Source organism: Micromys minutus, assembly GCF_963924665.1.
Source record: "Micromys minutus genome assembly, chromosome: 16".
NCBI lineage: Eukaryota > Metazoa > Chordata > Mammalia > Rodentia > Muridae > Micromys > Micromys minutus.
In genome coordinates, this window is record NC_137985.1 from 42,362,467 (window position 1) to 42,434,555 (window position 72,089).

Genomic DNA, 72,089 nt, shown 5'->3' on the forward strand with positions numbered 1-72,089 from the left:
CGCCCTTGGGCTCCTTTCTCACAGTTATTCATAAATACGTTATAGGACATTGTGATGTGCAGGGGTAGGGGGAGCATTGTTCTTGTAGAACAATAAACCATGAATTCTACCTGTGTTTAGGTACCCATTCTTTCCTTCTCATTACTCAAGTGACTCATATTTCTTCTGCTTCTGCCTTTGAGTCATCCAATTTCATGGAGTACTGGTTTATTTAGTGGAGGACACACACACACACACACACACACACACACACACGTGTATACTTAATATGTAAAGCTCCAGTTGACAGCACTGTTACTGTTCCTGTTGCACACAGTAGGACCTACCCCAGTGGCTTCCTCTCTGGTGCCTGTGGCCGCCTTCTCTGATGGTGAGAAGCCTCCCTCTCCTTGTCCTTGGTATGTCTACTGCTCTTTCCAGCCCTGCACACAGTCAGTTTCCCATGCTGCTGACACCCATCTCCAGAACGGCACATACTGTCTGAGCCCAGAGAACAAGAAGCTCTGAAGCAAACACAGAGCTCATTTTTACTTTCAAAAGTATTTCCAAGTTGGATTTTTCCAAGTTTAGATGTCGGGAGAAGTTCCCCTGAGGCCACATGCAGAGGAAAGGCTGTAGACACAGACTGACTAACATTCTGCTTCCTGCTTTTTATTGGATGTCTTTCAGGGGTGGGGTGGGGTGCAGGTTTGGGAACTGTTGATGTGCAGGCCCAGCCTGGGGCTTCCATACAGAGGCTTTGAGAGGATTCCACAGTTTGTGTTTTTGTGATTGCCTGTGCTCTTTAGAGCAGGAAAGCAGGACCTAGAGGCAGGCTTTCCAAGCTTCTGGGCACACCTTAGTCCTGACTAGTGAAAGCACCAGCTTTTGAGCATCAGTAAGAGCCACTGGCTGACGACAGTCATTGAGCGTCTGCTGTGCAGCAGCCCCTTGGGCAAGGCGCCTTCTCCCGAGGCTGAGCTGGATGGGGCTCTTGATAAGGAGTACAGCAAGAATTTGGGGACTCAGAAGGAACTTATGATGCTGTGCTCGCCCCCGAGACCCGAGCCTTTTCCTAAGCTTTCTGAATGTTGCCCTTGTAAGACATCGGAGGCTGCTGGTTCTCCCTTTTCACTCTGGCCAGTTTTTTCATATGTCTTAGTAATAGATTTCATTTTCTACCCACCCACACTCCTTGCTCCTCCCCATTCTGTCAGGGGAGAATTCGTAGATGTCATTGGTCACAAATCCACTCTCCATACTTGCCAAAGTCACAAAACCGCTTTCCGAAGGGTTCACAGCCATGTTCTCATAGACAGAAGACATGTCATCTGGCATGGCTTCCCCAGAGCACACCCTGAAGGAGATGTTCTTTAGGTCCGGCCGAGGCTCGGCTAAATCAGCTTCACTTTGTTTCCTGATGACGTTGTAAACGTCTAGGTTGGGGCTGTTTTCTTGGTGAGGAGTGGGCCAGATGGTGTGCTGCTCCTTTGTGCCAGCATCTGGCTGCTCTCGTTTCCTAGAAGAGGAGAACCAGGCTGAGTATTTGAGACCAAGGTCCTAAGAATGTCCCTGTTCCTATTGAAGTGGAGGAAGCGACCTCAGAAGTCACCTTGCTCTGCCTCTCACCTACCCACACCAACAGGCTTTGGGAGCCATGCAGGAGACACCAGGAAACTGTTCTACTCATGGGCTTCCTACATCTGCTATTTATGAGTTCAGGTTCCAGGACTCTTTGGAGAATGTGGGGCCAAGAAAACAGTAGGAAAACAATAACACTAAACCAAACCAAACCCTAACCAATTGAACAATAAAACAAAACTCATCACTAAGCAAAATTAGCCATATTCTACAGCAAGTATAGACAAAAATAAAGAGTAGGATTAATAATGCCTTTGACTCTGTCACCAACAGAAATCATGTTCCCACACCACATCAGTTATTAAAGCTGCCTTGAAATATTTCATGCTCACCTCTACTTCAACATTATGATTATACCCACCACTGAAAATCACTAATAAAGAAACATTTTGGAAAATATTTTTTTTTGCTAAACTCTGCAATAGTACAATTGCTTCCTTCTTCTATCAATGCATTTTGCTTGTAACACTTAAAAGTATTGTTTAAGGGACTGGGTATATAGCTAAGTGCTACTTGTCTGGCATGTGGGAAGCCCTGAGTTCCCAGGAAGAAAAACAGGAAAGAAGGACATACAGACGAGAGAGAGAGAGAGAGAGAGAGAGAGAGAGAGAGAGAGAGAGAGAGAGAGAGACTAACCCTCTCCCCCAGTTCTAGCAAAGAGACAAATGCATTTAAAAGTGGAAATCAAGAACCAATTGTAGATAAGTCAATGGAAAATGTATCTGTAATTGTTTAACTGAATTCTATTTTAAATTCAAGAGAATTACCAACAAAAATGATTAGAGTAATTGCTAATACTTTTGAGTGTTTATTATATGATACATACATATATATATATATATATATATATATATTGCTTAAACTCATAATAATTAATTGAGGGGATTATTAAATAAAATAGGTTTTGTATTGGAATTTTTCAGCTGTATCTCAAACTGCTCATCAAAGTGAGTCCAACTTAAGTTTTTTTTTTTCCCTAAGAGTGAGAATACCAGATTACTTGAATGTCTACCTTGATGATGGGGAACCACAGTGTAACAGAGAGCAGTTGCATATACTTAAAATACAGGAGCACATGATCCAGATTACATACAGGGGCTGCCAATGCTACCTAGTTTAGCTTCTTTGCAACAATATACTTTTGAAACAATTTAAAAGAAAAGTCAGCTTAAAAGAATTTGGCTGATTCATTCTGAATAAAGTGGCTTTGTGTCAGATGCTTCCCAGAATCCTTTGGAACACACAGTTTTTATGTGGCCCATTAGTCATTCCTTACTCAACAAACATTTTTGGAATGAGGACCTACATTTAGAAGAACACTTTACTGGGTGACCCGTGGGTGTACAGGAAGTGAATAACACTGTTTTACCTTCCACCTCGCTTAAAAATCTTCCACACACAGAGAGAAGAAAGGACATAGGACTGCTAGTGTGATCACAACTCTGCACAGATGCTCAGAGAAATGCTGTTTGTTTGGCATGTGGACCTCATGTCCTGGCAGAATTTACTCTCGGTTCTATAGTGGTCTTTTTCTTGGAGTTGTCACGGCTTTTAATAATGTCAACTAGGCAACATCCGAGTGCAGAGGGAGCAAAGGTTTGCATGATGTAGGTTCTACTTGCCTTCTACAGATCCAAACCCAACATACAGCAGAAGTGACCACAAGTAGGAGGAAAAGGGGAATGCTGGGAATGAGGATGTAGGCCAGATTCAAAGCAGCCTCTGAAAAAGAGAAAATCATATATTAGCTTGGTGATTACCTCCCCCTTCCGGGGTGTGTGTGTGTGTGTGTGTGTGTGTGTGTGTGTGTTCAAACTAGGCTTTACAAAGCACAGTCAATAGAGTGTTCTAAGTAGCACATCCCAGGTGATTGATGCAGATACCCAGTCAGCAGAGTCCCTAGTTTTAACAAGGGAGCACTTTCTACCCAACCTATTAATCTGGGTGATAATGTAAGCAAGTTTACATTTTGGTGTCTTTTATTCATGTTCGATCATTTTTTTTTTCCAGAGTAAAAAGGTCCTCCTTTCTCACAATCTTCTTAGTGAAACAGGGCTTGTTGGGGATAGTGAAGATAACTTTGTTTCCAAAGACAGTCACAGAAATTCCCAGGCTTGGAAAGGGAAGAAGGAGTGAAAAAGATCAAGCCAAAAGTCCCAGTGTCATTTGCAGGGAAGAGAAAAATCACTTAAAGGAGACTGTCAGACCTCCCCAACACAGGTGACAAAGGCCAAGTGGCTTCGGCTAGATCTCTAAGTGCTGGGAAAAACTCGTAGGTTCTTCTTTTTCTTTTCAACTCTGTAATCTCTGAAACAACTGGATGTTGTTCCCTTCAGGGGCCATGAGAGAAATCAAGGATTAGAGACTAACCCTTCTTTTTCACTGATCCAAGATTCCTGATCTTCTAGAGAAACTTGACAACCATCAAAAAAAAAAAACACAAACAAAAACAACAGACACACTCAGAAAATGGAGAATTCACTTAAAACACCACTGTAAGTGATAGAGATGCCACCACTTTGGACAGCACCTTATTCTCTCTTAAAGATACTTTCATATATCTATTGGATAATGAAGAATTTGGCTATCCTCCATCTCTTGTCCTTGAAGGTTCTATATACTTGACATTTTCTAAGATATGAGATTGAATTGTTATTCACGAGCATCTCAAACAGAACAGAATTTATGGTAAGGAGATTTCTTAGACTGGGTGCTTTAAGAAGACCCATCAGGTGATGACAGAGTGGGGCTTTGAGCTGGGTGGAACCAGAATTCTCCGTTGGAAGTATACCACCTGACAGTGATAACACTGAATAAAACTTTCGAACACCAAAGCCTAACAGAGCTCCCCGGATGGGTGACACTGTATGCTAGGAGAAGTTTGTTATTTACCTTTGATAAGCTGAGAGCAAAATACTCCAGAAAGAACAACTTAAAAGAGGGAAGACTGACTTTCAGCTCAGTGTTTCAGAATGGGCTCCATGACACTGGGCAGAACATCATGGAGATAAGCAATTGTAGAGGAGGTGGCTGTGCACATCATGGTGAACAGGAAGCTGGGAGAAAAGGAACATACTAGGCACCATGTATAAGCCTCAAAGGCATGCTCCCTGTGACCCACTTCCTCCAGCTAGGCCCTACCCCCCAAAATTTCCAGAATTTTCCATATAGTACTGCTATGTAAAGACCAAACATTCAATACAGGAGCATTCAGAAGGTATTTTGTAGTCAAACCATAACAAAGAGGTTGATAGTCCTGATTCCACTGGAAGATGAGACATATGGTCCCATCTGAAACCCTTGCAGACCTTGCCCTGGCTTTGGTTTTATTTGGTTGTTCTCGGCTCGTATTCTAGTTAGTAATGGGCATTGCGTTCCTAAATTCTGTGAGCTCCAGTGAATTCCTGAACACGACAGGACTGGCAGGCACTACTGGATGTGTAGCCAGTTGAACATTAGTGCGGGTGGTCTCAGGACTGTCAGACTTGTGGTTTGTGTCTATCTGGTGTGAGAGTTGTGGGATGTGCATTTAAGCCAAGTGTGTGTGTGTGTGTGTGTGTGTGTGTGTGTGTGTGTGTGTGTCTATAGACTCTCAGTGTTGGAACTGAATCGCAGTAAAATATTACAATTCATTTAAGGATGTGATGATGCTTTCAGACAGGTATAAAAATACTAAATGATTAAACTGAAGCACAGAAATTTTTTTTTAAGTTACCCAGTGATGAAACCACAGATTTCCCTCCTGAAACTCAGGGTAAGAGTGAAACCAGAAGCTCATTAGCACTCCAGCTTATCACCCCAACTATCTTTTACCTTTGATGATGCAGGCTTTAGATGTTATCTTTTCCATTTCTTCAGTCTGATCCACTGATAAATACTGATCCCAGATGGCATGTATCATGGCTTGGGTTCTTTTACTCTTGTTTTTTTACATCCATTCTCCCAGCCTCTATCCCCCCCCACCCCCCCGCCCATGGTCAGGAAAGTTCCTAAGTCTTTGCCTTTACACAGACGGGCTGGACTCACACCTCCTGTCTTGTCTTTTTTCCCACAATTGTCCTAGAACGGCACCCACTGCACAACTCACTGAGGAAAGCTGGCATTTAATACAGTGTTCGCAGTGGCACAGATGCTTTGTCTAATCCCATTTTTAGGAGTTGCACGAATAGGAAAGTAGGAAGTGTAACCATAGGTGATTGCTAGTCAAAGGACTCCACTGTCTACTTTCCCAAGTACCTCTGCGCTCTTTAAAGGTTTCTTTGGGGTCTTCTTTCAGGGTTTCTTCTGGAAGGATGGGTGTTGCCCGCTCAGTTGCTTCACCTGAGAGAGAGACACATGGGCTTGAGAACGTGAAGAAAGGTGCTGTAGTCCAGGCATGCACTGAGGTCTTGCCACATGTATAGTGGGATGCATGAGAACAGCAGCAATTTGGCCAATGTCATTTATAAAAACAGCAGAGTACCACATGTTAGGCTTGTTGCAATAGAGCTCTTCATTGTGCGTGTGTCTGTGTATTCTGTGTATGTGTGTGAAAGAGTGTGCATTTGTGTGTTTTATGTATGTATATAGGCTAGAGGTTGATATCAGGTATCTTCCACTACTGTTCCCCACCTTGTGTTTTGAGACAGAGTCTCTCTGAACATGAGTCTTGGGGTTCAGGTAGACGGACTGGGAAGTAAACCCCGCCTCTGCCTCCCCAGCAATGGGATGAAAGGGGAATATCACTGTGCCAAGCTTTTTGACATGGATTCTGGAGATCTAACTCAGGTTTTCATAATTGCACAGTGAGCATTTTACCTACTGAGCATTCTCCCCAGCCCTGTCTTCATATTCTTGCTGCGGCCTTTGTGGCCAATGATCAGCCACCAAAGCAGCCAACAAGCAGTTGGAGTTGAGCAACAAAAACGACTAAAATACCTGGGGAAAGGTACAATGACTCACTACTAGGATCATAAATGATCGGTTAGGCTAATTTCTTACCTCATTTGATTATATTGACAATCATAATAATGTTGATGACAAGCATCAATGATGATGAGGATGATGATGCATCCTAAATGGAATCTGCAGACTATAACTTTTCAGTTTTGACAGATGTGGCTAGCAGTGGGCAGAGAGTGAGGGTGATGAGCTAGCTGCCACAACTGGATGTGACAGTTATCTGTCCAACTTCCCTGGGAATACACCAGTGGTCTTCCTGCTGATTAATCTGTTCTAAAGGCATGATCCTAAATCTATAAAAAGGGCTGCGAAATATCCCAACTTAACCCAAATTTCATATGGCAGACTTACCTCCAGGTCTAATAGAGGGTGTTGCACTTGGTTTATCTGCAGCAAACAAACAAACAAACAAACAAAAAACCCAATACTTAAATTTTCCTCCATCTTAATGAAATCAGCGATAGCATCTGATTCCAATAAACTATTTATTGTCACCAAGATAACAATGGTTAACAGACACTGGAGGTAGATTGCTTAAGTCAAAGAATTTGTTGCATATAAAGATTAGCCTTTCTTCAACTTTAATTCAGTGGGTTTTTTTTTTCTTGTTTTAACTATTTAAGAACTTTAATCTTAGGGTTTCCAAACATACAGGAAAGTAGAAAGCTTGTATACTGAGCTCCCGTTTGCCTCCACCTTATCAGCATGGAGCTACTTGAGCTCCAGTATTGATCCCTGCTCCCCAACGGCAGCTCCTGGCTGGGATTGTCCTAAGTGGTCCAAGATAGATCATTGGTTCATACTGAGGACATTTTAGATGGCAAAACGCTAGGTTTGTAAGACGTAGAAGTGGTAAAGGATTGGCCAGTTCCAAGGTAGAGACTTGTGATTAACCTTGAGATACTTAAAGTATTTCCAAGAGCTAAGTCAGATTTTTATTTTATTTTTTTGCTGTTGGCTGACTTTCTATTATCATGGGGCCTCTTATGTTAATCAGATGCCTGGAATTCATAGGAGCACAGAGGTTTTAGTGATATAGTTGTCAGGTCCAGATATCAGGGATTTTATTCAGAAAGGCAAGTAATGATTAATCTTCTTTCTTTACATATGTGTATGTAGACATGCTTAAAATCCAGTTATTTACTGTTAAAACTCACCCACATAGGATACTATGTGATACTAGAGACCATTCTAAGCATTTTGTAAAAACAGTCGCAATCTTGATAACAGACTTATAGGTGACCCTTCATCTCCTTCTTTTCCTTCTTACTTTGTACATGAAGGAACTAAAATACAGGGGCTTAAATAACCTACATTTGATAGCTAATAATTAGCTGAAAGATATTTTAATTAACTAAATAAAGAGGACATAATTGTGCTACTTAGTAAAGATAAAACAACAAAATGTGAAAGATTCTAAGTCAGTTGAAGAGCTTATATTCTGACATCTTGTGATCACTGTACTGGTCATCCTTCTATAGTTCTGACCACTGACACTGCGGTCATGAGCATAGAACATATATGTCCATAGAACATATATGTCTCCATGAGCACAGCATCTGTGTACAGCGGCCATGGGCACAGCATCTGTGTACAGCGGCCATGAGCACAGCATCTGTGTACAGCGGCCATGAGCACAGCACGGTAGTGCACAGTGGTCATTATCCCCTGCATAGTATCTGCCATACCGCAGTTGGTTTTTGCCTCATTCCCACTGAATGTTTCTGTCTCTTTAGCACACACTCTGGCATGCATGCCACCGATCCCACATGATCGCATTCTGAAATCTAGTTTCAGACATGATCACTCACCCTCACGGTCCCTTACCAGTGTTTAGTAGGGTGTTGTGTCATCCTTTGGGAATGACAGAACTGATTTCTCTTTTAATTCATTGAGTGGCTAGAAATCTATGCTTCCAGACGTTATGACACACATGCAGGAAAGGAACAAACAAGTAAGCAGGCATATAAACATTCTGTATGTGAGGCGGTCTGATCCTTAGAGGCTTCCAACAGGACTTAATCTTTTTTGTCTTGAAATCATTATAGATTCGTAAAACATTTTATAAGACTGTATAAAGAATCTGAACATATCTTTTATAATCATTTTGCCACCTTGCCTACTTATTATTTGTATCTGTAAACACACCTATACATATGTTTACATACATACATATAACTTTTCTTCAGAGAGTAAGTTGCTGACAGACATGGGACCTCTTTACTCTTAATGACTTTGGTCTTAAAAATGGAGTGCATTCTCTTATATAAACACCGTACAATGGTCACAGCCAGGTAGTCAACTTTGAAAAGATGCTGTTATTTAATCTGCAGACCTTACTCACTGCCTGCTGACTCAGCTACGCCACATACAGACCACCATCATCACTGCCATCATCATCCTCTTGGGCTAGGCTACATCCTCTAGGACCAGGGGGACTTGTTAGGAGAGAAGGTGATGCTTAACGTGAAACCTGAAGGGCGAGACTGAGTTGACCAGGGAAGGGGGAAATGTTTCAGGCACAGGGAGTAGCACTGAGTTCAAAAGTACTGGAAAGGAGTGAGGGAGAGGAGCAGAGAGTGCTGAGAGGTGAGGCTGTAAAACGAGGCAGGGTCTTAGCAGGAGAACCTTTTCCCTGCACAGGAAGCTGAGTGAATTTATCTTGTGGGCATATGACTTGGGAAGGGCAAGCGTTAGTGCTTCTCTTTGTGGCCCTGCCCTGTATAAGATCTAAGATGTATGTCCGGGGAGGCTGATCTCCATGGACCATTCACCGAGCATCCCTGCTCTTTGGTGCCTTGCTGGTCCTAGCGAATGGGAAGCAAAGGCTGGGTTCAGAAGGTAGAGCTCACGTCATGTATTCCTCATGCTCCTCTTCCTGTCGGATGGTTTGCCAGCAGCTGCATTCTGTAGTTTTGAGGTCCCTCCCTCTGTGTCCTGCCAAAATGATTCTCTTGCTTTGTCCCTTTAAACTTAGAGGTGGGGGCACTTCTGGTTGCAGATAAACCCTGGATACCATCTCATCTCTTGCTCCTGGGCTACACCTCTGTAAATAGTCTTTTATTAGACTCTTCATTAAATTCTTAGGGTGTGTGATCTTTTTAATGCAAAGAACTCAGTCAAATTAATTCAGGTAATAATACAAGCTAGAGGTAATTTGTGTCTTTTTAGAAAGAAACCAAGTTTAAAAAAAAATAAAAGGATATTAAAGCAAATTTCAAAAATCTCTCATTTAGAAAAATCGTTAAAGAAGCTAAACCATTTAAACCATGAAGTCAATAGAATTTAATAAACAAAAATGATGGACAATGAAAAGCTAGTGTGTGACCAGTGCTTTCCTTTGCTCTCTGAGGTGACCCCCCTAAACCAGTCCAGGGCTCTGCAGCCTGTCTACTTTAGGCAATCACATGTGGTGGGGAGAGACAGGGTATGGGGAAGAGTTCATCAGAGGCTAGAATGGGTGAGGAAGAATGTCTTCCAGCACAAAATTATCACAAGTATAATGTAGTTCAAACAATTAAGAATGGCAATAGTATTTGGTCCCCAATTATAATGGCCACAGCTAACAATTCATTCTACTCCTGTAGGGAAAGACTGGAATTGGGGCTAAGCAGTTGGCTTCAGGGACAGATCAAGGATGAGTTTACATTTGATTCTAAGTCAATTTGAATAGAGGAGTCTGGGAACTCAGCGGAGTAAGACTATGTATAGGCTTGTTGTCAATTCCAACTCTTTGCAGATCTGGGAGCAAATGCAAGTTAAATTTGCAAGGCAAATATAAAGATGGCAGTTGGCTGGGGACTTTTAAATGTATTGAAGTGTCTGCTGTATAAGACCGCCGGTGACGCTGGGGTACTTTGTCACTTGCCTTGTCATTAGTATGTTTCTTTAAACTCCAAGAAATAATCTCATGTGGCTGCTAGAGTAACTGTCAGCTTATTTCAGGCTCGCACAGCCGACTACACATGAAATGGGTGAAGGCTTGTGTCTGTTCACAATAGAAGCCTTGACTGGGTGTTCACACAAGTCTTGCTTCTTATCCTAAGTAAATGAGATCCTTTCCTTTCTCAGCCCTTTTGCATCTGATATCCTCTCCTTTGCTAGAACTATTTCTCAGCGAGGAAGTGTCGGTATGTTTCCATTTACAAGAATTCTCCAAGTTTAACATTCCTGGCATTTGCTTCCTCGGTGAGTATAGAACAAGTTCTTGGTACCAGCAGCTGTTTTTGAGATGGGGAAAGCGGTTGGAAAGTTAGCCATAGAGTTGGGGGGAAAAGAGTCATTACCGTCCGAATATTTGCAAATGAAATTGTTCTTCATGTTGCACCGGTCATCATTCCACTGGAACATGTACGGGCCCCCGATGCCGGGAGATGCTGACGGCTGATGGTACATGACCACGCAGACCTCGCTGCCGCAGGAAGGTTCATCTACATACCAGTTCCTGAAGGAAGAGGAACGGACAACAGAGAGCACTGGAAAAACATACCAGAAGGCTTGCGTGTCCTTCTGCTTTTTCTCCTCAGGTTTCACTGAACCGTAAATGTCAGATTCTGCTTCTGACCATGATGCAGAGAGATGGAGGAGCTGAAGCGCTGCCAAGCCATCGAGACACACGCTGTTGAGCCGGTGTGGCTGTCACACTCAATCATCTGACATTGGCCACTGCCTCTAGGCAGGGAAGAATATTTTATGTTCTCGGGCCTGCGGAGTAGCTATGAGGAACAGCAGCTAGCACGGAACTAGTCCGGAAGATCTTAATGCTTGCCTTCTCTTTTGGCTTTATCTCTGGTTTTTCAGAGACTGGACATACCGAGGAGAGAGATGGCGTATGTCACTCAGAGCTTGCCCTGCCTCCTTCTAGCTGCCTTCCAATCTACCAGCCCCAGATGACTGAAGAGGAGAATCTGAGGGAGATTCTCCAAAATATAGAGGCTGCCAAAGTAGGAGAGGGGCTGGGGGGAGGAGGTAGCTTGGTTTTTGTTTGTTTTTTGAGCATGTACAGGATCAAGGAAACAAGCCCCTTGTGTCTACTGTGAAGTATCTTTCTTTTGTCCCTTTAACTCTTTGAAAAGGTTTATTGTAGTTTTAGCTTTATGACCCAGTAGTTCCTGGAACTGAGTTTAAGTTTTCAAGCACTTTCCCTGCCTTACTGAGGGTTGGGTTTTGTAGGCTGCCTGAGTACCTGATCTGCTTCTGCCCAGCACTAGGACCTTGCTCTACTTCTTAGACTATCTAGACAGTCTGCTCTGCCCGTGACTTCCCAAGCTTCTCCTCAGGCAGTACCCTCATATGACTCTGCTCTGGTCCTGTGCTGCTGTCTGCCAAAATGGAGAGCCTTTGTTGAACCTACTGTGTTGAACGAGTTCCTTGAACAACAGCTGAATGTATGTACAAAAAACCAAAACCAAAACAAACAAAAAACCCAAAAAAACCTGTGGATATTATGCCGGAACATCTAGGGGCTCTTGGTATCTCATCAGTTACCTGCAACCCAACTGGTCTTCCCTACAGCCTTATGGATTTATGTTCCTTCATCTGAGGCGGGGGGAGGGGGGCAGAGGGAGGGGGAGAGGAAGGGACGGGAAAGGAGAGGGAGAGGGAGGGAGGAAAGGAGAGGGAGAGAGGAGAGAGAGAGCGAGAGAGAGAGAGAGATTGATTTATTGATTCCTGGAAGAATATTTGAATTTGAGCCCAATTTCACTTTCAACAACTCACAGACAAAGGCAGGAGCCAGCTATCTAGGAAGAAAATCCTACAATCCTGTGGCAGATGCCTATGATAAGAAAACCCTCTGTTCTTTCTCCAGAAGAATTTTTGCTAAGTTAACCAAATAACGGGACACCTGTGAAAGGGGTATGTGTGAATATTGCTAGAATTGTTAAACATGGGGTAAGAATGGGCACTGGGGTAAGATGTTTAATCAGTCAGCTCACAGTGAGTCCTAATCAGTAGACATTGGCCCAGTTCTAAAATATATGGCTTGGCTCTAATTTTTTTATTTGTTGTTGTGAAGCTGGGTTTATGTAGTTCATCCAGTTAGTTCTTTAGCCAGCTGAGGCCAAACATGAACTTTAAGTCCTGGTCCTCTGTCTTCTACCTCTGGAGGAGGAAGGATCCTATTATAGGTCTGTGTGCCTCCTTTATCCTACATTTAGGAGTTGCTGGGGATGGAACCCAGGGCCTCTGAATAGACTTGTTTAGTAGCTGGTATAGTTCCGCATTGGCTCCTGAGGTTAGTATAGTGGAGAATGCCAAGCGTGAATCTCTGAGATGTGTTCCCCTCACCAACAGCATCATGTCCAGAGACAGACAGCAGGAAGCAGTGATGTCAAAGGCCTGATGGTGCAGAGGGGTGCCTCCCATCAAACCTCCGCTGGGTTCATCGTCTGACTCCTGAAAACCCCAGGCAGATCCCAAAGGATTCCGTAAGAGGAACACACATTCAACCCTGCAGAGCTTTAAATGTGGCCAAGTCCTATATGTGATACCCTTGCTTCAGGAGTATGCAGATTTGGTTACCACACTCAAGAGGCTCCGAAACAGCTCATAATCCTTGAGAATAGATAATAGTAAATACTTATAGTTTGCCTTATTTTGATCCCCCCACACCCAGTTATAATACCTAGGTTTTTCATGAACTTTGAAGAAAATCACACCGGCTCATTATACTGCTGAACAGTGTATCAGCTGCACCAGATGAGCAAGAAAGAATTCAAAACAAAAAGGATGGCTTATTGGCGACCTTAGGAAGATATGTACATTCGAGAAGGTTGGAGAAAAACCATGTGAATAGTCAGGACCTATTATTTCACTGGGCTACATGGATATCTAGTGATCTAGAGAATGCCAGAACACCCCCCTCAGATTAAATAACTATTTTGTCATAAAATAATTTAAAGGAAACATAGCACTTGGCCAGTCTCTCTGGGTTCCAGAGGTGTCACATTTCTTACCTGAGAGCATCACTGTCGTCTACATGCCACAGCTGAAGCATCAGCCTGAATGTAATTGAACTCTGGAGAGAGACATCGTTTTTCAAATACTTTAAAGCAACAGGTTCCACAACTCTGTATCTCTAAGATATTCCTGCGTCTGGAACCAAGGGATAAAGGCAGCAGCTCCTCTGCTGGGAACCATCCTCACCCATGGAGTCTGTACTTTCTATTTCTGCAATGCTATGATCTGGGAGTCTGTAGGTACTTAGTTTCCAGAGGGGACTACATTTGCTAGAAGACATACCAAGAGTCTAACTGAGCCATAATCCATGTTGCCACTTGGGGGCGAGGGTCTCTATGTTCAGAGAGCAGCAGAAAAGGAGATGCCAGTATCTCAGGTGTCAGTATCTTGGGCAGGAGGATATTTACATGGGAGGGGTGGCTTGCTGCTCTATGTTACTGGTAGGAAGAGACTTCCACATTATGTACTTGGGAATATCTTCATTTTTCACATCCCACTTTTGAAAGTCAATGGGAAAGTACGTTAACTCTGGGCTCAGAAGTGCAAGTTGACTAGAGCCTCGCATTCTTCAGAGATGATGGTCTGGTTACGCTAGGCAGCCATTGAGACCCGCAAAAGGGGCAGGGTATGTTATGTGACAATGAAGGTGTAATACCAGCCAGTGTCACTTGTGGCTCTAAGACCATCTTCATTGATGAGAGATACTCTTCCTACTCTGAACCTTGTCTTTCAAAATTTCTTCTGGGAAGAGAAGGCTAGAAGAATCCTGGGGGGGGGGGGTTATCTTACAATTTATATGAAGATGAGATCTGATAAGTGTGATCAATATACAGTGAGAGCTGGCATGATGTCTTAATGTAACAGATAAACTACTTTAAACCATCATTTAAAATATTTTATTTATTATATATATATATATATATATATATATATATATATATATATATATATAGAGAGAGAGAGAGAGAGAGAGAGAGAGAGAGAGAGATATGTTTTGCCTGCTTGTACATCTGCGTGTCGTGTGCATGCAGTACCTGCAAAGGTGAGAAAAAGGCATAAAATCCCCTGGAGCTGAAATGTTATAGACAGTTGTGAGCTGCCATGTATGTGCTGGGGACTAACCTGGGTCTGCTGCCAGAGCAGCCATTGCTCTGAACTGCTGAGGTATCTCTCTAGTCCGATAGATTATCCTTTAATCTGTGTATGCTTCCCACATAATAGTATAAGCAGTTCGGTTGAGAGCCTCTGCTTAGGTCTTTTGCCTTTGAGGCCTTTGTATTTTATCATTTAGGTATTTAAAGTGACTTACAACTCTAGCACATAGAGATGAACTTTGTGGTAGATTGCTCCATCTTTTCCTGTATTGCCTTGTAATGATGACATTTTAAGAATGACCTTTCCTGTCCCTCTATCTTTTAGGAAGAGTTGAGAATAATGTCATTGAGTACAGTGGGGGATCAGTGCTTATCAGGATCTTGGTGCTGTGAGTTTAAGAGTTTCCTACAGACTGTGGCTTTCTTAAAGTCTCCACCCATGGTCAGAGTAAGATACTGGCTCTGATTTTTGGTCATTTATCACTATTCCCTGTGATCTGGAGTCCTGGTCCCATCTTTATGAACCTTAAGTTTCTCAATACAGTCTTACCTCTAAGGGTCAAAGAACCACGGACCCTCAAGCATGGCATGCTATTGAAAAACATTCTGCTGGGCTTCATCTGCCTGAACAGGTCACTCTGGGCCCAACTCAAGGCTGAGTTTGCCACCTCTGTCATATTGCTCTGGCTGGTGGTCATTCTGTTGGTACTGCCACCACGGCTCTGCCTGGACCTTCTCATGAAGCCGACACCATGGGTCCTGCTTGTCTCTTTTCTGAGTCAAGGGGTCCTCATGCTTACCTGAACTGTGATGTGCTTCCATCTGTCCAAGCATAAAGGTCCTGGCAGGCTGTGTTGTTGCTCTGTTTCTCCTCCAGCCTCTTGAGGCCAATCCAGAAATCACCATCAGACGCCAGGAGGTTTTCGATGAACTTTTCTATCAACCTCTGCTCGTCTTCGGTCTCGATGCTGACTAGCTGTCCACCATCCTTCATGCAGGCTTCTCTGGATTCCTCGAAGTTCAGTCTTTGAAAGGCATCATGGAAATAAATGACTTTATAACAAGGCTTCCGTGTCCCTCCCCGGCAGACCAGCTGCCCTAGAGCGGAGAAGGGGAGAAAGAGAAGACAACCTGTTTCAGCGTTCCATGGAAGTAGCCAGATGCACTTAGAAACATCTGGATGAAGCCGTCTCTGGGCAGGAATTCTGATTGTCCATCTGTGGACTGTTTTCACTCGAGATTTTTAGAGAAAATTAGTAGTATTTGCAACACAAAGTTACAGTGATTTTAAACGCTGATGCTGGTATTGTGTAGGGGGGTCCATGTTTTTGTTCCAGTGCAAATTGGTGAAGGTGTTTCTACATTTTAAAATGAGTAGGTAAATATTTATGACTTCACTTGACCTTCATGCTCTTAGGGAGTCTTGTGGAATTACGGGTCTTAGAATAAGAGTTGCTATTAAGTGCTTCCTTCGTATAAAGGGACATTCTGAAGTCAATCCTGGCTTTCTCTACCCTGAAGTCCCCCATCTATGCAGTAGAACGAGCTTGCTCAGCTCTGGTGTAAACAGAAGCTAAAAGCATTTATAGGGGTTTTCTGCTGCTGATAATCGGATCTCTTACCTAAAGATAATACCTAGAGTTCACTAAACTTTTCCCATGTCCCATTAGCTATGGTAAAGCTTTCATAATTTCCTTTGGCCCTCGTAGCAGTCCTTCGTGTTAGGGCTGTTTATGCCTCGCTTCGTAAGTGAGGAGACTGAAGCTCGCAGAAAGCAATTTGCTATAAGCCATCGGAAGCATTGGCAGAGGCAGAATCCAGATCTGGGTGTAGAGTCACACCTGAATCACTGAACTGCCTCGAAGGTTCCCCACGCCCTGACAGGCTCAGGTTGCACTGGGAGCCTGTCTCTCATCGGATTGCAGCTTGAAGGACCGGACCGAAGGCTGTTTCAGAAAGATGGATGAGGTTCCACTGAGCAGCAAGCAGCAAGCTGTTCACTAGCACAGGCTGCCCCCTAGCTTAGGTCTGCATGACCTAAGTCTTGCTGCAGCTGGAGCACAGCCCAGTCGCCGCTCTGTTCAGTCAGCATTTACTTGGTAACCCCCCCCCCCTTGCCCGGAGTGATAGGTATTGGGAATACAGGAATGCCAGTTCCTGACCCACAGGGGCCCACAGCATGATTCTGGATCAAAGGGTACAAAATGAAAACCAGGAACTAGTCCCTGTAATTAAAGAGGCAAACTTCAGGCTACAGGTATAAATTGCTGCTAGGGGGGAAGACATTAATGATTTTTTTTTTTATTACCATGCCTTCTGGACTGTTTTAATTTCCCCAACATGTATTCCAGCTCTGTAGAAAGACAATGCTTATTCTGCCCAACACGCAAGTCAAAAGGCCACAGACAGTATCTGTGAAGGACCAATACAAGATTCTCCCCAAAACTTCAGGCTTTGATAAATTCTCAATGGGCAAGGAGCTGGGAGTGTCCTGTACTGCCTCCCTTGTAGAAGAAGCTGTTACGAGGCATGCTCCGAAGCTGGGCTTCTCAGCAGAGAAGTGTTCCAGAAAGGAGAATGTAGACATTGGGCCGGAGTCTCTCCAAACCTGTCACAACAAGCTGGAGTTGCTTTTACTAGTGGTTCCGCCTTTCCAGACCAGACTGCCAAGAGAAAGCTTAACACCTTGATAGAGTTTCCTGTATGGTGCAGGCTGTGGGCATGTCTAGTATAGGCTAGGGAGTACCAGAGCTGGAAGGAGGCCCAGGACCCATCTGCTTCCCCTGCCTTCAGGAAGTGTCTTTCCCCCCCCCTCATTCCCAGGAAGGGAAAGGGCAAGCAGGAGGTCTCCTGTCACCAAGTGCAGAGCCATGCAGCCTTAACCGTGCAGCAGCTCCTCTACTGAGCGGTCCTCCCAACTACCGCCGCCCCACCACCATCCCGTGCGCGCATCCTGAAACCAAAGTTAGATTTCTTGAATCAGACTCCCATTCTCCTTCATCCCTCTTGGCCAAAGGGAAGCCCATAAAAAGATACTGACTCCCCCCACGCTCCCCCCCCCCGGCCCCACATGCAGATCTAGTGGAAGGAGAAAAAACATTGTACCTCCTCTGGGGTCCAAGTCCGAGGCTGCAGTGACACACACACGGGGAAGGAAGCATAGAGTCATTCTTGGAGCCTGGCTGGGCTGGTTCCGCGCCAACTAGACGCTTTCCCAAACTCCATGCGCTCCCACCACCCTCCCCTCAGAGGGGAGTAACAGGTACCGGGTTCCCACAACCCTGCGGGTCCAGCACCTGCTGCCTCCATTAGAAGGGTACAGACTGCGTGGTGCTCAAGGGGCACTCACTGGAGCAAGTTTGCCAACTGCCCCACCCAAGCTACATCCTTCTCACCTCTTGGTGACCCCGGGGAGAGAACATACTTCTAGCGTTTCTGGATACCCAGGGTGGCCCCAGGAACTGGATCTGGTTGCATTTTTTGCTCTCTGGAAGCAGAGACTCAGGAAGGCTGATTGGGTCCTGGGGTGGATTTGGGGATTCCCCCACTACACAAAGGGCCAGAGAAGGGGTGCAGTGGCCCTGAAGACGACAGTCTTCAACTGCTGAGCTTTACTGGACCTCAGGTGCTCCGGTCCCAGCCCCCTCCCCAGGATGCAAACTCACCGCTCAGCAGGCGACCCTTCGTATTCCTGGGTTTGGCCAGCAGCACTGCCAGCAACATGGCCTGCAGCGCTGCTCCGGGCTGCATGGCTGGACTCCAGCGCCTCCCGGCACCCTGGGACTAAGGCAGAGAAGTGGGCAAGTCGGCGACTGCGTTTGGGTGACTGCAACCAGGACAGCTGCATCTCCCAAGAATCCACAGACCCCGCACTGGGCGGAGTCCGGAAGGGCTCAGAGACGCTGGTTGCTCTTCCACCTCCTGGGACGTCACTGCAGGGAAAGCAGCCCCCTGGGCTGGCCCGCCCCCAACGTCTCATGCTCCGGGCTCCAGAAACTGCAAACTCAGGGAGAGTAGCCAACGGAAGGGGCCGCTCTTTGCAGAGAGCCGCCCAGGGAAATTCTGAGTTTGCCTAAGAGAGAAAAAACATCCCAGTAGTTTCTAAACTCCCGTAAGGCGAAAAGCGGTCGCTGTATTTTCAAACACTATCACTTGCTCTCATCGCTACCCAGCTCAAGTGGGCCCGGTTAGCAAACCCCCTACTTACAGCCACAGTAAACTCCGGACCACGGCAGCACCAGGGAAAGAACTTGAGCAAGGAGAACAGATTCTCAGGCAGGCAGTGTGCCCACTGACTACAGGCATTTCGGATTTGGCCCGAGGGAGACCTCCAGCAGAAGCTAGCGTATTCCAGATCTCAACCAGAAAGCCCTTTTGCTTTGTGTAGGACACATGTTGGGAGATAGGAGTGGTTTAGTGGAGTTCAGCCTTTGGTGGACAGAAAGATGACTTCTGTAGCAAAGAATGCTCCTATTCTCCCTACGAAAGCATTCATAACCAACCTAAACGTATGCTCCCCTTTACACCCCCACAATAGCTGTACTGACATCTGTGTTCTCAAATACACTCACACAGTCTCCTATCAAAAATCTATTAAGTAGAAAGTGAAGCGTTCTTTGCCCTTTCTGGTACACTATGGTATTACGAAGCACAACAGAAATCACGTCTCTGTTATAGCCTTCAGGATTTTGGCTCCAGTTTGCTTCTGATTACCGGTTTATCTAGCTTTTCAGCAGAGCAGTCAGAAAAGCAGAGAAGGGGCCCGAGAAATGGGTCGGTGGTTAAGAGCAGTCCTTACTCTTGTGTAGGACTGGGTTCAGTCCCAGCACCGCACCGGGTAGTGGCTCACAATCAACCATCACCACAGTTCCAGGGGATCTCCTGCCTTCTTACCCAGAGGCGCCAGGTACATGTATGGTGAATACACATACATACATGCGGGGAAAACACCCCCAAAACACATCAAATACAAATAAGTAAATGTTTTCAAACGAAGAGGTGATGCTTCCATGGTTTTGTCCCACGGCAGTTCTAAACAGGCCTGGGGTTTAAGGAAAGGCTCTGTCTCCACTCCAGCTGAGAGTGTAGCAGAAGCTGTGCAGTTGCAGAACCACAGCACCAGTGGGTGGGACTGGCAACCCTCTCCTGTGTCAGGATATCTCACACCCAGCAAAGCCCTATGGTGGTGGTAGGGTGCTGAAGTGGTTGGTACCTGATGTCCTGTTAGAAACGCTGCATTTCCTTGGTGTCTGGGTGGCTGTTGGCAAGTCACTTTATTCATTATATTTCTCTTTTTAATTATTTTTTTATGTATGTGAGTACACTGTAGCTGTCTTCAGACACACCAGAAGAGGACATCGGATCTCATTACAGATGGTTGTGAGCCACCATGTGGTTGCTGGGAATTGAACTCAGGATCTCTGGAAGAGCAGTCAGTGCTCTTAACCACTGAGCCATCTCTCCAGCCCCCATTCTCTTGATGGCATTAATAATGGCCTTGAGAGTTTAGTGATGGTTTGTCAAGACAATTATGTATGTGAATGTGCAGTCATATTTGACTTAATGTCAGCTTACATAATTTATCTCTAAGATTATAAGATCTGTTTCACTTATGAAACTACCACGTTGTTTCAAATACTTTGTGCCTTGAGTTCTCCTTTTGATACTCTGACTTCAGTTCATATTGGAGCTTTGTTAGCATATGCAATTAACTGAGTGTAGTGGCTTTACAATAATGACCCAATACTTCCCACCTCCCAGGATACGTACCTGAGATGGTTTGTATATGCTCAACCCAGGGAGTGGCACTATTACTAGGTGTAGTCTTGTTGGAGTAGGTGTGTCACTGTGGGCGTGGGCTTAAGATCCTCACCCTAGCTGCCTGGAAGGCAATCTTCCACCAGAAGCCTTCAGGTGAAGATTTAGAACTCTCAGCTCTGCCTGCATCATGTCTGCCTAGACGTTATCTTGCTCCCATCTTGATGATGATGGACTGAACTTCTGAACCTGTAAGCCAGCCCAATTATATGCTGTTCTTTTTAAGACTTGTCTTGGTCATGGTGTCTGTTTACAGAAGTAAAACCCTAACTTATGCTAATATAGTTCTTCTTACTAAAAAGGTAGAATGTCTCCCTATGCCATGAGAGTTGATTAATCAATGGAATAAACCAGGACCTTGAGCCAACAGCAGAAAAACCGTTTCCTGTTCTACCTATTCTCTTTCACCCTCTGGCTCTCTGAAAGGAACATGCCTCAGATATCTTACTGGTCCGTGAATGTCCTCAAGAGGATGGTATGTGATGCAGGGCTGCAGATATCCTACTGGTCCGTGAATGTCCTCAAGAGGATGGTATGTGATGCAGGGCTGCCTCAGTCCATTGACAGTGCTTTAAGTGGCCTGGAATCAGATCAGTCAGAGCCTGAGATGACCTTTGTATGAACTCTGCAGATTGCTTTAGAACTCTTTGTTAAGGAGCACTGTTGTAGTAATAACTTGCCTGTTATTCCTGGTGACACATGCATGTGTCACTGTGGGATGGCCAGTTGATAAGAAAACTTATAATGTGTAATTTCTTGGTAAAATTTCTTTGGCCCCAGATCCATTCCTCAGCTTGATGAGCTCAAAGTTAATTAAGAAACCAGTTAAAACGCTTTTTTTTTTTTTTTTTTTTTTTGCGTTTTGGAATATTCACACATATATAATGAGATTATTTTGGTGATAGGACCCAATTTCAAACCCAGAATTGTTTCCTACACATAACACTGTCTGAAAGTCATGTTCTGCAATATATTATTTGTGTTTTGTATGTGTGGTGCATGTATGCATGCACATGTACGTGTGCATGTGTGTGGACTTACACATGACATATGGAGGCCAGACGCTGACATTGCCTGTCTTCCACCACTTTTTATTTTGTACTTATTTTATTCTCCATATCTTTTTGAGACAGTGTCTCTGCTGGGTTTGGAGCTCACCAATTGCCTAGATCACTGGGTTAGTGAGAGAGCCATGTCGCCTCCCCCATTCAGTCTCTGCCTCCAAGTCGGGATTGCAGGCGCTGACACTGTATGTCCAGCTGTTTCTGTAGCTGATAGAGATCCAAACATAGGTTCTCATGCTTATGTGAGAAGCACGCATGGCCACCGAGCCATCTCCTTAGCACAGTACTCTTAAGTGTGTCTGCACTTTTTCAGGTCCATTGAAGACACATTTTCTGCTTGTGATGGTATACCAGTGCTCAAAAAACTTGAGGACTTTGGATACTCAACTCCTTTCTGATTTTAGGTTTTTGGATGATAGCTGCTTAACTTGTAACATGTTTACACAGAGGATTATAATCCTAGGGTAAGCCAGTGCTTGGTCTGAGGAGCATATTGCCTTCCTTTTGGCAATGAAAGACCCCCTAATGAATGTGAGATCAGAGAAAAAGGTATTAGTTACACGATTTAAAACTTCGGGCTTTGACAGCCTATTGTCAGTCTTCATGATAGCCACTGTGTGAGGACACACAGGATGCCATCTATTCTTGACATGCAGAAGGAACAAACCCTTAACTGCTCTCCAGTATACGCCAGGGCGGGTTGTCAGCAGGGCTGTGCCGCTGTTTATAAGAGTTAAGCCCAGGAGCAGCTCAGCTCAGGCTGTGGACCTGATCTACAAATGGGATAAGCCAAATTTTGGAAGAGGGTTATTTTCAAGAGAAGGCTCTAAGTTTTTAAGAATGCTTGTTTTATTATTTTTGTAAATAGTATCCAAATCAGGGGTCATACAGAGCCCCTTATTCTTGTTTATTGAATATTCATAATGAAAACAAAATATATACATTGTGGAAACACCATTCAAGTGAAATAAACACCAGGAGTTTGGGATGATTAAGATGAGAAAGATGATTATGATATGATGTATGTATGTATGTGTATATATATACATATATGTATATATATATATGTATATATATTATGCAATAAATAAAATAGACACAAGTGCTCCATAACTGACAAACCACCTGTCTGTATTCTGAAATTTTATTTTAGTTGATTTTAACATGAATGTTCACTAATTGTCAAATTCCTGGAAATATGCACATCTTTTACCTACTGATCCTGATGTAAGCCTAACTTGCTTTAAGGGTGAACACATGTCAGTCACTTGCTACCATATGTCAATCAAATCATTGCAAGGCTTTGACTTCTTCTTGGTCCCTTAGGTCTGACTCTGATAAAACTTTCCTGTAGGCAAAAAAAAAAAAAAAAAAAAAAAAAAAAAGAAAAAAAAAGAAAAAAGAAAAAAGAAAAAAAAAATCAGTTTCTACATCCACAATAAAATTCGGTCATCATAGTTACAACATGGCAGGGGCAAGACTTTCAAATTTCCCCAGTAGGTAGCATTTTGGATTATAAATATATATTAAGGCTTGTGACCACATATGGGACATATGGGAGAGAAATGGTCATTACTCTGGGAATGTGATGTCACAGGCAGCAACCATTGCCTCTTACTGAGGGACCATACTCCTGAGAGCTTATCATCTGTGACTGACTAAATTGCTTTTCCCCTTTTCCCCTTTACTCAGTCCTCTCCGAAAGTGAGACTATCACCAGGGTGTGTACTAAGTTATCTCCGGTAGTGTCATGATGAGCTTACTCTCTGCTAGGAAGGTCTGCTGAGTGATTGTAAGCCTGTGTCACCGAGTATAGGAATTTAGGGCAGAATGGACAAGATGAAGAGAAAGGCATTTACAAAATTTAAGAAATGCTTATATAAGTTAATGGACAGTAGAGGGGCACTAATGTTCAAATTAGCTAATACTTAATTACATGGTATTCCAGATTAAAAAAAAAAAACAAATATATTCAGTGGAATCCCAATGTCCACTTAAATCAGGCAATCCAATTTCTCATGGAGCTTACAATATATTTACAAGCACAAAAGGTGTGATTGCCAAGAGGGTGGTGCACACAGGAAGTTCAGAGGGAGATTCCCCTGTGGAACGGAGAGAAGCCCAGGCTTCAGGATTAGTGAGAATATATTATAAAAACTTAAGTGAGGATTTGAATTTTAAAACAATCTTCTTAACCTTGACTCTGAATCATGGAAATGAAATAATCTACCCAGCAGAAAGCTAGGTCTTTGATAACAGGGCTTTTAACATTCACTTTTAGAGGGAGGAGATCATAGACCCTTAGGAGCCCTTTATAAAAACCTTTCTGAGACTCTGTGAAACACTCCCTCAGGCCCAAATGTTAAATTCTATAAGAGGAATAAAACTTGTTTGGAAAGCCAGGCGTGGTTTGTACACCTTTAATCCCAGCACACAGGAGGCAGAGGCAGAGGCAGGCAGATTTCTGAGTTCTAGGTCAGCCAGGCAACAGAGTGAGTTCCAGGATAGCCAAGGACACACAGAAACCCTGTGTTGAAAAACACAACAAAAAGCTGATTTGGGATAGGACTTAATTTCATTGGTATAGTTGCTTCTAAATCACTCAGCTCTAGTAAATAATCCCCCTAAACACATTTATTACATAAAAGCAACACGTTTAAGCTGTAAAATCTGTTTAAGCTGTAAAATCATCTCACTTAAGCAAAGAAAGTTGTGTAGAAATATAGCCAGGTAGTTGACTTTTAAAAGTCTATGTAGACATAATCACTCTTCTTTGAGGATGTTTGCTAACATTAAAAAGTCAGCCTCAATACCAATGAAGTCAAAATCCCATTGCTTCTGCAGCTCTTGTTCTCTGAATATAGCAAGAGAAAACTTTTCAGAGCCCCGTTACGTTTCCACGGATTCTTCTAGAATATGTTCCTGGTCCCATTCTAACATTCCGTCACTGACAGGCTAATGTCATAACTGCTGGGGTCAAGGCTGCTCATCTATACGACTTAGGGATGCACTAGAGATGGCAAAGGTGATCCTGGGAAGGTGGAGTGGGGAGGGTGTGAAGGCAGGTGAGAATGTTTGGGGGGAGGGAGGGACGGTGAGAACACACAGAGGTCCCCCCAGTACCCACACAGGAGTTCACATCTCATAGACTCGCTGGAGTACAGTAAGAACTATCTTTATTTGAGGCAAGAAAACACTAACACAGTGGTGTGAACTTCTAGAAGATATGTTGATAGGAGACAGACCGAAAGTTCTTTTTAAAGACACCAAGTAAAAAAGATGAGGATGTTTTTGGAAGCAAACTTACTTTGATTTGGGCACTTTGGCCTTAGGTTTATAAGGTAATGAAATCAGTTCTTTCTAGAAAAAAATTAAAGAAGAAAATGTTTACTTCTGAAATTTTTTAAATTTGAAAACAGCCTAAGGTAAAGATCATCAGAGTCTAGAGAAACTAGCTTCTTACATCTGAAAACTATGTTTTCTGTCAGATATCAAATTAGAATTTGAGGCTCATTCAGGAATGCATATTTGAACATCCATATGTTTCTAGTGAGTTATTTTTATAAAGGTTTTAACCACTTGGTTCTTATTATTTATGGTCTATGAAGATCAACCCATTGTAAAATCATTAGCAATGGAGCAGCCCACGTTAATACCCTACCACTTTACGCTATGTGAATAATAGATTCCCTGACAGTTACACAGTTACGGCTTTTTTCTTCTGCCGCAGGAGTTACAAACTTCTGGAGATGTCGCTGGCCTATGGCCTGTCCAATTATTTAGTTTCCATGTTTTCCCCGTCACAAATGCATAGAAGACTCAAGGCATGCGAGTATCGATTAAATGTCCAATCTGCCAAGCCCCTGAACATTCGCCACAGACTATCCGTGCCATCAGACAGCTATCCAGAGCTCCCACATCATTCTCACCGCTATCCTCTCTTCTCTCTGTTTTCTTAAAAGTTGGAGAATCTCTTCTCTCTTTTTGGCCTATTTGAAGAAAAAGGAAAAAGTGACCCTTTTGACTTAACGATGAACCCTGTCTCTGTGGGAGGTGCAATTTCCCCTTTTCTTTTGGTATTAGCAAGATGTTAAAATACATTTTCTACGATAGAACCTATGAAGAATAATTTGATTTTGATTTTAAATGTACAGATTTTACTTGCTCATAGCAACCAACTTTCACTTAGATCTTACCATATGAACTATCTTAAGAGCTTTAAAACATTTTATTATGATTTTAACAGTTCAGAAAGTGGACACCTTCCCCTCCTTTTGACAGGGAAATTGAAGCAGAGTAAACAATTTAACTAAGTGTCTGATTGGCAGAACTTGGATTTGATCCTAGATCTTGAGGACAAAATCTGAGCTACTGGCCACAAAAGGTAATTGACACTAAATGGCAGTTAGATCTAGGGTCAGGAAAGCAGAGATCGCCTGAGTGTACAATTAAAGGCTACCTGTACTTGAAAACAAAGCTTTTACTGTTCCACTATTGTTTACATCCTAGATACGTTTTCATAAGCATATCTATGTATATATGCACACACACACACACACACACACACACACACACACACACACACACACACACACATGACCAGACAAATGCAGGGTAAAGGACATTGCTTAGAATGAGGCTAGAAAAAATACAAAGTAAGAATAAAACCCTCATTTTTCAGAGATGGGGAAAAACCTGTCAGTCCTTCCATTTGAATACATTGTATATTGTACTTGGGCTGCTGTTTCAAAGTGGCACACATTGCTTGCTTTAAACAACACTTTGTCTTGCAGTTCTGGAAGCTAGCTGTCTAGATGCAAGGAGTCTGCAAGGTCCTGCCTCCTCAGAATTTGATTTCTGGGCCTCTACTTAGGGTCTGGTGGCATGCTGGCTATCTGTCCTGTTCCTTGGCTAACAGAGCTATGGTTTCTGCCTTTGCTGTCACGTGGCATTCTCCCTTGGGTGTCTGTCTTCACTTAAAAAAATATCTTGTTTACCATGTTCAATATTAATGTTTTTATTAGCATATATTATATATAATGTGGTTCCTTTGATATTTTCATATGGGTATATAATAAATTTTGCTTTCACTCACCCAGCAGAACCTGGTCATATCCCCTTTTTTATACCTACTAATCTTCCTTTTCTCAGCCAGTCAGGGCAACCCTTTGATGACGCCAGTTATATTGGATCAGGGGCCATCCTATTTCAGTGTGATTCCATCTTAACTAATTTTATCCATATTAACCTGGTTTCCAAATCAAATACCATTCTGAAATACTGAGGACTCAGGAGTTTTGTTTTTGTTTTTTTTTTTTTTAAATATGTGCATTTTAACTCATGATAAGCACTTTTGTGTTGCACTGCTGTGTTAGTGACTGAACAAGGCACAGTTTGGGCTTGGAAAGAGACTGCGGGCTTATGGAGAAAACCTCAAGTGAATAGTTTCTAGCACACCATGTTGGGTTTCATAGAACAGAACTGAACTTGGGTATGTGTGGGGACAGGGATTCTGAGGGGGCGAGTTTCATGATGGGAATATAGAAAAGGAAAAGGCCTTTGAGACAGAGGGAGCAGGGCATACAAAACCACCCAAGCTGCACATTGCTATTTCCAGGATTATTCTCCAGCCTTTATGGCTCAGTGGGAGAAGCTAGTGACATCAGCAGCCCCGAGACACAGAGGAGAGGGCCCATGACTGGCGGCTGTTATCAGCATCTGGGCGAGGTCCACTGGGTGCTTTTGATTTGCACTAGATTGTATGAATTTTACCTTTTACTTATTTTAAAACTCCTTTTGAGACAAAGTCTCACCCCGTAGCCCTGGTCAGCCTGGAGCTCTATGTGAAGGAGGTTGGCCTTGAACTCATGGTTACCTGTGCTTCCCCAGTGTCACAGTTACAGGCGGGCAACATCATCCCCAGCCCAATTTTCCCTTATGAGCCCACAAAGTTTTCATGTTTTGGAAGATTTGTACTTTATATCTAACATTTAGGCATCATCTATATTACAGCGAGTGTAAGGAAACGTGCACCTTTGAAAGCTAAGCCCGCTTTCAGGTTCCCTATTAGCTTTTATCGATTGGACAGGGGAGCATCTGTCAGCGCAGTGCTGACTGGAGCACGTTGCAGCTTGCTCTGGGCTCTTCCTACCCTGTGTGCTTCCTCACCCCACTCTATTTGCTGCTGTGAATCTCTTTTAGGACCTTATCATCTTTCTTTCCTCGGTGCTCAGGAACGGCTAGTATGTGATGCTTCATGAAGTTCTATTGACTCGTATGGAATCGTTGTATTGTGCAACACAGGAGTAGCAGCCACACATAGACCCCCGAGTCTCAGAAACAGTGGGTAAATTTAGTTGTGAAATCCTCCTATAGGCAAAACCTATGATTCTTTTCTGTGTAACTCTTGAGAGACATGACAGGAAAGTTGAATTGTCACGTGCTTCTAGTACAAAAAAATGAATAGGAATAAGATCTGAAATCAACGAGGACTTTGGGTCCTTTTTATCAGAATAGATTTTAGTAACTAATTAGTTTTATAATGTACAACCCCAGACACAAAGATTTCAAATGAGATTTGATTTCTGCTTCCTGGACATGTTTCCTGAGGATGAATAACAAAGCTACTATAAACAACTGTGTCCTCTGAACAAAATGCTGTGTCCTCTTCTAAGAAGTCTCTTCCAGGAAATCTAAAAGCTGTCCAGTGGGGAGAAGAGAGCAAGCCTGGCAACTTACCCATGAGTAGCTCATTTTCAACCATGTTTTGGATGGTTTATTTATTTATTTTTTGGAAGCTTATAGTTATAAGAACGTTATGATCATGTAATTAACCCCTAAAACAATACTCAAAGGGGATCATAATTAACATTTAAAACATTAATTTTTGGTAATTACATATATACTTATATTTATGCTATTCCTGAAAAAAAATAGGATGTAAAACTTGATTACATGAAGTTAAAATATAATGATTATATATAAATTCACTGTGCGTTGGGTGCTTAATATATCTCTGTGTGTCTCTGGAGTTAAAGCATTTAGTCCTCTCTTCTTCTCAAAGCTAGGCAATGTAAGCGACCACATGGGTTAATGAAGTCAGATATGTTTGGGCTTGATCCCAATTTTGCATTGGGATTAATGACAGGTAGTACCTTAGCTATGGCCCCGCCTCCTCCTCTCCTCCCTCCAGCTGTAATCACTAACATGGGCCAGATGTTTGTTGCCTTGGATAAATCAAAGGAACACTTTCCTGACTCTTATTTCTCTTCTCTGAGAAACCTTGTGAAGGCTGGAGATGAATAAAAATGTTTAATATAATGTGAATGGCAAATGCTGGACACTTAATGAGGTGTAGCTACTAAACGTCATGATTATGAGAGAAAAAGTTTCTTTTAATTCTCTCACAATGTAAAGAATGGGAGGGGAAAGAGAGAGGAGCAGGGACGGCCCTGAACACATTTTCCTGAATTAACTTCAGGCCTCTGGCTGGTGTCAGGCTGGTTAGCCCTTACACAGAAAACTAGGCATCCGTGCTCAGGATCAGTAAGCCAAGCAGTGACTGGCAAAGCTTGGGATTTGAACTTGTTTCTTGTTCTAGTTGATGCCACACTCCACGCTTCTGCTGCTTCAAGCAGGTGCCAGAGCTTTTGAGAGAGGGACGGAGCAGGTAGGGGGAGGGGCGCCATTCCGAGTTCAGTTCAATAAAGAAGAACCAGCATCAGCGATTGTGAAGAGGATAATATCCTTATCATCACGGAGACGTTTATGCTGTGGTGTGTGTGTGTGGGGGGGGGAAGGGGCCTAGACATCAGGGCCATCTAATCCAGTCAGCAAAATTAATTTACTTACACACAGTACTTCGCAAAAGCATGATTAAATGGTAAGGATATCATGTAAAAGTTACAGCAGCAATAACAAACTGTAAGCTTTTTAAGATCATGATTAATATAAATGAACAATTTGTGATAGGGGTTTTGATTATACTCACCAAAACTGGGAATGACACTTCAAATCTAGAATGTTATGTAAGCAGAATCAATGTTGTATGGTTTTACAGAGATTAAGAGTAGTTTATGATCTTCATTTACTTAAGGTGCCATGTTTAACTGTGTCTGTGCCCAGGACTTAACTAGGGAATTTCAGTTTTTGTCTTTACAAAATCCTTGGTAGACCAAATTTCCCTTGTATGTTACAAATGCAATCATAAGGAAGGGAAGTGTGATTGGCTTAAGGCAACATTATGACTAAAAGAAAGAGCCTCCCTAGCTGAACCTGAATTCATAAGGCGGTATACTCCTGTCAGCTTCAGCCATGGAGTTGTCATTTTCTGTGCCTGCCAACTGTGCCGTGTAGATGCTGTGTGTGTTTGATGCAGTGTGAATTTATATTAACTGTCATAATGAGATGCGGAACTGTTGGTTCTCAAGTGATCTACTGTGCACTTTAAAAGACCAGCCGAATGATCAGTGAAGGGTCTTTCTCTAGAAGCAAGCTGAGTTTTGAAGACAGGGCTAACTGCAGTAATCTATGGGAATGGATGGATCATGATAGAGGGTTATTAATCAGAGGAGGCAGGAATGCTGACTTGCAGGGAAAAGGTGCAGAGCTAAGACCGTTCCATACTTCTTGGAAATTGTTCGGTCTTGGCTCACTTTCCCTGCTCTGGCATATATAAGTTTCATTTTAAAAATAGCAATTTATTAAAATGAAGAAACTTACCAGTCATTCCATCAGAGAGACTCAACACAAAAAAACATTAAATGTAGACTTGAAAAAGAGTGTAGATTTCAATTAAGTCTGGTTTTTTTTGTTAGTGAGGAAAACTATTTTTATTGGCTCTGGTACATATTTATTTTTAGTTGTTTTATATATATGTAAATAGAAAATCAATTATAATGTCTGAAGAATATAATTCTTATTTTAAAACTTTCATTCACAGCCAGTTGTGGTGGTTCACGCCTGCAATTATCACTAAGGAGGCTGAGGCAGAGGATTTCTGTAAGTTCCAGGTTATTTTGGGTCACAGAGTAAGACTGTGTACTGTACACCCTTCCCTGACCACACACACACACACACACACACACACACACACACACACACACACACACGCACACACACAGGAATGAAGGGCAAACATGGTTGTGCTTTTTAAAAAGGCTGCTTTAATATCACTTCTCTATCTCTGCCTTAATATCACATTTCTCTCTCTCTCTATGATTAGACTGAAAGCTTCATGCAAGGGCTAAATTTGTATCTTTACAACATGTTTTGTGTTGCTAATTTCTACTTGTAGTGCCTGACATAAGTAATATGTTTTGAATAAATCTTGAACAATTTCCCAAAGCAAAGTCTCCTAACCTTGCATTCCATTGCTTGTTTTATGTTTTACAGCTTTGCTTGGCCCTTCCTGAGCCTGGAACTGTGTGTTGTTTTTGGTCTCTAATTTGCTTACATCTCCTACGCCAACAGCCAGCTGCTTCTGGATAACATCCTATAAAGTTTGGTTTAGCCCCATGATCCTTCATTTCTTGGGTGGGTCCCCATGTGTCTGGAGTGACACCCAGACAATGCCCAATTCAAGACGTACAACATCTATCATATCAACTAAGCAATTTGCCATTAGAAACCTCAGCGACCCACAATATAGGAAACATTCTTCCTGCAGCCAAGAGCTATCTTTTATCTTCGGTGGGTTCTTAGACATACAAGTGGTTTGAATGGCCATGGCACTAGTAACACCAGGGTACCCCTTGGTAACTAGATGCGCGGAATGTGGTTAGACCTATTCTAGGAGCACACACACTTCATCATTACTATTTGCATTAGTTTTGTTCTAGTGCTCTTAGGTCCCTAATAGAGCCTTTGGTTACAGAACTTCATCTTTAGAACTATGCATGTTTTATGTGTGTTTCTGTTTTAAAATATACTGCTGATTTATCGATAGTTAATACCATGGCAACTCAGGCCTGAGCAAGGCTCCTATGATGTGTGCATTTTCTACATAATTCACATCACGGTTGTTTTACACTTAGTGACGTTAGGAAACACTTCAGTCCATGGAGGCTATTTAAAGTATAGAAGTTATGCATACAGGGACACACACATTCTACACATATGCATATATACATACATGTGTATTTATGTTTATAGCATGAGTGTATACACACAATAATGCTTGTGACAATGAGTTGGGACATGAAGGCAGAGAATCATAATGTGTTTAACAGATTTACATTTTAAATTGCTTTGTGCGTGTCTTCAAATGATCCATTCATTTAAGATGTCCTTGTTGCATCATTTTACATCCAATCATTTTTAAAGATTTATTTATTGATTATATATGAGTTCACTGTAGCTGTCTTCAGACACACCAGAAGAGGGCATTGCATCCCATTACAGATGGCTGTGAGCCACCATGTGGTTGCTGGGATTTGAACTCAGGACCTCTGGAAGAGCAGCCAGTGCTCTTAACCACTGAGCCATCTCTCCAGCCCGATTTGCTTGTTTATTTGTTTGTTTATATTTTATAAGTAGATGGCTAATGTGAGTCCTTATCTAATAGTTTAAAATGCTTTCACTTTGTCCTAGTGAAGTGCATGGGAGACAAAAATCTTTGCAAAAACGGAAAGTGACACATTTGAGCAGAAGCTCTCTTTAATTCTAGGGATGGATTTTTATGGGGCAAATGCACTCAGATATTTGACCCCACAGTTGTTCCTTTTCCCGAATGTGTTTTCATGGACATTAGATGATGGAGGAAGACTGAGGCAACGTTTGTCACCCCCATTTTTTTCCTAATTCTGGATAATTTTAAAAACAATGTGATATTAAAGATAATATAAAATGAGAAGAATGTACTAGTCTTTCATCAGTTGCTTCTAAAACATAGGATGCACATGCGAGGCAATCTGTCCTTATGTTCCAGTTGTATGCTGGGAGGAAACAAGAACAGAAAATGTAACTACTAAATAAGTTTTGTTACTGAGAAGGAATACAGCACATCCTATGTCTTCTTTTAATGGTAATTCTTTTAAAGAATTTCATAAATATTATTTTATATTAGGTCAGGTAACACTACTACTGGAACCCTTTAGATTTATCTGGGAAGCCCCTTCTTATCCCTCTGACACATGTAAAAATTTTCTTCTATCACAATATTCCAGCAGCAGCTCTAAGGACATGGTGCTATCTCTTTGAAGTTGACCTAATGATTCTAAGTGTCCCTTCTACTGCTATGGAAGTGTAGGGTGTTAGACAACAATGGCGAACATTTTCTGTCTCACATCATGAGGCCCAGGAAGCACGAGGCTTCGGAGGTTCTAAGAATAAGGCCATCATGACATAACTGGCTTCTGGGTCAAGCAAGGACCATGCAACACACTTCTGGGGAGAGCTAGGTATGGTCAGTATTGACTGCACAGGGTGTGTGACAGAAAGGCTGAAGCCCAATCCCAGGTAAGAGCTTGTCTGGGATGGTACCACAGATGGACACACTTTCCTCTTAAAGACCTTTGCTTTATATCTCTCCTGTTAGAACTACTTTCAGACGCACATTCCCAGTGCACCTTCTATAGGTGTATATGTGCCTTGAAATATTGTTCTGCCCTCTTCTTCACTCTCCTAGCAAATGAATTACTTATAATTCTTTTCATAAAGAGAGAATCAGCTAAAGAGCTTTCTTAAGGTAGCAAAACTAGAAAGCAAATTAGTTTTATGATTTCAAAGAATTAGCTGACTATTCATTTATTATAATGTTTTCAGACTACTTAAAACTCTCAAAGGAAAAATAATGGTCCAGAACAGGGATATAAGGCTTACTTTATGGACACAGTAAGCCATTTAATCTTGACACACTCAATTGTTTTTGATTTCTTGCCATTGATATCCATCATTGAAATAGTAGTTGTGATTAATATAGCATTTTGCCCACTAACAAAAAGCATTTATAATGTATACCTGGAAAATATTCTAAAATGGAGAGCAACATTAAAGTTTAAAAACTTAGTCACTGAAAAATCAATATCTGTTGGGAAAGAGGCCTGTAAAGCCACTTTCAGAGAGATGGAAGATAAACTTCCAGGTTTCCATTAATATTAAGAACATGGCCGAATACACCTTCAAGAGATCTTATAAGGAATGTTTTTCATCCCCTTAGGCTGAAACATATCTGGAATATACTTATTGATGCTTATGTTCCCAATGGAAAATTCAATTAAATAGCTAATGTAACTGTTTTGTTAGCAAAAATCCCCACCCATCTCTTCTCCCATTCATTTTCTACCATTAAAGTACAAATTATAGGTGGTGGTAGACAGTGCAGACAGGGTAGGGTAGACTCAGAAAAGCAGTTGTATCCCAAAATAGCATCTGCTTTAATATTTAATGGTGCCACATTCTCTCTCCTGGTATGGAGACCCATGAGATAAAAGCAAAACTGACAAGACAGGAGATGTGCCTGTGCATTTGGAAGTGTTCTTGAAAAAGATTTTCAACACAGGAAAGTTCCCAGATGTCTCTATCGGAAGGACCAAATTTGATCCATTGGACAGCGGATGGTATGGCAGCGAGCATAGAGGTGGTCCTGTGTCACATACAGGGGTGGTCCTGTGTCACATACAGGGGTGGTCCTGTGTCACATACAGGAGTGGTCCTGTGTCACATACAGGGGTGGTCCTGTGTCACATACAGGGGGAGCGGTGGTCCTGTGTCCTATACATGGGGCCCATGGTTCAACTTCCAGGACACAAAACAAGAATACCAATGCCAGCAACAACAGCAAACAACACTATATATGTAGTCATTTAGCCAGTAATTAATTATCCGTATTATATGTTCATAAGCTAATGGACAAATACCTGAATTTCAATACCCAGAAAGACACTGGGTTAAGTAAATGAGGCACAGCTTCTTCTACCTCTTACAAGTAACAGTTCTGGAGGGTAGACTATGGCCAGACTATGGCTTTATGTAGATTAGATCAATTCTATGAGGTGGATATTTTTTAAAGCAATTTCTTTTTTACTATTTGACAAAATTGATTATGACAGAGTTCAAATACATTGTTCCAAGTCACATGAGCAGTAAGTGGCAGAGCTGGGCTTCTGATCCAACCTGTGATCTCTTTAAGTTATGGCACCAACAACCCAGCAGTACAGAGAAGCATGGGTGGTTGCCGGAAGTACAGGCCAGAGCCCCTGAGCCTCACTCTGGGAGACCACTTCTGACTTTGCACTAAGCACCGAGAATGTAGCTGTTCACCCAGGAAAGCTTTTCAGAAGTTATGAGAGCCAGGCCTCGGAGGCAGAGGAAGGCATTTTAGTGACAGGAAAGGGTACAGTAGACTGAAGACAATCTTCAAAATTTAGTGGTTTGGGAAGGTTTCTTTAGTTCTTAACCTTAATTTTGATCTTCAACGGGACTTTTTGTTGTTGTTCCTGTTTTTGATACAGAAAATCACGATGTAGGCGGGAACTTGCTGTACAGACTACGTTGGCCTTGGATTTACAGAGATCCGCCTGCTTCTGCTTCCCTAGTGTAGGCGTTAAGGACACGTTCCACCACACCTGGTGGTTGTGCTTTTTGAAATAAAGATCTTCTGTATAGTTCAGGCCGATTGACCATAACTCATGAACTTCCTTCCTCCACCCCTGCTGAACTCATGTATCTGACTCCTGGAAACAAGACTGGTGCCACAAAGGACTGCAGAAAACACACACACACACACACACACACACACACACACACACACACACACACACACACGGGGGTGGTGGTGCTTGGATCAGATGGGGTGTGCACTCTAAAAGTGATGCAGCAGCCAAGAAACTCAGAGGGAGTGTTATTACATGAGCCTAAACAAGGAGTCAGCTAATCTTTGTGGGGCGGTCTACTTAGGGGAGAAGTCTCAGACCGTAAACATCCAGGAGGAGGAATCACTGAGCCACACTGTCTCACCACCCTGCCAACAAGGATCAGCGGAAGGCTTTGCTATTCCCATGGGTCTGAGACATTAAAGTCCTTGGCATGTCTGCTCTCATATCAGATAAGTTACTGGGAACTTCATCTGCTCCCCGAAACCTCCTAAATGGTGGGACTAAAGGACATGCTTCTATGCCAGTTCAGTGTGTTCCTGTACTGTCATAGACATACGCCTGCCATAAGAATGCATCACCATCGTTATCTTTGTAGTCTACACTTTGTATCTACACTATCTTTGTAGTCCAGCATCTAATGTACTGCATGTACTGAGCTGGCTTTCAGTAAATATATGGAGTTGAGGAGTTAAGAAAATTGAAGAAGGACACAAGGTACGGAAACCTGCTCTGTGATTAGTTATATCTGGTCTATAATATTGCAGTTCTCTGTAAGTCACATCATTCTTACTGTTTGAAACAAAGCTGATGAAATTGGCTATTAAGTTTGTCTTTAACCATTATTTCTAACTCCTTCCCCAAATGAAGTACAATGAATATTGAATTCCAAAAGTACCAAAGCAGTTGAACGACCTGGAAATCACTGTAGTTCAGGCTGACCTCAAATAACGAGTCTTTTTCTTCCTTAGCTTCCCAACGGTTGGGATTATAAGGATGATTCACTGTTCCTGGCTCAAAGGTGTGTGTGTGTGTGTGTGTGTGTGTGTGAGAGAGAGAGAGAGAGAGAGAGAGAGAGGAGAGAGAGAGAGAGAGAGATTGAGACAGAGCAACAGAGAGAGAAAGGGAGAGAAGGGACATAAGAGAGGGGGAGGCATGAATTGAATTAAATCTACAGTTTCATGCATGCTAGGCAAGTAAGTACTTGATCACTGAGCTACATTCCCAGATCTAATGAAAAATTAGGCTTAAAAATTCCCTATCAAAGGAACAGAAAGTTATCCCACTGAGTAAAGGCACTTGCTGCAAAGCCTAATGACCTGTGTTTGATTCCAGGCACCAACATGGTAAAATAAGAGAACCCACTTCCACAAGTTGTCTGTCCTCTAACCTACACATGCACACAAACACACACAATTTTAAAAATAAAATGATAATCCCAATAAAGAGTGAGGTAAAGGCCACGAGAGCCTAACAACCCCTTTGATCCTGGAAAAGCCAGATGTAGTGGTACCCATCTGTAATCACAGCAAGATGGAGGCAGAGACAGAATCTTCTAGAAACTGGCCAGCCAGCTGGCCTCAATAGCCATCAGCATAAATAAGAAAGACTTTCAACAAGGTTAAAGCTGAGAACTAACTCCTAAAAATTGTCCCGTGGCCTTGACATGCATACAGTGGGAGATGTGCCCACATGCATTCTCTCACATACAAACATTTTTTAAAAAAATATAAGATTATTGTATAAATATATAGTATATAGTATTCTTTGGGGGAGGGGCATTAGAGACAGGGTCTGGTACATAATACTTTTCTGGAAAGAGAAGTAAATGCTAATTATTCTAACTACTTAATTTGTTTGAAATAATCACCAGTAGTCTTCAAAGTAAATTGTTGTGGCCCAAAGAGTCAAGCGAATTAATCTGTAATTTATGTAGAATTCCCAGTATGTCCTTTAGAGTTTGCCAATATGTTCAGTGATTAAACACATTAAGCCAAAATAGTCGTTCTATCTCTGCCTTGATGGTTGAGGAACAGTTACTGGAATGGAAGTTATCCATGAACCAAGCAAAGTGTTGCTATTAATCATGGCATTAACTGTTGAGTTAGACACTCTAGTTGTATCATGTGGTTGCCAAAGAGAGATTTCCGGACACCCATGTATTTACTATCAGCTTTTAGTCAAAACAGGGCCAGATGACAGACTCTTGCTTTGGTTTCCTTGTTTTTTACCTATTAAGACAACAACTTTACCATTTTAAAAGTAATTTTGTTTGTAGACTATTACATATGGTTTGAAGCTTTTTTGGAAAAGTGAGTCTATTGATTCCTGTTTTTTGATGTTCCTGTGAGCCCTGGCAGAGACTGAGAATAGACAAAGGTTAATGGAATGTAGAATTCTCTCTCTCTCTCTCTCTCTCTCTCTCTCTCTCTCTCTCCTTTTAGTACACCCTAGGGCCTTCCATGCACTAGATAAGAGCCTAATCACTGAGCTATCTCTAGCCCTCTTTTAAACTTTATTAGAATTATAAAAGTCTCTTCAAGTCTTCCTAGCAGGCCTTGAACTAATTCTACATCTCTACTTAGCCTTCAATGTTGGATATTTGTAAATTAAGTATCCTTGCTATGTATTTATTATTTAATTATATCTTTGTGTATGCATGACTTTGTACCTGTGTACCTGTGTGTATGTGTGTGTGTATGTGTGTGTGTGTGTGTGTGTGTGTGTGTGTGAGAGAGAGAGAGAGAGAGAGAGAGAGAGAGAGAGAGAGAGAGAGAGAGATATGCACCATGTACTAATGTGTACACTCTTCATATAAAGGCCAGAAGAGAACATTGGCTGTCTTGGCTTGTTACTCTGCCTTTTCCCCTTAAAACAGCATTTTTCATTAAACCTGGAGCTAGGCTGGTAGCCAGCAAGCCCCAGCTATCTTCCTGTCTCCATCCCTCACAGTACTGGAGTTTCAATGGCATGCATCTATACCTGTTATTTTCACAAAGAGTCCTGGAGATTATTTTAACACAGGTCCTGTTCTTGCATAGCAAGCACCCCTAATCACTGATCACTCTCTCAGCACCTAGCCTTAACTTTTGATTCTCTTGCCTCTACTTCTCTACTGGCTGGGAATAAAAGTCTCTGCTACTAGGCCTGGCTTTTTTAAAGTGTGTGTGTGTGTGTGTGTGTGTGTGTGTGTGCATCCACTTGTGTCCACGGAGGCTAGAAAAAAGCATCAGAACCTTTGAAACTGGAGTCACAGGCAGTAATAAGCCTTCTTTTATGGGCACTGGGAACCAAACTCGAATCCTCTGAGAGAACACTCTTAACAATTGAACCACCTCTCCAGCCCCAAGAATTTCTAAGTTCTTAATTAAAATTCTAATAAAAAAAAAGCTTTCCAAGGCTGAGCTGGCTGAAGCAACATGTTATTTGCATGTATTTAAAAGTAAAATGTCCTCAGCAACAACATCTATCAAGGCACTGGCTCACCTTTTGGAGATACATTGCCTTTTCTTCAGATTCCTGAATCTTTTGGGCTTTAGCAAAGATAACTGCATCCTCTAGAGAAAATAAAGTCAAATTTAGTCTGAAGTAACTGTCATAATTCTTGTAGCTTTGACATAAAATTGGAGGTGGGTAAATAGGACAGGACAGCGTACATACTGCCCTGAAACTTTATGACTGGTAAATAACTGGAGACTGCATTAATTACTCAGGACGTCAGGACCCTCCCATCCCTTTAGGTGATGGAGTAAACCATGAGTGGAGGTAAGAAACGACTCTAAAGAGAGAGCACCTGTGGGGCCAGGGATGCTGGAGAGGGTGCCTTTGGGAATCAGAAAGTTATTTTCTGGGTGAGTATGTGGGTCCCAAGGTAAGGTGTGGGGTAGGCAGCTTAGTTATAACAGTGTAAATGTTTACACTTCTAGGGATTCTGGGATAATCTGGGGAGTCTGCCTATAAAAGGGCAGTAAAACCTGGTACTTACTGTTGTGATCAAAGGGAAAGGGCTGGACAGAACTTTTCTCTAAGAAATACAAAACGGAGAGTTAGTTATTGGAAATGCTGACATGAACAGTAGTTTCATTTTCTATACCCATCAATACTGAACAAGAACACTTTATACATCCTTGGCTAGAGGCTTGTCAGTTAGGAAATGGGTTCCTAAATTAGACTCTGCCAACAACTTTTCCTTGGGCTTTCAAGTTTGAACTCGATTTTATGTAAATGCTTTCCTAATCTAAGCACCTTTTTCTTAGATTAACTCGTCCTCTTTGCCAAATAAAAAGCCATCATTTAAGGGACTCTTAGAATGCTTTTTTTTTTTTTTTTTTTTTTAAGATTTTCATCTTATTTATATGAGTTCACTGTAGCTGTCTTCAGACACAGATCTCATGTGGTTGCTGGGAATTGAACTCAGGACCTCTGATAGAGCAGTCAGTGCTGTTAACCTCTGAGCCACCTCTCATGCTCTACAGTGTAATTATATGTAACAAAATCAGAGCCTTTACAGTGGAGAATTGCACCAGTTTTAGAATTGTTTATGTATCTGCATATTCCTATTATCATTGTTTGTACTTCTCAGTTGATTGACAGTTAGGCAGTTCCTCCTTGCAGGAGGCAGCATTGCTACTTACCACTCACAAGGACTTTAGAGTTCCGCGCCACCGGTAGCCTCTGACTGCTGCCTCGGGTCAGCACCAGCTGAGATTCGGTGGTGGGGTACATGGACGCCCCGAGCCAAAACTGCTTAGCCAAGTTGGCATCCTGCTCAGAACAGCCGGTGAACACTAGTAATCCAGGGGAGCAGATTTCCTGGGATCCCTTCCCGCGGTCTCTAGGACAGCCTCTGGGCCCCGTTTCCATGGTGACTCAGGACGCTTCCCTTAGCTCTGGCGCCCCGCCCCCACCGGAGAACCGTCTGGTCGGTAACTGCCACCACCGGAATGCCTGTGTCTCTTCTTCCGTAGGATCTGGGGTTCCTCGAGGGCTTGTGGCTCATCCGCAGCTGGCTTCTGTCAGGTCACAACTATCGGGGTCAGTTAAGCCTTAAGAGTAAAAGCCTCAACTTCGTGATGTGTACAGTCCTGGAGTGTCTCTTAGATCCTCAATCAGTGTCCCCTCCTCCCCCAAATAGCGCAATAAGGTGAACTTTAAAGAGCACCTCCCTCTTTTGGACAAGATTGCCCAAGACTCCGCACGGGGAAGTTCTCAGGTCCGCATTGATACATCGGCATAAGGTCCTAGTCTAGAACTGGGCCAAGAGGTACCCATGGATACAGCTTTTGTGATTTAAAAACCTCTCAAATCTTTTATTACAAATCTTAGCTGGTTTTAAATTGTGTTCACTAATTATTCCCACCAAAAGTTGCCAACAGAGCAACTGTTATCACCTTAAAACAATATACCTCGTTAAGCTGGCTGAGTTCCCCCCACCCCGTGAAAAGTGAAAACATTTAACGTAGCCTTACAGATTCACAATCGTGAGACGTTTCCCCGGAGATTTTGGCTGTATAGCAATTGACCATTACTTTAGGGGTTGACGGGAGCTGAAAGGGAGATCCTAAAGCCAGTTTTTGGAAAGGAAACGGAGACGATAGCTGAAGATTTTCGTGGCGCTTTATTTTTTTAGTGTTATTAATATATCCCAATATATCTAAAATCACCGCAAATGTACCCCCCCCATGCACATATTGATACATTGTATACTTAGCGTATTTTTCCCTCCTAACCACTAACAGGTAATTGCTGTAAGACTATTTCCCCGTGGCTCTGTCCTCACCAAAACGACGATGCACAGGAGTCTCAGTCGGAGGAATTTCAGTCTTTTTACCTGGCTGTGTGGTTAGTGATTGGTACTATTAGCAATCAGCTAACTACACTGCCTGGTAACTAGACTCATAGAGAACAGCACGCGGTCTTTAGTTGGTGCTCTCAGACATTGGTTGTGACCAGCAAATCGTCAGCCAGGCTGTGGTTGACTCTGGTCGCTGCCTTGGTGATAGCTTTCTCGGGAAGTGGAAATCAGGCAGTGAACCACAGCTCGCAGCAGGAACTGTTCTGGGGGGGCTCTTCCCGGCATCCTTCTTTAAAAAAAAATGTTAAGGCCGGTGTGGTGTGTAACGCTTCTCTCTACACATCACCGAACCCGTTTGCCCTGGCTGGTACACACGGGTGTCCGAACGGTCCCTGAAGGAGGCCGCCGGTCTCCGAGGGTTACTTGCACTTAGACCTCGTGCTCCGGGCCCCTCGCTGACGCATCCTGGCTCCGGCCTCCGCTTTCTGCGGAGTCAGCAGGGCTGCAGCCGCCGGCTTCTCCTCCCGCGGGCGGCGGGTGATGCTGTGCCTTGTTTTGATGGCAGTGGAGTTAGTGATTGTCAGCACCGCACTACAATCAGCTAATTACACTGCCTACAAACCGAGCACCGGACGCCCGCCGCTGCAGCTCCCGAGGGTCGGCTCTCTCGCCCCCTTTCGCCACGGTCGACAGGCGAGAGGTGCCTCAGGCTCCCGCCCCCCCCCCATCCTGCAGGGCCGCGAGCGACCCCAGGTGACCCCCTCCCAGGCGCCAGGGCCCCTTGTCCCCTTGTCCCCAGAGACCCTCCTGCTCCGCCCCGACCCCAGGGCATCGGGCCTGAGTCCTGCTCTCCCTCACGCCGGGTCTGACCCGCCTCCGACAACTTCTCCATGGCTTCCAGACCCAACTCTAGAGCCGGTTCAGTGCAGACCGCACGCCCCGAGGTTCCTACTGGCCAAGTGACCGTGGCTCTGCGACCAACCGCCCTTGGAACCCCGAGGCCGAGGGGGCGGGGCGAGTGGGGGAGGGGCAGCAGAAGCTACCAGAAGGGGCAATGGGCGGGCTCCTGCAGAGCCTCCTGGGAAGGGGCCTCGGGAGATGAAGAGATAGATGAAGAGTTTATCTTCATAGTGTAGTTAACTACTCACTGAAGAAAGAAGCGCAAAGACCTACATCCATCTCTCCTTCCCTATTGCCCAAGAAGCCCCGAGCCTCCTCACTGTTCATGCCCATTCTCAGAATCAGCTGCCCAGGCATCTCATCTGGAGCCTTCCTGCAGGAGCAGGCCTGGGCACTCTTACTGCAGGGTTGCCCTTGCCAATACCCAAGTTCTGACTTAGGACTACTTCTTGCAGGGCCATGCAGTGAGGGGAGGGCCGCTCTTCTGGTCAAACATTGAACCAATAACTCCCTTGTTGGTAGGTCAAAGTTGTGGCCCTTACAAGATCAAAGTCACAGTATTGGTGATCTCACCATGAGCCTTGAGGACATCTATTCCAGCTTCGGGCTCCCATTTTATTTAAATATTTGTTATATATTCAGCACCTAAAGGGCATTTGTCTTACCACCCATCAGACAGTCTAGGTGCTAACAAAATGTGAACACATTATTTATTGTTCCAGAAAGTATGAAGTCGCTAAACTGATAGCTTTTCCTGATAGAAAGAAACGTAGGGGTGTGGGAGTGGGAGGTGTGTCAAGAGCTAACAGACTCGGTCATGGAGGAGGTGAGAGTTCAGATCCTTGAAGCAAGGGTAGATTAGGAATGGGGTATGTGGAAGCCCGAGAAGTTCCGCCTTGTAACAGATACATTTTCCCTGCTCTTACTATTTCACGTCTGATGACGGGGTGGGGGTTTGTGTATTTTCAGAATAGGAGGCACTGAGGTGGGCAGTGACAGCATTTCTGTGCCATCATCACTAGTATTTCTTTAATTTAGTCTTTCCTCTCTTTTGATTAATGAGCCCAGAGAGGATACACAATAGTCTCTGATTGTAAACTTTGTGGACATCAGTAGGAAGCGGCCATCTCAGACTGGGACCTTCATGTGTACTGTATAACACCCATTTGTACGGATCCAAAAGGCTTGCAGTCTACAAAGGGGAATTCCTTAGCTATACGCTAATACCTGTAAGGCCAGCAAATGATCTTGTAGATGTCCCTAATTACGATAATATATGCCGGTCATCAGGAACATTCAACACAAATTCCAAACGCAAACCATTAAAACCTGAGAACTTCCCAAGAATAAACTTGCACATATTTTAACATTATCTTTGAAAGTCAAAGACCGAATTTCTTTTTTTCTTCAAAATCATAGTTTGTTTTATGAAGACTTAAGTGAAAGAAATCAGAGTGAAGTAGAAAATGCCAGATAATTGTAAAATTAACTTAGGAAAGACATTTGTAAATAACTATATCTTGTATTCAGTCTTCCTGTATTTGGGGAAGGTACAATGTTGTCTGCTACAGAAAGTCATTTAAACGTTCAAATATAAATAAAAGTGGTAGAAACAGCCTCCAATCCATTAACACTATGAAGAGTTAGAAGTGTTAGGAGGACATCATTACAAAATCATTTATTTTGCATTTTGCTCAATTTTACTGTATGCATAATGCTTCTTCTACCTAGCTGAGGTTCCCCCCCTTCTGATTATTAGTTGCATCTTAAGTATCTTACCTTAGTTTAATTGCTGCCATCCAAAGCTATCATTGCATAAGCTGTCTTGAGATTTAGACTGTAATTTTTTTTTCTTCAACGATAAAAAGTAAAATGGTGATAAAAAAATATATATGTGTTCTAGTTCTGGTAGAAAACAACAGTAGAAAAGAATGCCTGTTCTTAGGGTTGCTGTTGATTCCACCCACAGTTACTAGAGAAACTCCAAGGATCTTATTGCATTGGCTGGTCATGCCTAGGCATGTCTAGAGACCAGGGAGTCTCATGTTTTAATCTAAGTTAAGAATGCCTGTGGTGTGGTTAAAATACCCAAACAGCAGATTACATTGGGAGAGATAGATCCAGGAAGGCAGCTTGAGAAGGGATTGTTTACTGCTTTAATTTCTGGGCTGTTGTTGGGCTGATTGTATTGACTGGAAGGAAACCAAGAGTATCAAAACCAAGAACTTCCTACTCGAATCTGACAAACGCATTTTGGCTTAATTTATGACTCCTGTATAAAAGATGACTTCCTCCTGTCATCACACACAAACACGTCATCTCTACGTGTTCTCTTTGTTTTTAGACAGGGACTCAATTAGCTCAGGCTGGCCTTGAGCTCTTGATTTTCTCAAAGCCACCTCCCTGTTGCAGGCTATTTCTGTGGCACTTGCAGGTTCTTGTTAGGGAGGAAGGAGTGAAGGACACTAATTAGAAAGCAATGGTCTTTAGTAGCTTCTTTTAAAACATTTTAGAAATGCGTACTTTCTTAGGAAATAAAACCATTTTTTTTAAATGCAGACTACCAAATGTCAGATGACCATATTAATATTCATGAAACAATGCTTAGGAGCTAGTTTATAAGTTGAAGCAAGGCTGAGTTGAACTCAATTTAGCCTTTGAATAATTACAAATCATTGACTCTGTTTAATCATAGGGGGTTTTCATCTGAGCTAGAATGAGCTGCCAGCAGCTCTATACCTCTGGTTTCATCTCGATAAACCTTCATTAGGAAGAGCTCTTAATTAGCTTCTTGTTTATATTTATTGATTAACCAATAGTGTTGCTTTCAGTATCAAATGCTCTAACAATCTAACAAAATAAGAACAATCTAACAAAAACAGCTTCCTAATTAAGCTCTTACTCCAACAGAAACAATTCCTGAATATTTCCTACCTCTATGGAACAACAGTCTCCAGAGATGTGGTTTCATTGGAGGGATGGGCAGTTTGCTTGCATAGATAATTAAGATAGTTAAATTATGTTAATCATAGTAACACATCATAATATTAAAATATAAACTACTATGTTAATGCACAAAATGCTTAGATACTATATTTATATCACATAAAATATATTGAATGCCTAAGTACTTAGATTGCTAAGTGCTCAAAACATCTTGAATTCTCCTGGTAACTCTGTTATTGTCAACATTTGGTGAAAACAGAAGAAAAAGCACCAAAATAAGGGAGAAAAAGACGCATTAACTGGATTAGAGCAGGAGGTAGGAGTGGAAGGCGAAACGGTAGCATAGGGAGTTTGAATATCATTCTTCTGGCTGGAGAGCCCCTGATGGATACAGAGTGTACACTGTTTTATGGGGATTAAAGTATCATGGATTACAGAGGAGGCGGAGCTTCAATGTAGGAGATGATTTTGAACAAATCTAGATATGGAGGGAGAGAGGACACACAGACTAAGTAAGAGATTCTGTGAAAGAAAGTGTATAGGATTCAGTGGCTGATGAACAATTTAACAAGATCAGCTGCCAGCTCCCAGGGACAAGTTTGAGGGGCTGAGCTCGGAACACAGGATCAGAGGATGTTTACAATGAGTTTGGGTCTAAGCAAGGCTGGGTTTGGACTGGCAAAGAACGTCATAATGAGGGTAAGTACTTAAGCTGGAATTCTGGAAAGAAGTCAGGATTAGAAAGGGGGATTAGAAGTTTTCTGCAACTGTGAAAATTGAAGTCAAAGAGTTGAATGAAGTCCCCGGAGGGTGTGGTAGCTTGTTCTTGCCTGCTATGGTTTATTCAGGAAGGAAGAAGTAGGTGTGACCAACAGTGGGATGCCCTCCCTTCCCTTTTCAAAGCTGGAATTGAACCCAGACACATGCTAAGTGATGAGATGATCTTCTCCAAGGTGTACGTAGGCAGATGAACGTCCCCGGTCCATAGACGGGCTCCTGCCATTTAAGCAGATCTCAGGTAGATTTCCTGGTTTGGGAAAGTAATTTGGGGGTTTCCAAACAGCTAGCTGGTTGTCTGAGTGTTTGTTTTCCTTAAGAGGTCTAGCATGTCTTCTTAATGGTGGGAAGCCCAAATAGGAAACTACCTGTCAACTAATTTATTTACAAGCATGAAAACAGTGTCTGCCTTTCTCAGAGCTGTCACTTTGTGTGCATTCACTGCCGTTGTTCCTACTGAACTTCACTGCCTTCTTCCCTCTTAGCTCAACCATAGCATGTTGAAAGCTCAAGCCTCCCTCCAGGGAAAACATCCCAAGGTCCCTTTAGCTCATCTCCTTTCTCTTTCACCTTCTCTATTTCCCTTGAACCCAGTATTTATAAAATTCAGTTTATAGTTAGCATATTCCATTAATAAAAATATCAATCACCAATACTTTTCATTACTTGGTTAAGACAACATCCAGTGCTCTCTCACATACAGACACATTTATTACATCCGTATACATCGTGTGTATGAAGAGTTTCGCACACCCCGGATTACTTTTACTGTACTGTTTTGGCTTTTAACTTACAATTTAGAAATTGTGTTTCAAAAATTACTGGAATTTGTTTCACTGCAGTTTGAATTCAGTGAAACTGGGGCTCTACTGAGAGTATAAAGTACTCTCATTGTTTTATTAAATAATGCTCCTTATTTTGTTACCAGAGATAAGCTTTTATTGAGAGTAAATTTTTGCTAAAATATCTATATCCCCCCCTCTTAATACCAGGCACATCTATATACCCCCTCTTAATACCACATTTTTGCTAAAACATCTATATCCCCCACCTCTTAATGCATTTGCAAGTGAATACATGAGCCTAGAAATATAACTTACAATTTAAGGAGTGGATGTTTAAGAAATTAAATAGGAGCCAGATATGGCGGCACATGCCTTTCATCCCAGTACTCAGGAAGCAGAGAAAGGCAGGTCTCAGTGAGTTCCAGGCCAGCCTGATCTACATAGTAAGTTGTAGCCCAACCAGGGTTATACAATGAGACTCTGTCTCAAAAAATTAAGCAGGGCTGATTATAATCCTGTTCATTATTTCATAAATCCATGAAATTTAAGTTCAGTTTAGGTAGTTTTGAAATTACTTTTCTGAAATAAAATACCTGAGCACACATATTTACTGAGGTTCCACACATTATATGCGCAATCAACCTAGGTGCCCATCAATGGATGATGGAAACGGATGCAAACTGGGCAATATCAATATCATATTATGTGAAATAAGCGAGACACAGAAAGACATGTGGCAGCTAAAAGAAGAAAGACCTAAGAGAACAAGGCAGTTTATGAGGTGTGGTAAGAGTAAAGCCCTTCACTGAAACACACCAATTTGTACAATATGCTTTTGCAATTATAGTAAAGTTCACAGCCCTGTCTTAACCTTCTATAATTATAAATAAATTCATTTTGTAGATAAAGTTTAATTAAAATCAAGAAGAAAGATGTAGGACCAAGTTATACTTCACTTCTTAATAAAAGATTATTATTTTGGTGCGTGCTTGTGTGTGTGTATGTGTGTGCTCTGTGAATAAATGCCACATGTGTGTGGGTGATTCAAAAGGATAGAAGATTACATCCAGATCTTTTGGAGCTGTGGTCACAGGTGATTGTGAGCTGCCCAACAGCATAGGTGCTGGGGACTGAACTTGGGTCCTCTGCAGGAGCAGCAAAGGCTCCTAACCACGAAGGCTCCTAACCTCAAAGCCGGAGCCAGCTTTCCTGCCTCAATGCATACCTTTTCAGCTGGTGCCTTGTCAGTCAGGCTGAACTCAGTGCTCTAACACGAAGAAACTGAGTTTTGGAAGCATCTCTGCACACGGCTGTTCTCATGTTCCATTTGACCCACAGGACTAACACAAATGAAAATGTATCTCTCATGTCACCCATTCTTTCTGATCATTGTCATTCAAATAGCCTGCAGCCACCTTTCCTGCGTGTTCTGTGGCACCCTACCTAGGCTTAGCCCACCTCCCCCTCCTGGTCAAAACACCAGGATTATGTTCTGTGGATAACTCGTCTGACATTTTTTAAAAAAGAATTCCTTAAAAGACAGTATCTTAGGCAAGGGAATAGATGTCTTATAATGGCAACTTTAGAAGTTACACATGAACAGTGGGCAGACTTGTATGTGTGTGTGTGTGTGTGTGTGTGTGTGTGTCCTTTAAATCTCAGCATTTTCTAGATAAGTGATGTTAAAACTGGGCATGGTGGTTCATACCTGTTGTCTCAGCACTTGGGAGGCTAAAGATAAGAATGCTGCAGTTTAAGGCCAGCCTGATCTCCATAGTAAGTACCGAACCAGTCAGGGCTGTAGAAGGAGATGACCTCAAACCCAAACAAACAAAAATCACAAAGCCTGGCAACCAAACAATGAATTAAGTTTACTTAGGCTGGTCCACATTAGATCTAAGTTCTTTCATCTTTTCTTTATAAAATTACATCAGATAGCATTTATTTATATGTGTGGGCATTTATCTATATGTATATAAATTTATATTTATATACATGTTATGTGGAAGTAAGAGGGAATTATGGTAGATGATTATCTACTACTACCATGTTTGTCCTGGGCTTTGAACTCAGGTTGTCAGGCTTGGTGACAGGTGACCTTATTTACTGAGCCATGTTATCCCCTCACATTCTTTCAACAGACATTTAGTGCTGGCCGTTTCATTGTCACTGGAAACTCGATTTCAGTCTTAACTAGTCGGTATTTTGTTTTGCCCTATACTGAACTCCCTATTTCAGTATTTTCTTGGTTACTAAGAACTTGGTGCCATTTTGTGAGTATCCCATTTAAAAAACCGTCATACTTAAACAATATCTTGTGCATATGTTTGTCTTCCTTTTCTAGATCACAAACCTCTTGAAAGGAAAGGTTGCGTTTTTGTGTTTTGTTTGACCCTCTCGACACACAGTTGTGTGTAATGTTAGTGGGCCGTCAGTAGGAAACTGGTCAGTGTTAGGGAAGCAGAAGAGGCAGCTGTCCATGTGAGAGCAGAAACAGAGGTCGGGTGTTTGAAGGCATAAGTAGCTGAAGGAAATATTGGGTAATGTTTACTCTCTATTTGATTGTTCTTCCCTGAAATATAAGTACATTATTATTATAGAATTCTATTCACACCTTCCAAGGCCTGCTTGGACCTGTTCAGAAAATAATGTTAGGGGAAGGTTCAAAACCTCACCAGCGCATGTGCCCCACCAACTCAGTATAGCCGAACAGCATGCTATCTGGGAAGGGGAAAGCAGGAAAGAATTATTAAGCATGAGGCAAAACCGCTAATTTAATAATGCAAACAGAAGGCATTTCCAGAGGAAAAGAGTGTGTGTTTGCTAATGTCTGTGTTACAACTGAGAAGCAGGTTCTATTTCAGCAACACGCACGAGTCTGAATTTTTAGTTTTTGTCAACCCTAACACAATTAAAAACACTGTTTGCAAATGTTAGCCTGGTAAATGGCAAGAGAAAAATGAGAATAATTCATGTGAATTATCATAATAATCGCAAGGCATTGTTGGGTAACTAACTATGTAGCATAACATTTAAAATCTCCTTGACAGCAAGGTGAAGTTTGTGTTGATGCCTTTTCTCCGTGCTGTGCATTACGACAGTCGGGGAACGTTGAAACTCTTGGTGCTGAGTTCTGGCTTCTCTACAGTCTTACTCAGGTGACGGACAGCCTGGGAAAGCCGTTGCTGTCATTGATGCATGGTATTCTGCTATTGGTCTCCATAGAACTTGAATGTCTGGAACTTAAGTTATGCTATCAGCTTTGGAAAAAAGTGTCGCACTTCACCATTGAGTTGGTGTTCGCAGATATTAACAGCCATATTGGTGTGGAAACACCAGACTTAGTTTTGCCCATTTGTAAAGAGGGAATACACTGTACCAAATGTGAATGGTCTTATCTACGTGGGAATTGTTCTGTAGAAACCGATAGAGTAATCTCTAAATTAAATAAAGACACTAATGGGTAGGTTTTACTTATTTCCGATTCAACCACAGTGCCAGGGGATAGGAGGCAGTCTCTGGTGTTTTTATGGTGAGGCCAAAGCAGAGCAGTTTGGAAGCCTCTGTCACGAGTAAAGAATGAGAAATATATCACAGATGACTGAAGTAAGCTATGGAGAAGGGTCAAAGGTCATATAAGCCCAGGTTTCACTTTTGCTTTGTTTTCTTTTGTTCTGGACATGGTAGACATATAAATACCAAAACCTAATTAACCTTGATTTGGTCCTTAGGTGGTCATTCTTAGATTACAAGGTACTCAACCATCAGTCTCAGTGTCCCTGTGTATCTCAGTGTCCCTGTGAATCTCAGTGTCCCTGTGAATCTCAGTGTCCCTGTGTATCTCAGTGTCCCTGTGAATCTCAGTGGTCCCTGTGAATCTCAGTGTCCCTGTGAATCTCAGTGTCCCTGTGAACCTCAGTGTCCCTGTGTATCTCAGTGTCCCTGTGAATCTCAGTGTCCCTGTGAATCTCAGTGTCCCTGTGAATCTCAGTGGTCCCTGTGAATCTCAGTGGTCCTTCTACCACTTACATTTTTATACCTCTCATGCATCAAGTGTATTTCAACATGTAGGGCAATCCCTAGCATCTGCATTATATCTTAATCCACCACTGCTGAGTTTGAAGTTCATGCCACTCCATCATGCCAGGAACTATCCAGACCCGTCTTCTACCATCACTGGCCATGAGGTATTTATTCCAGTCAGGTTGTGAGTATATAGACCCAAATTGCATTTATACTCTGCTTCTTCAGAACATGCCTAGTACCAAATGTCTGAGACCGAGTCCTCTAAGAACCGACTCTGAAATGGGAGTTGTAGGTGGGAATCTTCAGGGAAGTGAGAAATACAGGGAGTGGAAAATGCAGGGCTGCAGAGACAGAGACTCCATCAGTGACCAAATGGCAGCAGGGGCTCTGTCCAGTCTTCTGGAGAAACCATAGAGATACGACTCTGGCCCTTCAGAGTTGTAAACAGAACCAATGGGGTTGTCTTTCATTTGAGAGTGGGCAGCTCAGATTTGTGCACCAGTGATCTTAACCCCAAGCAGGGCAAAACTCTCAAGTCTTATCAAAAAGATGGTTCTGCATTGTGAGAGCTGGGATTACTTAGAACAAGAGGGCCATGGCCGGTTAAAATTCCTTTCTCTTTTATGACACTACTGGTCTCATAGTAGGTTAAGAAATCGTTGATGGATTTGAAAAGTAATTGCTGAGATCTTCATTTCACTTCCGTCTCTTTCCACCGTCTGACTGACTCGATTGCTTGGGAGAGAGAGAGAGAGAGAGAGAGAGAGAGAGAGAGAGAGAGAGAGAGAGAGAGAGAGAGAGAGAGAGAGAGAGAGAGAGCAGTTGGAAGAGGTAATGCCCGAAGCTTTGTCAAAGCCTTTGCTCAGTCTTACTCTGTTCACCTTGTATCTTCGAAGGCACAGGTGGTACTCAGATTAAATGCACAAATGACAGAAAGCCAAAAGAGAAAAGCCATCGAAAACAAAATCTTGATTCCCTACAGCAGTAATTCAGGTTTATCTCGTGCACAGGAAACACGGCTCACTGGTTGAGTACTTGCGGGGTATGCACATGGCTCTGGTTCCACTCTCCACACTTTGGATCCGTCAGCTTAGCCAACACAGCGAAGTTCGATAGCATTGCCGCAATGTGCAGTTTTCTCTTCTACCTCACTGATGTGGCACTTAAAAGGACAGAGCAAAATAAGTACAAAACCATTGGTGTTTGTGAAGGCAGGCTGCCATGTTGAGCATTTTATGCCGGGTGGTCGTCCGTGTAATACTGTACACACAGATCCCTATAAAGACAGTCAAGGTGCTAGCAGAAGCAATAATATCGAACATGCAGAGTATTTACCCAGTCCCAGGTGTTGCTCTAAGCATCTCACACTTAATCTTCACGATAAACCCCCCAGAGAGGGTACTGTCATTTTCTCCTCTGTGTGGAGGGGCAGCATGGGGGAGCCACTTGCTAGAGCCAAGCCCTGGAGGACAGGGTTCAAACCCACAACATTGATTTTATAGCCGCTCCTATCTTCTATTTAACTCGTCTTCTGCACTGCCCTCCTGTGGGCTTCTGGCCAGGTATAATCCATTACCGACTCTAGTCTTGACAACGACCCCATGAAACTGCATTTAAACCTCACACTCACTGATAGGACCCTGAAAATTATGATGATGTGAAACCAGTTGTCAAGGTTATGAGGATAATGAGGGCTTTATGGTGGTTCCCTCCCCTCCTCTTTCTCTCCCTCCCTCCCCTCCTCTTTCTCTCCCTCCCTCCCTCCTTTCTTCCTCATATTATTTTTGAGATGAAGTCTGTGCTAGAGCTCATTATGTAGGCCAGGTGCCTCCTGAGCTCCAATCCCAGCCTTTTCGAGAGCTGCGGCTTCAGGTGTGTGGTGTCAAACTCACCACACTCAGTTAACAGATGGTGGGTTGATAAAATTGCAAACTCACGACTTACCAGTGGGTCTGCTGGAAGAAAAAGACTGACAAAACTAGCAGCGTCTCTGACAAAAGAGGACTTGCAAATGCAGTGTGGGGGAGTGGTGTGAAGTTGGAGCCAACAAGGGGAAGGCCCACTGAGGCTGCATCCAAGGATAGTGTCCAGGGCAAGGCAGGCAGCTGTCCCATTCTGGTCCTTACCAGTTGCCACACCTGGAGCATTGTGAACAAATACTTTTAACAGAGGATGCCAGTCTGTTACACAGTGTGATGCACACCCACGTGCAAGCTTGCCAAACTGTACTTTCTGAGCAACACATCCACAGGAAGACACGGCACACCAAGTACTCACAGTTAGACTACCCCCCTGTGGTCAAGGATTTCTTGCAATCTGTGTAGTTCCAGTGTTGAAGACTAGGTTTCGTAGGCACAACATTGAGGTGAAGGATTTGTCTCCTTATACGGTCTGGCTGTTATTTGGAGCTTCTTGGATATGAAATAGGTTTTCTGGTTAGAGAGTCAGTTCTTTTTCACTGTTGAAAACTGGCCACTAATTGTCTGTTTTACACACACACACACACACACACACACTCCTGTGAAGTTGGATGTGAAGAATAATTTAACAAAAACCAGTACATAGCATAAGAATGGGTAACAAAATATTGGCTTAGGTTTAAAAAAAAAAATCCAAGAATTCTTTACTATGTTGGCAAACATAAAATCATTGGAAAGTATAATACACAGAAAGGGAGAAGACTAGTGTTTTTTCTTTTTTCTTTTTTCTTTTTTTTTTTTTTTGCTATTTGTCATAAATTGTCACATAATAAATTTATTCTGAAAAATCTTTAAACACTTTAGAGAGCAGTCTAAAGTTGCTCTAGGGGGATCGGATGAGTTCTTGGAAAAGCTGTGTGATGATTATCCCAGCGGATAGCACCTGGGTAGGATGAACAACCAATCAGCCTCACCAGCCAGGCATATATGGCGTAGCCCCAAACCTCACCAAACAGCTGTGGGTCAGAGTTGGCAGCAAGTCGTCAGGCTGGCTTTCTAACCTTGGACCACTTTGTGTGTGTGTGGAAGCCAGGGAAATCTTGCTAGCAAGTGTAACGTGCTTTTATTAATCTTAACTTTTACTGTGCGGGTTTATGTAAGCCACATTTTCCAAAGGCAGTCCTCGGCAGACGGAGTATTTGACTCTTTGTAAGTATGTTCTTAAAAGGTGGCTGCTAGCCACTCTGCACATTGGTAGCTTACTATACTACTTTGTCTCATCTTGATTGGCGAAAGTGCTCGAAACTTTAAAAACATTGTTTCTCTTTTAGGTAAGTATGAAAACAGGAAGGCTGAAGATGTATTTTGTTGTGTTGATAGTCTTAGTTCTCTGGGGACTTCCCCCTCCCCCCAAAAAGCAAAAAAAAAAAAAAAAACCGATTTAAGTTTAAGGCATATAAAATCTCCAGCAGGAAGTTAACTCTTGCTGCTAAGCTAATCCTTGGCTCCTCCACCATCCTGTCTTGCTTTCTTCCCGTGGCTTCAGGTCTCTCCACAGGCTGCTTCGGCATCATGAGAGATGAAATCGCAACAGCAGTTTTTTTTGTCACAAGACTGGTGAAGAAACACGAGAAACTGAGTCCCCAGCAGATTGAAGCCTTCGCGCTAAAGCTGATGACTGTCTTGTTTGAAAAGTACAGAGGTCACTGGCACCCTGACTGCCCTTCCAAGGGGCAGGCTTTTAGGTGAGGGCTCATGTGGCCGGGGGAGGGAGGAATTAATCACCAATAGCATCTGCAAGGAACACAATAACGTGTGTTGTCTGTCTCCAAGTAAGGAGCCTTTGATGGGCGTCTATGAATTTGTTTGCACATGGCTTTAAGGAGGTGTGGTAGATGATGTATAGGTGAACACCACGCCACAGACCTGTGTAACTAGGTGCATTAGTCTGCCAAAAACCAACCAAACAAAAAAGACTATGAATGTCTGGTGGCCTATCTAATGTCGAGACACCCATTCTGAGTCACAGCAGAAGCTAATGGAGTTTTTCATTTGTAATCGTGCAGGGTAGAGGAGGATGCGAAGTGGGTAGGGCAAGAGCTGCGTCCGTCTGTCATGTGTAACTTCCTGCTGAAATATTAAACATCGTGCCTTGTTTGCCTCTCTTGCTTTATACCCTCCTCAGGTGTATCAGGATAAACAACAGTGAGAATAAAGACCCTGTTTTAGAAAGGGCTTGTTCTGAGAGTAATGTGAATTTTTTTCATCTGGGTCTTCCAAAGGAGATGACCATATGGGTCGATCCCTATGAGGTGTGCTGTAGGTGAGTAACTTCCTGGTTGTATGCTTGGTGTCCCCAGAAACCTCAGGTGGCTTAGCCAGCTCTGTGTACCTTTTAGGAAAGATGATGCCCAAAGCATTGGCTTAGCAACAAGAACTCTGTTTGATCATGGTTTCAGATGCAAACTTTTACTCGCCAACACACATTTCCATTAGGGATGGTTGACTGGACAAGCATAAAGGCACTGCAGTATATTTGCAGCGTGACTCGGGTCATTGCAACCTACCACGGGCGGACCACAGATTTACCGTTTTTTTTTTAAGTACCGTAGGAACCCTGCGGAAGTCAGAGGGATCATCTAACATGGGGGGCGATTCAGTCCATTAATTGAGCCAAAAGAAACACAAAGGGTTTTTTGTTTGTTTGTTTGTTTTCTGACCAATTTAAGGCTGTGGTTACAGGATATGCTTCCCAACTGTTCCATCAAAGGAGCTTCAGGTTATAATATCATTCAGCATGTTTTTTTTTTTTTTGTTTGTTTTATTTTTGTTTTTTTTTAATAACTAGGACCTTTAAAATAGAGATCAAATTTGTGAGGCGTTGACTCTCAAATGAACGTTTTCTTTTCCTACTTAGGTATGGTGAGAAAAAGCATCCCTTTACAATTGCTTCTTTTAAAGGTAAATGGGAGAACTGGGAATTGGCTCAGCACATCAGCTGTGCAGTTAACCGAGCCACGGGAGACTGCTCTTCTGGCACATCTTCTGATGAAGAAAGCTCTGGCAGGGAGGCCCAAGTCATTCCCAAAGTGAACAACCCGAAGAGCGTCTACCAGGTTGTGTGCAGCATTGTGTACAGCATATCTTCCCTCTATTCTAGAACATTCTAAAAAGGAGCAGAAACCAGGGAAATGATAAAAGATAAGTCCTCTTTCTGACTTCAGTGTTTTGGCAGACTCTTTTCTTGTCTCCCTACCTCTTCAATATTTTCGTCGCTTGGCTGAGTTCTTGAAAGTGACATGAGCTTTTGTTGCCCTGTTTCTTTTCAGAGCACTTGAAGGCAGCTGTGTTTTCTTCTACATTAACTTCAGGTTAAATTGTACTATTTAGTGTTTGTTTGTTTTTTTGTTTTTTGTTTTTTTTTTTAAGTCTGCAACTCCCTAAGTTGCCCAGGCTGGGTCTGCAATTTTTGAACCTTTTGCCTCTCACCTGCTTGAGTTCTGTGATCAAAGATGTGTGCCCCCTCACTGGCTTTAGTAGGTTTTATTACTCAGAATGAACCTATTGTGATGCTTAACTTACATGCTGAGCCCTGTTTTCAGTCCTATCTGGTTACCTTTTTCTGAGAGATAGTCTCACTAACTTCCCCCCAAAGGTCATAAACGTTTTATTCTCCTACCTCAGCTTTCTAAACAGCTTACATAAAAGTCTTTACAATAACACAGCTTAAATATTTTTAGTTTCACTTAAGAATTCATTTTAGGTGTTGGAGAAATGGCTTAGCCGTCCAGGGAACTGGCTGCTCTTTCAGAGGACCCAGATTCCTCCCAGCACCCACTTTTGTGACTTATAACCAAAGTCATGGGTGGTCTGATACCCTTCTCTGGGTTCTGCTGGCCTCAATGGGCATCAGGCATGCACATGGTTTAGATACACACTCAGGCAAAGCCTCCAAATACATGTAAGAAAAAAATGCATCTTGTTAAAGATAGATAAAAATTAATGATGATCCTCAGGTATATAAAATGCTGGAAATCTTCTGTAGGTGACTACTGACTTTGGTTTCACTTTTGAGAGCTTACAGTCTTGAGCTGCCTATTAGTCCAGGGATCTTCATAAGTTGTTTTCCCTGTCTTTTTTTGTTCCTTTCCAGGTCGAAAACCTCAAACCGCCCTTTCAGCCGTGGCTCTGCCTCCCCCGGAGAAAGCATCTTGCAGAGGGTCGTGGGTGCCTCCTGGGGGGAGCTTACCACCCAGTAACCAAGAACTCTAAGTGGTGCAGGCCCACTGGGCGTCGGGTGGACAGGTATCACTGGGTCAACACACAAGTGTTCGGCGGTCAGACAGCACCAGGCGAGCTTGGAGAAGAGGCCTTGTCTTCCCTAAAGCAAAAATGAGGCCAAAGCCAAGAAATACCCCCAGGAGAAAACATGGACTGCTTTCAGGGATGTGAGCATACAAGGCCTCCTTGCACACAGATCACCACTTGACTTTTAGCTCCTTTTAATTCTTATTTAACTTGATGGGAGATTTTATGAACACTAGTGACTATGTGTGTCTAGTACAGTGACAGAACAGAATTGCCTCTGATAAAATAAAGTGAATTATAGGAAGGAAGTCGAAATAAATACTCTTGTGTTTTTAACGAACTCCTACTTTGGTTTGTTGCAAGAAAGTTTTAAGTCTCGTTCCTTCCTTAGTCGTTGTTTTAAAAGTAGATCCTGGCAGAAAACCCCTCTGGATTCGTCTTTTTTGTGGTGGTTGTTGTTGTTGTAACCAGTCTATTTTAGAAATCTGGCAAGAACTCGATGGGGGTTTTTTGTTTAAGATAAATCCCTTTTTATGCCTTTTGGAAAGTTTGATTTATGACCAAAAGTTAATAGATTTACTGATCTATTTTATAAAAGTTTCTTCAAACTAAACCAAGAAATGCACTACAGGGTAGAGAAATACAAGCTCCTATTAGCAAGCCTCATGTGACCATTACTGACATCAAATGGTGACCATGTTGCAGATTCGGTCTGCATGCATAGAGATTTAAGAATGGGCATCAGGGCTTCCAGATGGCTTGTACGTAAAGGGACTTGCCATTAAGTCTGTCACCTGAGTTTAATTATCAGGACACATGTGGTGGGAGGGGAGAATTGACTTCCAAAGTTGCCTTCCACACGCATACCCCTGTATACTAAGCTACATGCCCTTGCCCAGACATGTAAACATAAAGTCTTCTTAAAACAGAGAAGGAATACACAAATAAGCAAGAGTCAGACAGCACCCATTCTCATTAGAGGAGCCACCCCTTCAGCGTTCAAGTTTGACTTCATTTGATGTTCATGAAACAACAAACAACCCTGATGTGAAATTGAAAGTAGCTCTGAAGTGACTCAGAGCTTTCCACACAAATTATCTAACGTAAGTTTTATCTGGAATCATGTTAGTGCAGCATCTAAAGCTTTTATTGTCTGTATCTGTGTGTTGCTATGACTACCATCTGAGTTAGGATTCTTGACTTTTTGTCATGTCACTTATTTACAATGCCAGTGTGTGAGTGTGTGTGTGTGTGTGTGTGTGAGTGTGAGTGAGAGTGTGAGTATGTGAGTGAGTGTGTGTGTATGTGTGTGAGTGCGAGAGTGAGTGTGAGAGTGAGTGAGAGTGAGTGTGAGAGTGTGAGTGAGTGTGTGAGTGTGTGAAAGTGTTTGAGAGTGAATGTGCGTAAGTGAGTTCGAGTGCATGTGCATGTGTGTGAGTGTGTGTGAGTGTGTGTGAGTGTGTGTGTGAGTGTGTGTGTGAGTGTGTGTGTGAGTGTGTGTGTGTGTGTGAGAGTGTGAGTAAGTATGTGTGAGTGTGTGAAAGTGTTTGAGAGTGAATGTGAGCAAGTGAGTTCGAGTGCATGTGTGTGTGTGTGTGTGTGTGTGTGTGTGTGTGTGTGTGTGAGAGAGTATGTGTACATGTGTGCACATGTGCCTGAGTGTATACTTGCTTGGGTCTGTGCTGCGTGTCTCCTCAGTTGCTCTCCTCATTTTCTGAGACAGTATCTCTCACTGAACTAAGAGCTTGCTGATCGACTAGATTTGCTTTGCAAACATCTTGTCCCCCCGCTTCCCCCCCCCCCCCGCCAAGTGCTGGGCTCCTGTTGTAGTGCCTGGCCTTTTAGGTGGTGTTGGAGATCTGAACTCAAGTCATTATGTTTGCACAACAAACACTTTAGTCATATCTATTGCCCTAGCTCCCTCCCATATCATTTAAAAAATTTTTAAAAATCATATGAGTGTTGGCTTGTGTGTACACATGTTCACCACTGTGTGCCTGGTGTCTCTGGAGGCCTATTCCGAGCCTCTGAGCCAAAATGGATGGATACCTCCGTCTTGGGGTATCCAGCTTTGTCCCCTTGTGCAAGACTACCCCAGCTGAGAGGCTCAGAGTCCAGTCACTCCCTGCTCTCTGCTGTGTACAATGCTGCCTTTGTTTTTCTGTTTTGTTGTTGTTTTGTTTTAATGTGACATTTCAGAGTTGTTAGATTATATAGGCAGGAGAAGAATAGGGGAGAGAGCCTCCAACTCAATGGGCACAGAGAAGCCTTCATCCTGGCTGGGTAATGCTTTTCAGTTGTGGTCTGTTGGGGGCAGGTAGCACTAACTCCCCCATAAGTAAACCTTCCCCTATTTTCGGTAAGAAAGCCTAGTGAACACCTTTGTTCCCAGGAGTGAACTTTGGTGGAATTATGCCTCAGCTTGTCTTAGGACTTTAGGAAAGGGGTTGGGTCTATGGCCTTTCCATTATGAAGCAAGTGCTTACTGAGAGCTTGGAGCTGCTGGTGTATCAATGGAGATCTGACGGAGAGCAGGAAGAGCTGGCCAGAGAATTAAAATGATCACATTCTGGGAGGTGCCTTGTTCAGCCAAGAGTGAGGAAGAGTCTTCACTCCTTTCCACGTCTCCCAGGGGCCCTGGGCTCTTGGCCTTACTATCCTATGGAGTCTTGTGCCTGGTTTAATTGATCTTTACTTTGCTTTGTATGAAAATGTATTTCATAATTTATTTGAGTAGCTAAAGTTTTTGAGGACAGGCCTTCTCTAACTGCCAGAGAGGTTTTAATCTTGTGAAGTTCTTAAATGTTGGTTTGAGAGTGCCCAGTTCAAGCTTGACCTGGTGGGTCATGCCTACAATCCCAGTTATATAGGAGACTGAGGCAGGGGGCTCACAAGTTTAAGGTGAGTTTGGACCACTTAATGAGAATGTGTTTCTGATGGCAAGTTAAAAGCACACGGGCACAGCTCAGTGGTACCATACTTCCTGAGCATGTGTAAGGCTCAGTACTGAAAAACAATGACTTATTCATGGAAGATGTGTGAGAACAATTCATAGATCATGCTTATGGACAACTACCATCCTATTGGTGTCAGTGTTTTGAAAGCAGCCAGTGATTTTAATCAGAACGGCAACTAATGTGTCTATTGTAAAGCTCACACATTGTCTTACTTCTCAGTTGGTGTGACAAAACACCATGACCAGGACAGCTTGTAGAAAAGTTTATTGTAGGTTTACAGTTTCAGAGAATTAGTCCATGACCACTTGGTGGGGAGTATGGGGCAGTAGGCAGGCAGATATAATGTGAGCTTCCAGCTATTGCTCCAGCAAGTATGTGATTCACAAGTATGAGTTAAAAAGAGCTAATGGGGGAATGGTGTAGATTTATGAGACCTTAACTCCTGTCCCCAGTGGCACAACTCCTCCAACAAGGTCACACCTTCTGTTGTAGTCAAGGTTACTAACTACTGTTGTGTTGGAATGCCATGACCAAGTAAGCTGTGGAAGAAAGCGTTTATTCAACTTACACTTCAATATTCATCACTGAAAGATGTTGGGACAGGAACTCAGTGCAGGAACCTGGAGACAGGAGCTGAAGCAGAAGTTGTAGAGCAGTGCTGTTTACTGGTTTTGCTTATCCTACTTTATTAGAATCCAAGATGGCACCATTCACAATGGGTAGGGCTCTCCCTCATCAATCACTAAGATGTTATGGAGGTCGTTTCTCAATTGGTTCCTCCCCTCAAATAACTCTACCGAGTTGTGTTGTTACAAAACTAGCCAGCACACCTAATCCTTCCCAAACAGTTCCACCAACTTGGGGCCAAGCATTTAAATATATGAGCATGCAGGGCCATTGTCATTCAAACCGCCACACACATTTAGTTCTTACTTTGCACAATGACTAACCTTACTATTTAAATTGAACTAAGCTGAGAGGACAGCTGCTAGTAGCAAATAGCTTGGATCCAATGACAACACAGGTGGAAGAAACAAGAGACACTTCTGAGCAGATGTTCTTTATGGCCTGATTTTAAAGCCCTCATTAAACCTTAATTATAAGCTTTATGGTGTCTCAAGTGGTTTTGTTTGGGACTTGAAACAGGGTTTGACCATGTAGCCCAAACTGGCCTGGAGCTCATGACCTTTCTACGTCCACCCCAGTGCTGAGATTACGAGTGTGTGCCACCATGCTAGGCTTTCAGTATTTTCAACTTTCTCTGCAGTAATTTCCACTAATATTTCCATTTGTTTAACATGGAGCTAAATGTAGGGTTACAAATAGATAATGCTTAATTGTGGCGAAAGATCTACAGGGTGAACTGTTGAATAAATAATACCCAATGTGGGGTTGGGGATATAGCTCAGTTGGTAGAGTACTTGCTTCCTGTGTATAACGTCCTGGGTTCTAGCCTCAGTACTGGAAAAACAAAAATGAGAAAACCCAATGAACTTATTGCTTACTTACTATTCACTATTACCCAAATAAAATTGTGTAGATGTTTATTGTTTGGTTTTTGGTGTGGGGTATGCACGGAGATTGAACTCAGGACCCCATGGAGGTCCTGCTACTGACTTCTAGCTTCAGCCCTGTCGCTTTAAGTTTTAATCTTTTCCTAGTCTGCCATCCTTCCATTGCTGAAGATGCTCCTTAAAAAAAGTCATCTCTGCCGTTTATCTTGCAGTGCACTAAAGAGAATTATCCAGATGGGAAAAGGCTCGAATGGTAGCCACTGGATCTGTAATTTCCGCAGGTTTTAAATTTGGAGTTTGTATTTCGAAGTTTTCTTGTAATCATTTCATGTGCTGGTGGTTCCTCTCCTGACCTTTATCATCCTGGAAACTTCAGCTTCTGATGGTCTCTTGCTGATTGGGGTGCTTCAGCCCAGCCCTTCAGAGAATTCTGTCTGTCACATAGTTCTCCATCTTAAGTACATTGACACAGTCTACACTGTCTCCATTGACACATAGTCTACAATGTCTACATTGACACATAGTCTATATCTTAAGTTGACATACAGTCTATATTGTCTACATTGACATGTCCTCAGAAATGTCCCTGTACACCCATCAACTTCATGCTACTCAATGGTAGAGATTTTCCTATTTTAGAAAGTGGTTAGTCATATCTAACAAGTAAGACACCAGGGTAATTCTTTCAGTCATAATAAAAACATCACCAAGTTTCTTCTGTGACAGATACTATACTATATATTTGTATGACTTATGCATAAACAGATATTTTCAAATAAATTGTTTGTTTTATCAGATGTATTGAATAATTTTTCCACTTTCCTTTCTGGATCTAAAAATAAAACAGAAAAAGAGTTACTTTTATCTTTAAAAGGTTCATAGAATTATGAAAAATAATTTCTAGAAGTCAGTAAGAAAATTGGCATCTCAATGAGAAGTGGGCAAGATATTTAAATTCTTGAGTATTCACACTTGAAATATGCCAAGACTCAGTTATTATAAAATGAAAATTTAAACTCTCTGCCATATACTACACACCCAGAAGAATGGATAAATTACAAGAGATGTAAAATGACAAATAGAGATGCAGAAACCTGGTTTATTGCAGCGGAGTATGGTCTGTCACTTTGGAATTCTCGTTAGTATTTACTAAGGGGGAAAACGTCTATTTCTTGGGATTGGAGGAGATTTGCCATTGATGGATGCTGAAGGAGGGTCACTCTTCCTTGGTGGGGGGCGGGGGATGTGTAGTCACTGGTAAGCTACTGGTGTTCCAGTTGCTAGAGCTGCTCATATGCATGTGTGTGACTATTTGATTCAGAGTTATTAGGACATGAGGTTGGGAGGGGGATGGGATGGAGGAGTTGGAGGGGGTGGTAGTGTACGTTGTAAAAATGCATAAAACTTTCAAAGAATAACATTTTTTTTTAGAAAGCATTCCTTGGACCCAGAATTTCTCCTATAAGGTCTCTATAATCTTATTTAACCACACACGGTCACTAGAAGGTAATGGGGAAAAACTGTAATTCTGAACTTGAAAATGCCCACATATATATCAACAGTGGGATGAATACACACTGGGATTCAGCAACGAGAACCTAGTTATGTCTATTTGACAAAATATGGATGACTCTCAAAGCTGAGTAACAGAAGCAATAAGTAAATAAAGTGACTGGCCCTTTGTGAACCAATTTCATGGACACACAATGTGTTGAGTTAGAATGCTGGCTCTTCTTGTGCATAGGTGACTAGAGGATGTAGAATGTTCTGGAAGGTCATTCTGGGTGTCAGTATCTGGCAATTCTTGTAGATAGGCTATGAGGTGTAATTCTTTAACCCACAGTAAAACAACTAGTGACTTCCTTATTTACAGTTTTTGGTATGGCAAGCAGCTCCTTTTATGCTGTATGTACACCCCAGACTGTAAGCTTATGTGTCTCATCCATGAAAATTATTTATTTACTTTCAAAGTTGTATTAGCATTTTAACAAAATTATAAAGGCAGTCCTCAATTCAGGCATTAGAGATAATCTTAAATAAAGTAAATTAAGGCCATGACTGGAGGCAGTTATTTCTGTAGGTAACCAGTTTCTGATCCTGATTTTCATTTGTAGATCACTACATTAGGGACACAACCACACTGATGTTCTTCTCTCTTTGCTACTGTTTTCACAGAAATTATAAAATAGTAATTTTGGTGATTTAGAATCAACTAACCTTGGCATATAAGGATTCACAGAGCCTGGACCACCAACCAGATAGCATGCATAGGTCAGACACAGCCCCCCTACACACATGTAACATGTACAGCTTGATTCTCATGCGGGACCTCTAGTACCATGAGAATTGGCTATGTCTGACTTTGTTGCCTGCATTTGAATCCCTTTTCCTAACAGGATGGCCTTGTCTAGTCTCAATAGAAGAAGATACACTCAGTTCTGCTACAACATAAATATGCCAAGGTGGGTTGATATCCAAGGGAGGTGTCCCCTTCTCTGAGGAGAAAGGGAAAAAGAATGGGGAAGGGGAGATGGAACAGAAGCTTCGATTGGGATGTAAAATTAATTAATGAAAAAAAATTTTATGTTATAAAAATCATAAAAAGGGAAATTTGGTAACTTTTCAAGACTCTATATTTTGGATTGGGAATACAGCTTAGGGGTCTGAGCACCAGCCTAGCAAATGTAAGGCCCTTGATTTGTCTCCAGTACTACAAAAAGCCCCTCATATTTTAAGCATCTATGATTAAAGACAGCTTCTTACAAATCAGTCGCAGCTGAGCAAGAAGGCAGCCGACTCAAGCTACCTTTGCCTTCTTCCATTGGTCAAGTTATCCTGTTTCTTTTTTATCATGACCACTTACCTTGCATAAGGGCAAAGGAATAAACTCTATGATCTTTTGGGTCCTTTGTAACTCTAAGATCTAAGGTCTACTATCTGTTGGTACTGAAAAGGATCTTTAAGTACTAATGTGCTTTACAAACACACCACTATTAAATCTCAATTCGCTTATCTGCTGTTATGCCCAGTCATAAACATGGCCCTAAACAGACACCAATACTCTAAGTGTATTTGGCAAAGTTTAACTCCAGGACTGTTGATCAGCACTTAGACATGGCATCTCACCTTTTCTTTGCCGCTGAGTCCAGCTCTTCATGTTATTAAGATTTATTGCTTTGCAGAAAGGATGCTTTTAATGAAATGCTCCAGATTGTTGAAGAGGAGAAGATCTTGGTTCTTCTTAATGTACTGTAGAGAGTGAGAACAGTGTTAATATCTTTGCTCTTATTTTGAGTACTCTTGGATCTGCTAATCCAAATGTGAGCCTAGTAAGACAGTGCATGTAAAATTCTTAGCATAACATTTGATACATGGCAGGCAAATCATAAGTATTTCTATTGCTCCTCCTTCCAAACAATTGCAGATTGGATAATGTCAGTATGTAGCTTCAGAGTCAAAACAAATACATTAGGAGTACATCCAGAGTCTAGTAAATGGGCTGAATCAGAAAGCAAATCCAACTGATATCCTTGTTCTCTTGTAGCTCATACTGAAGCAATGGAAAAGACACAGAAGAAGTTCAAGTAGGAAAACTTTTGGAAAGTGACAGAGGAACATAAAGCAAACAAGGGTATAGTAAAGATGAAGTTGTGAAGGGGTGTAAAAGGCCATACAATAGGACAGCATGTGAGGGTGTCTGCACTGGGGCTGACAGAATGTGAGGGTGTCTGCACTGGAGCTGACTGTATGTGAGGGTGTCTGCACTGGGGCTGACAGCATTGCCAGGGTGGTTGCATTGAGGCTGACCTGTGAGCAAAGACAAGACAAAGGAGATGGAGTAAGTGTTTTACCTCCTCGGACCAGGCTTCTGGAGCTCAGCCCCACTTGAGATTTTGGGATGGACCATTCTTTGCAGTGTGGGCTCTCCTATGTGTTCTGTGAGCAGCATTCTTGTTCTCTACACATTAGTCATCAGTACTTCCTTCCCCTGAGTCATTCCATCAAAAATGTCTCTGACATTGCTGAATGTCCTATGGGGGACAAAAGTCACTTCTGTTCAAGAAACATTGCTATGGTGGGAAGAACACTGCAGGCAGAGGCCCCTTCAGAAGCAGGGGATTGGGATTGGGTAAATGAAGTGGGCAAAGGCTGTTAGATGAGGACAAGAAGGGGGGTTGGCTACTCCCATTTATTTAAAATGAAATGGGGAGATTTTGAGAAGATAAGGTTTTTCTTCTAAAAGATGCCTTTTCTGTGATGAGAATAAACTGGAGAGAAAGGCAAGGGTGGTCTTGGGGTGGCCAAATGCTATCAAGACATCCGGACAATCAAGAGATCCAGACAAGAGATAGTGGTGGCACTAAGTAGTGGCAGGGTCACTCATTGAACAGTGTTAGATCCTGAATATGTTCTGCAGTCAGAATAGGACTTTTCAAATGTGGGGCATACAGAGGGAAGATTTTGTGAAGGCTCTGGTCTGAAAAATCTGAAGAGTGCATTTGCCATCAGTCAAAACGCACATGCTTTTAGGTGGATTACATTTGGAAAGATAAAAAAAAAAATTGGGATATGTTTAGTGAGACTTCATAGTCATAGGTACATACGTAACAGCCTGGTATGAGCTGAGTTAGGAAACAGATATATCCACAGGACTGAATTACAGTCTCTAATTCTGAGAGGTCAGAGAGAAGGAAAGGTACCAGAAAGGATACAGGAAGGAACAACCAGAAGCACGGGAGGAAAACCAGAGGATGCGCAATACCCTGGGAGCTGACTGAAGAGATGTACGGAGGAGGAGAAAGTGAGCAGATGGGTAAGCGCTTCTGAGGGACAGGGATAAAAAACATGGGAAACTCTTCTACAGGAGTTGGCCTCTGACAGAGTTCTGTGGCCAACTTGATTGGATTGAGAGGTGCCAAAGACATCATCAGCCAAAGCCACACTTGGGTATGTCTTTGAGAGCAGCTCTAGAGATAAGTGTATCATAAGGCTCTGGCCAAACAAATGGTTTAACTCTGTGGCAAATTCAAAATTTGAATGGATAGTTGGGAGCTGATGGAATTGTGAAATGCTAGGTTCCTTGGAGGAAGTGGGCCTTTGGAAGCATGCTCTTGAAAGGGATACCCGAGCTCCCCCCTTTCCAATTTTCTCTCCTATGTGCCATGAAGTGAGCAGTCTCAGCCACACGCTTCTGTTGCTATGATATGTTGCCTAGCACTGGGTCCAAAGCAATAGATTATCAGTATAGTCTTTGTGTAGCATCCTTGACTTTGCTTAATGGTGTTACATAGTGTAAACCATGGTAGAGTCAAAGAGACCTGCCTGATATCATGGTGGGTCCTGCAAGAGGGGATACTAGTGATTTAGGAAGCTCTGGCGTATATAGCAGTGGATGTGGTTTGCTCTCTGGATCTGGGGTGTTCACCATATAGTTACTATCCCAATGGGAGTAGTGGCTCCTATTGGATGATTGGATTCTCTCTGGGTACTATTGTCGAGAGCTCTACGACTTATGAGGTCTGGCACTGCAGGCCTAAGTAGTGGTGAGGGACCTGGGAGCATCCTATTTTTGGAGCAGTTCGTGATGCTGGCCTATGCCACTCATGGAGAGAGAAGATGAGGGGAACTTCAACTCCTTTCTGTGGTGTTCACACTCTGTGCAGTCAGACAAGAGGTAGAGGTTGGAAATCTATAGGTAGGGTGGCAACTGGAACTATGGTATCCCTTTCTGCTGCTGGATGCCTGGTATTAATGTGTTCTTGGCAATGGGACTTTGGCTGTTGCCAGGGAATGTTTTTGTCTGGGTCTCTTGATCTGTGTTTGCTGCTGGCAAGGAGGTGGTTAGGGTTGTGTTCACCTGCTCTTACCCTACTCTTCCAGGCAGTGCCAGAGAGCTGCTTAAGCCCCCTCTCCCACTCCTGCTAAGATGGCCAGCCATTGATGCAAACCACAGTATTGCTTCCCTGCTTAACAGTAACAGGATCTGAAAGGGTGAGAGATACTTGTCTTCGGTCCAGCACCAGCACATGTTCATGTGTAGCTGACCACATCTTTGGCCTTAGATGCTGAGTGCTCCAATATCTGTCTGGATTGGTGACACCCTCCATTCCCTTCGTTACACCACTGCTCCCTACAGTGTAGATTTCCCACCCACACAGCTTCTGGTCAGATTGTAATGATGACACTGTGAACTGTGCCCTGGTTCTTTTCTCTTGAAATAAGAAAGTATGTAACTTATTTTGGGTTTTACAGAAGCCCGCGGTCAAGAGATTTTGGTTTTTTAAAAGAGATCTGAGACTTTTAAATTATTGAAAGCATTTAAAGACTGTGAGGCCTTTTAAGGTTGCACTGTACATCATGACATGAGTGTGAGATGTGGAGGGCAAACACAAAAGGAACAGTTATGGTTTTTATGGGGTTATGTCTGTATGCCAAGTTGACAAGGGATGGAATTATGATGGGTAATTTTTGTTATCAACTTGACACACCTGAGAAGACAGAACTGCTTCCATGAGATTGGGCCTGTGAACAGGTCTGTGAGACATGTTCTTGATCAGCCCATTGGGGGCCATGCCATCCCTGGGCAGGTAGGTCTGGGATGAATGAGAAAGGTAGATGAATATGAACCTGAAAGCAAACCAGTAAGAAGCATCTCTCCAAAGGAATCTATTTGCACTCTCCACCTTCCTGCCTTAGTTTCCTTTGACAATGAACTATAATATGTAAGCTCAATTTTCCTGAGTTGCTTTGGTCATGGTGCTTAATGACCAAAAGAAACCAATGTGTCCAAAGTGGGGCTACTGTGCATATTTCAGTTTACCAAAGTGATAGCTCTGCAGTGTTGTCTTCCTGTAGCACAGTGCAGGGTGGGCTGCTGGCCTGTGAGAGCCATGACACTGCTCATTAGCTACAGTTGCCCACATCAGCTCTGATAGAGTTGGTGATGTTTCCCACCCTATGCAGCCAGGGTGGCAGATGCCTGAGATACTGTTTCTCTTATGGTGCTGTTGCCTCAAGTCACTTATGTTCCCAGGCTCTCTGTTGCCTCACCTTTGTGCTCACCTTAAAAGGTAACTATGTACCTGGTTCTTTGGTTCTCTGTGGTGGAGGAGATGGAGTCTAGGGGCCTCTATTTAGGTCTTTTATTTTTAATCCTTAAAAGGATTATGAGATACTATTTTCATAAAGGTCCTTAATGATAGCATATTGTTAAGGCCACAGTCAAGTTTGCATAGAAAACAGCACATTATGTTTGGATAAGTGTGGGGTAATTTCACACTTAAGTTTAATCTCCGAGTCAAAATGAGGTTACAGTAGACTTCCCCTTATTTTTTGATAATGGCTGGAGACGACTCAAGTAAATGTTGGAAATGTCTGGATGGGCCACGTACCAAGTCCGTTTTCTTTCTGAAGGAGTTGATTTTTGACTAAGAGTTAAAGTTAGTTACCTCTTCTGATGACTCTCTTGCCAAGCAAGGATCAGGCTTCCTCTCAATGAGTTTAGAGAGGAGATCTCTTTCTCTTTCAGAAACAGGCTGCTCTTTTAACAGTAGAGCATGTAGGTTTTGATCAAATGTATTGTCCCAGGAAACTGCTGACATTTGCAATGTAGTAGTGAATGCCTCCTTGAAGTAGGCTCTCAGCCCCTGGTCAAGGAAGAGAAAGGACAGATCAATGAGACTTGGGAGTAGTTGTTATTAAAACTTTCAAATAATGGTTGAAAGGAAAATGGGGCTCAAGACTGTCTTTAGGGTGGTTTTTCTGACCATTCCAGTGAGTTTTATGTATCAACAGCATTGTCACAAAGCCATGATGCTGTTCTTAGAGCTAATCTGCATCTCAGTCAGAACATGCATTCAGCCATATGCTATGCTATGATGTCTGACCAGGAAAATCCTCTCCCCAGACAATGGGAAGCAAAAGCCACCGATGGGTCTCCAATAGATCCAACATATTGCAAAGCATACAGCGTTTATTACCCTGGGGAATGATGGCTGAGTCACAAAGAAAGAGAAGCTCAGAACATGGCATAACTACCTTATAGAACAACTCCAGAAATCTGGGGTTGGAGTCCTCGTTAAAGTCCCCAGTCGCAATGTGGGCCAGGCAGTGGATCAACAGCAGAACAAAACTTCCCACAGATGCCAAGCTCTCTCTCTCAACAAACAGCATGTTTTCAATGCCCTGGGTGGGAAAGATGCCCAAGTGCAGACATGCCAACCTCAGGAAAATCTCCACATTTCTCAGTTTACTTAAAACAAGACTCCTTGAGTTTAATGACAATTTACTGAATGAAGACTTCAGAGGTGAAAAAAGAATGTTTTAGTTAAACAATAAAAAATAATGTGGCCCAGTGTCAAGTTTTAAAAAAAAGTTATTTATTTTGTGCACATGAATATACGGTGGCTGTCTTCAGACACACAGAAGAGGACAATGAATCCCATTACAGATGATTGTGAGCCACCATGTGATTGTTGGGCATTGAACTCAGCAATACTCTTAACTGCTGAGCCATCTTTTATCTCCCTCCCCCTTCGTGTGTGTGTGTGTGTGTGTGTGTGTGTGTGTGTGTGTAAGTCACAAATTGAGGGAGTCAGTTCTCTTCTGGGGATCACACTCAATTTGTCTGGTTTGGTGGCAATCATCATTACCCACCGAACCATCTCAAGAGCCCATCTCTTAATTTTTTTCATCTTCCATCTTACGGAAATCAGACTATTAGAAATTCAGAACCAAGGGGCGTATCTGTCTCGTCTCGGTGCAATCTGAGCAGCTCTTCTCTTAAGCAAGCCTTTTCAGCTTCAGTTGAATAGGGATTACAAGAGAGGTGGTATTGTTAGAGCCCATTCCCAGATTTCTGCTTCTGTGGGCTGTGGATGGGGCAGGTAGTTGATGCGGGCAGACCACAGACCATGGATTGAGAGTAATCTGAGAGATTGCCTCAGAGGGTCTCAGGGTTTGTCTGTTTGCTTTTACTCTAATCGGGTTCTCAGATCACTCGGGAGGAAGGTTATCTGATGTGACATTCTCATCTCTTCTCCCAGGAGGCAGTGGATGGTGTGGAAAAGCTTATGGTGGTTAGAGTCACTCTGGGAACTGCATAGTGGACTAGCTGTGGTTAGAGCCAGTCTGGGAGCTGCACAGTGGACTAGCTGTGATTAGAGTCACTCTGGGAGCTGCACAGTGGACTAGCTGAGGGTTAGGAGGATGTGGTGTGTGTCATAGACACCAGAACTTGAGTCTCAACTCTTGTTAACACTTAGATGGCTATATAACATCTCTAGGCCTCCACTGTCTAGTTATAAATGGAGTTGGAGGGCACCTGTCCTGTAGTGTTGCTGAAAAGGAAAGCAATGCATGCAAGGTGCTTGACAGCTCATACCTTTCCTGTGAGACTTCTGGCCTCCCTCCCCACCCCTCCTCGTTAGTAAAATGGAACTAAATCCTTGCTGAATTCATAGTTTCTTTGTTGGTCTAATGAAACAATTCCTCAACGGTACCCTTATTTATTTGAGGGGTTCCTATGAAAACCCCTAATGATATACAACTAGCCAAGTTTAAACTATTTCCAGATTTCATTGACTTCCTGTTCCTCCTTAGAATGGGTTATGAGGGGACTGTGATTACTGCTTAAAGTTCACCAGCTTAGAGTTACAAACGAGGGGCTTCCACTCTATGTACCTGAGAAACTGCTAAAGCAGGCGAAGTGTAGGGCCGTTTCTGTAGGAAGATATGATTGTGCAAGAGACCCTGAAGCTGGGACCATGATGATTCTTACGGGAAAGACCAGCTGCACAATGGCAGAGATCCATTAATGGGCACGAGGCCATTCTGCTTCTCGGGGTACCAGCCAGGACATTGCACTTTGCTGATTAGGAAAAGCTCTTACTCAGTGACATTTATTATGTTTTAGTTAAATGGCTTCTCCCCACATCAAAGGGGAATAAAATTCATTAGGGTTTGAGGAAGAGGAATGTTTTATAAAATTTGTTCCTTTTGTTTCTCCGTGTCTCAACTAGATCCCAGAATTCTGAGGATAAATTTTGCATTACCTGATAGAAGAAGGAACCTTGGAAGGCATTTCCTGAGACTTCCATGGCAGGCAGATGAGAAGCAATCTGTAGCGTGGTTTCTGGAGCCTGAAAAGAATAGCAAACACAACTCAAACCCATCTTTTGCTAAAAAGTTTCTCATCAATGTATCGCAAAGCACAGCGGGAGATAAATGCACTGGAATATCCATTTAGGTTGTAAGAATATTCAGGGGGCAGTAGAACCAGAATACACTATAGGAAAATGAACTTTTTAGCTTGTATTTTATATTGATACCAGTTATTATTGGTACAAACAATCATCACTTCAACCCCCTACTTCCAGGCTGACAGGCAGACCCAGAGTTTGCGATCACATTGCTTGGGTTCTAACTGTGGTTCCACCTTCCTGGTTATGATCATGGGTGAGTTGATTCATCCATTCTGTGATCTTTCTCTCAATGGGAAAATGGGAAAGACAGCCGTATTGTTGTCATGGGGTTTTGAAACAATGAAGTGAGTTACCTCATGAAAACTGTCAATCTTTCAAGAGCTTCTATTCTAGACTGCTGGCATAATTCCCATGAGATGCCTTAAGGGAGGTTAAGGAAGCTTCTTTCTAGTGAGAATTCTCTTTCTGGACACCCTGACCTCCACAGCTCCTTGGGAGACTTCTAGAAACATACTAACCTTAAGCTGGGAGGCAAGGAGGTGCATGACAGAGAGGCCATACTGGTAAACCACAAATTCCCAGGCAGAAAGCTTCATGACCTGCACAGTGTCCAACTCTTTCAGCATTGTCTCAGGTTTCAGGAGATTCTTCAAAGGGTTTTTTGGTCCTGCATAAATAAATACCAATCGACGATAATTTCACTAATTTTCTTCCTCTGGTAATCATATGTCAACAGCAACAAAACATGACCATTCAACTTAGAAAAAAATGGTTACGCCATCCATCTGTCCATCTGCTCATCTGTCTATCGTCCAGTGAAGCCTATGGCCATTCACAAGGAAGAATAAGCCCAAGTCAATAGGAACAGAAGAC

At 42.7% G+C, this 72,089-nt stretch overlaps 3 protein-coding genes across 3 annotated transcripts; 1 reads left to right on the forward strand and 2 right to left on the reverse strand.

Moving 5' to 3' along the window:
• Positions 1 to 473: 473 nt before the first annotated feature.
• LAYN (layilin) lies at positions 474 to 18,381 on the reverse strand. Its single transcript, XM_080930759.1, has 7 exons — positions 18,281 to 18,381; positions 15,416 to 15,713; positions 10,848 to 11,005; positions 6,913 to 6,948; positions 5,857 to 5,940; positions 3,239 to 3,342; positions 474 to 1,497 (listed from the first exon to the last, which is right to left on the reverse strand). Exons 1-7 carry the CDS (start codon positions 18,363 to 18,365, stop codon positions 1,138 to 1,140), a joined length of 1,125 nt encoding a protein of 374 aa, XP_080786885.1. The 5' UTR covers positions 18,366 to 18,381; the 3' UTR covers positions 474 to 1,137.
• A 4,405-nt stretch (positions 18,382 to 22,786) lies between these two features.
• Positions 22,787 to 39,951, reverse strand: HOATZ (HOATZ cilia and flagella associated protein; the record flags this gene model as incomplete). The annotated part of the gene is made up of 6 exons (XM_080930595.1): positions 22,787 to 22,844; positions 24,804 to 24,856; positions 25,426 to 25,485; positions 38,575 to 38,645; positions 39,074 to 39,112; positions 39,723 to 39,951. The coding sequence occupies 6 exons, from the start codon at positions 39,949 to 39,951 to the stop codon at positions 22,787 to 22,789; spliced, it is 510 nt and encodes a 169-aa protein (XP_080786721.1).
• Positions 39,952 to 53,807: 13,856 nt separating this feature from the next.
• Positions 53,808 to 56,631, forward strand: BTG4 (BTG anti-proliferation factor 4; the record flags this gene model as incomplete). The annotated part of the gene is made up of 4 exons (XM_080930655.1): positions 53,808 to 53,980; positions 54,421 to 54,558; positions 55,153 to 55,351; positions 56,389 to 56,631. 4 exons carry the CDS (start codon positions 53,808 to 53,810, stop codon positions 56,629 to 56,631), a joined length of 753 nt encoding a protein of 250 aa, XP_080786781.1.
• Positions 56,632 to 72,089: the final 15,458 nt, after the last annotated feature.

Bases quoted from the DNA above. Each gene is read 5' to 3' on its own strand.
- LAYN (XM_080930759.1), bottom strand. From the start codon at position 18,365: ATGCAGCCCGGAGCAGCGCTGCAGGCCATGTTGCTGGCAGTGCTGCTG. The intron at 11,006-15,415 runs GTAAGCATGAGG...CTCTTCCTTCAG, and splicing joins GGAAGCACATCACAGTTCAG to GAACTGGTATGTAGATGAAC. The intron at 5,941-6,912 runs GTAAGTCTGCCA...TCTCTCTCTCAG, and splicing joins ACCCTCTATTAGACCTGGAG to GTGAAGCAACTGAGCGGGCA.